We start from the raw sequence: 71653 nt of genomic DNA on the forward strand, positions 1-71653 counted from the left end.
TACAAGTCATGAGGCTGATGTGGAGGAAGACAAACTGAGCTTGCAGGAAGAGTTGGAGGAGGTTAAAGTGGAGGTATTTAAAGCCTGTCCCAACAGAAATAAATCATTATGTGCTTGTTGCTTTGCTGTTCATCGTGAAAATGGACAAAGGAGTATTCTGGGAGACAGAAGGAGAGAGACCTAAGGAAGTAGTGGATATATTGGGCTTTACTCTAGCTCTGTCACTTCTGCCTCTGCTCCCACCCACCATGCTGAGGTACAGATGCCTCTCTTCAGAGTTTCCCCACTTCACGGTCAGGGCTGTGGGATTACCCTCTCTGCTCTACATTCGAGGTCTTCCTGGTTTAAAAAACACTCCCCAAGCAGCCCAGTGTGATTCCAAACTCCAGAGCAGGTCTGACTGTGCAGTTCACCTGGGAGCCTTTCTGAAATGGTGCTCACTGGGATGTAACTGCTGCTGTCCCTCCTGGCCCCACCACACCGAGGCAAAGCTGCCATTCCTCAGGGATCCACCGCTTCCCACTCAGTGGGAGCAGGCACCTCTCTCAGCGCTGCATTTGTTGTCTCTGCCACTTGAGAAAACTCCCCATGCTCCCCTGGCAGCGTGCTGTGCTCCAGAACAGGTCCACTGGAGCAGTTTTCCTCTGACACTTGCAAGACTCCTTCCTTCTTTAGGAATAAAAGCATGTCAGTTCATGCTTTCATGCAGTAGCAAATAAAGTGAATACAAAGAGCATCATCACAGGTCCCCAGAAGGCTTGGAGCAGCAGTGTCCGTGCTTAGAACCAGGCTCTAGGAAATCTGTGGAGGGATGGGAGAGGCTGCTGTAGAAATGTGGAGACCCAGAAAAGCATTCCCAATTAAGGAAAATGAGATGCCTCTCTGAGCTGCCTTCTCTTGATAGCAGATCTTGTTTTATCTGGCCAAAGCAAGCCCTGTTCTGTTTTCTAGTCAGCCCTGTGCCTTTGCTCTGTCCATCACTCAGCCTTTCAGTCACTCCCACCTGGTTTCTCTGTTCTGTAGTAACTGGTCCCTAAAGTTTTCCACGCCCTGCTCATCCCAAAACTGAAACCCTCACACAAGCCCCATTGCCTTTGTTCCCTGAACTCTGGACAGTGCATGTGTGTAGCTGAAATAAAAAACCCTTGCAAAGGCCTTTCCTGCTCCTTTACTTGCTATCACCCCAACAAACAACTAGACACAGCATGGAAAAACAAGAAGTAACAAAGCTTGTGTTCATTTTGCTAGTAGAAGCAAAGTTCTGAAGATACTTGAGATGTTTACAGTTCCTTGGTCAGAGGGTATGGGCAGATATCTGCAGCACATGAATCCTCTGTATAAAAGCTCACCTGACAACTGTGGATTCTTTCTGTTTCTTTACAGTTGCAGGAGGTGGAAGAAAAAGATTTAAAGTCTGAGTGTTGTATTCAGAACCTGATGGCTGCCATGGAGAAGAAGGAAAGACAAACAACAGCTTCTACCATGAAACTGCAGGACGAGGTGCTGAAAAAACTGGAGACTGTCAAACAACAGGAAGAACACATAGAACTGTAAGAGAACAACACAGTGGGACCAAGTGTCTGTTGCCTACACAAGTTGGTTAGAAACCACAACAGATAGCTAGGTAGCCAGGGCTGGAGCCTGTGTTGGGGCCGGAGCCGAGATTGGGCCAGGTAGAGCCAAAGGGAGGCGATACCGCCGCAACCCCAGGCACTGATGCCCGCCCAGCAGCGCCGCCGCCAGTGCAGGCAGAGCCAGGTAGAAGTGTGACCTTGGGGGGACGGGCGGGAACAGGGACGGGGCAGCCCCGCTCAGGGCCAAGGGCAGGCCAGGGGCATGGCCCGGCTGGGAACAAGGAGAGGGAGACTGGGAGAGGAGGGCGACAGCAGTGTTGTAAATGAGAAACAAAACATCTTGATAGTTGGTAAAATTTAGATTGCTTTATTTTATATAGAAAGAGAAATGCAGCACTGGGGAAACGTGAGGGGTCACTGCCTACTCCACGCAACCTTGGTTTACAGTCTCTTTTTACAGTATGGTTTCTCATTGTCGTCACAAATTTGGGTTTTTGCTGTCATAATTTTGCCAGATAAGCAGTGATGGTTGAAATAAAAATGCATAAACTCTTTGGGCAGTAGTCAAGTCTCATAGATAACCATCTGGTCTTGGTAGATAAAACTGGTGAAACTCAGGAAGTTTGTTCTTTGTAGATAGAGAGCACTGATTGAATAAAGGCAGGAAGTCTGATTTTGCAAAATCTATCAGACTATCGGAAAGTCTGGTTTTGCAAGCTGGTAGTAGATGCAACTTATCTATAAAACATAATATTCATAATAGGGGGATTTAGTCAGAATGATTTAATCATATATTTTCCTGTATCTAGTGTCATGCTTCATGTCAAACCTAAGTATTCTGGTTTATACAAACTCCAAATACTTCTATGGTTAACACAAAGTCTTTTATCAATTATCACAGCGGGAAAGGGAGAAGAGAAACTAGTTTTTACTGCCTTAGGTTATGTTAGGTTTTGCTGGGTTATACTAGGATAGGATGCTGGGGGTTACTGGGTTGGATTGGGAGAGAGATAGAGGGAGTGGGGTGTGTGAGTGTAGAGATGCAGCTGGAGAGCAGGGCTCAGAGCACTGCTCAACTCATGACTGAAGCAGATGTGCTAGGTTTGGTAGGCCACAAGCCCTGACAAGCTGAGGCAGAGCCCTGGATAGGGAAGCAGAAGGTGTGCTTGGTGTGCTTTGTTTAGCTAAATCATGCAAGACCGTACGTGCCTATGCTGGTCTGTACAGGTCTGTGCAGAGCTTTGATTAAGTAATGTTACTTAGAAACACCACTTGTATAGTTGTGCTATTTTTAGCTGTAGTTGATGAGGTATATGTATTGAAGTGTGAAATCAATAAATCGGCTTCATGCTTGCATCAAACGGGGGTCTCGTCCCTTAGTTATGCAAGTGGGGGGGAGTCCCGTCCCCTTGTTGATCGCTGTCAGTGAGCGCCCCCTGCTGACCTGGAGGACCTGGTGGCCATCTGTGACTTGTGCTGGGTTATACTGGTTTATACTGGGATGTGGTCCTGGGGCGGACTGGTTTGCACTGGTTTGCACTGGTTTGTACTGGTTTGGACTAGGCTATACTGAGATATTCTGGATTTTACTGCGTTGTAGTGGGAGGGGGCTTGGGGACACTAGGCACCTACTGGAAGCAATTTCTGGGGGTGGTGGTGCTACTGATTTATACTGGGAGTGACCTTTAGAGGTGTTGGCATGACTGGTTTATACTGGGATGGGTCTTGGGACCTACTGGGAGTGACTTCAGGTTATCCTGGACTTACTGGTTTATACTGGGAGCTGCTGCTATGGGCTCAGGGGTGGCTCCCAGTGCTTACTGGTTTATACTGGTGCCCTAGAAGTCCACACCTGGGAACACCGGCAGGCAGTGGATATGGAGCAGGACACCAAGGCTGAGCTGGCCTTCGCTGGGGCCCTACTGAGAGGTGACTTCTCCAACTTCTTAGCTTGGCACCGCCTGTGGCTGCTGCTGCCTGCCAGGAACTCTGGGAAGGGCGAGGCTGAGGTGCTGCCTCCCGAAAGGCTGAAGGAAGATGTGGGATTCCCTGTAAAAATTCCCACAATTTCACTGGATCCCCAAAATTTCCATCTCTTCCCTTGCCTAAAGTGGGAGGTGGTCAGCTCTGTTGGTTTGAATGGGTAGACCTGATGCCCCTAAAAATCCCCATTGGTTTTAATGGATAGACTGGAATTCCTTCACATCTGGGTGCCCCCATTTAGGTATTGGGGTGTCTCCTGTTGCCTCCCTGAGATTTTAGGGTGCTGCCTTTGCTCCCCCCAGAGCTGGAGCTGGTATAGAACATTGTCTACACTGACCCCACAGACCAAAGTGCCTGGGTGTACCTCTGTTGCATCCTCTCCCGAGGTGACTCAGGTCACCCTCCCACCCCTGGGGCCCTCATGTGGAGTTTTGGGTTGTCCTCTGAATGTTGAGGTGCCCCCCAATCGCCCCCCAGGTGCCAAGGGTCATCTGTGTCCACGATGACAGGTATTCAACGGTGGCCATCATCTTCTCCTGGCCTGTCAGTGTGACTCAGGACACTTGGGTGCCCCAAAAATCACCTGGATATCCCCAAAAATCACCTGTGTACACCTGGGTACTTGCAAAAATCTCCTGGTTCCCCTTGCAAAAATCACCTGGGTACACCTGGGTACTACCCAAAATTCACTTGGGTATCCCCAAAAATCACCTGGGCACACCTGGGTACCTGTAAAAGATCCTGGATCACCCCAGAAATCACATGGATACACCTGGACACCCCTTGGACACCTGGATCTACTAAAATCCCTGTGGCCCCCCAAAACTGGTGTCCCTAAATCCCCATTGACTTCAATCAGGGTGGACCAGGAATCCTGTGTATCCCCAATTATCCTACTAATCCCTCCCTGAGGTCCCAGATATGACCCAGTGCTCCCAGTAACCCTAGTACAGCCTACTTAGCTGCTCCCAGTGCTCCCAGGAATAGCTCCCAGTTTGACTAGCTTGTCCTCCCAGTTCTCCCAGTGCTCCCAGTAACCCCTCTCAGTGCTCCCAGTTTGTTTGCCCAGTTTCCCCCCTTCCTACCTTCCAATGCTGCCAGTTCCCCCCCCCCAGTGGTTCCAGTTCCTCCTCCACTGCTTCCCCTTAGCCCTTCCCAGTGCTCCCAGTTTAACCAGCAACCCTTCCCGATCAAGCCCTATTAATAGGAAGACCTGGTGTCCCTAAATCCTCAAACGATTTCATTGAGGTAGATCTGGTGTCCCTCAACAACCATTGACTTCAAAGGGTAGACCCAATGTCCCAAAATTTTTGGTCCTAAAAGTCCCAATTCTGGGTTTGGAATTCGCAGATTTTGGGCTGAAAATGGAGATTTTTGGGCTTACCTGAAGGCACAGCTCCAGCATGGGCCACAGGCGAGGAATCAGGGATTCAAGATTGGCTTCCAGGAATTCATCCAGGACTTCCAGAGCATCAGCGCCGTGATCCTGGAATGGAAATTCCTGGAATTAAGCCCAAAGATTTCCTTGAATTTTACCCAAATTTCCCCATTTCATCCTCAAATTTCCACAAAATCACCACTGACTTTAATGGGGTAAACTTGCTTGCTCTAAATCCTCGTTGACTTCAATGGGGTAGACCCAAATGCCCCTAAATCCTTGGTGATTTCTAATGGGGGGAACCTCATGTCTGAAAGATCCCTATTGGGACATTAATATGACAAAGATGGGGCAACTGAGAGACGTTGTAAAAGATGGCTTATTGCTTTATTGCATCAGTCTCATAAAAAGGTGAAACATTAAAGATGTTACATCCAACACCATAATATCAAAGCCACCTCATTCTTAGTTACAATGCCTTATGTTAATTTTTAGCAAAATCTAAAAAAGTTTGCTAACCAGTCATTAATTGCTTTGCTTCCCATGACTTTGCTGCGATGTGTCATTTTTCAACCAATCATATAACATTTCACAAAATTACATTAATACATCTTAAACCTCTAACTAACTTTATAACAGGTCCTATAGCTAAACTTTAAAATATTTTACTATCTTCCCTTACATATTCTGTTGCTTATAAAATACATATTTCTGTTTGCTTAAAATATATATTTATTTAAACTGCAAATTTATATTCTTGTTTCATGTCTGTTTCATTTTAACGCTCTAATTCTCCAAACCTTCTCCAAGATCTTAGGTCAAATCTCGTATCCATTTCTATCTCTGAGCCTGTATGCAGAAGGCCCTGAGAGCACTCCATGCCTGTATTTCCCATACCACAGTATCTCAATGGACCCTTGGTTTCATGAAGGCTCAAAATGGTAAAAGGGTCTCCTTCTCCTGCCCTGTAGTGTAACTGTTGCCATGAGGAGCTGGAACAGAGATCACACAGATGGTTTCGTGATGTTCTGAAGTGTCACACTGGACTCCTTGGTTCTGTGAGGCCCTGGAGTGTCACAATGCACCCATGATTGCAGGAGGTTCCATGGTGTCACCATGGCCTCCTTGGATCTGCAGTATAACAATGGACATTGTTCCATGAGGCCCCACAGTATCACAAAGGCCCCTTGGTTCCATGAGGCCTTTCTCTAACACAAATGACTTTTGGTTCCATGAGGTTTCTCAGTGCCACAATGGTCTCCTTGGACCTGCAGTGTAACAAGGGACCATAGGTTCCATGTGGCCCCACTCTGTCAAAATGGATTTTAGTTCCATGAGCTCCCACAATGTCAAAAGGCCCCTTTGTTCCTTGAGGTTCCATGGTGGAACACTTGACTCGTTGGTTCTGTGAGGTTCACTATCATCAAATCTCCAAAATATAGAAATAAGTCTCCTTAACACAAATTTGATGAAAAAATCATTTTTTCAGGCCTCAAGTCCAATGTCCAAGAATAGGATAACTCCGATCCTTGTGTGGATACGTCATTCTACAAGTGTGTTGCTTATATTAAGTCACTACATGTGTATTAGAATGTACCCATTTCCTAAAAACGCATTCCAATTTCCCAGTTCCTGTTCATTCTATCACTGCACCCTTGAGCCAGATGTGCTCTTGTCTTCACACCTTGCCTGCTGGGAAAGCAGCCCCTGCATGCCTTATTCTTGTGCTAAAAATTAACAGGCATGGTAAAAATTTTACTAAATTTTTGTCAGAGACATCTTTACTATCCTTGTTCCTACCTGTCACCAATGCTTCCATTGTTCTGCTCTGTCTGGTACCTTGGGGAACTTTCTCAGTCCTGTCTCTCAGTGAGACCTATTAAAAGTTCAAGAAACTTGCAAGTTTGAATTTAATTTTGAGTTCTTGAGAGGATTTTGGAAAAACATTCCCTCAGGGACTTAATCTAATTTAAAAAAAAGACGAAACCCCTGAGAGGATCATAAAAGTTGTTGTGTTGTGTCTTCTGGCACAGAGGGAGATAATAGCAACCAGGAAAAGCTTCAAAAAGGCATTTCTGCTGAGAAGCTGCTCCTCTCCCAGCCCAGCAGGGCTGAGGGCACTGCCTGCAGGCACTGAAGGGACTGGAACCAGGCACAGACAGGCTAAAGGCAATCAGGACTGGCAAGACATGGAGCTGAGACTTCACTTGGGGAAACATCTTCATACACCTGGACATGGTGAGTCTGTGGGTGCAGGGCAATGTCCCCTCTGCTCCTGGAGGGATGTCCTGGAGTCATCACATGTGTCAGGAGGACTCGCCCAGTTTCTCTGAAGCACAGGAGGAGGAGGAGGAGGATTTGCTGCAGAGCAGGGCTGCCCTGGGCACTGTCAGAGGGACAGGGCAGGACGGCTCCTGCTGCCAGGGATGGCTGCAGGGGCTGAAGCTGGGGCTGCAGCCAGGGCTGCCCAGGGCTGTCCTGCAGAGCAGCTTCTGCAGCCCTCAGGGCTCTTGGCCAGCCCAGAGCATGTGCCACCTGCCAGGGACAGCTCTCAGCCTGCCGGGCATCTCCCCATGAACTGTGGGGAGAAGTTGGAGGTGGAAGAAGCCACCCCCATCAGGGCAGATTCCTCCTGCTATGGAAATGGTGCTGCATGGCCAGGGCTGCTCTCAGCTTTCTCCTCAAGGGAAGGGAAAGGGGCTGTCAGGTGTGTCTGTGTCACTGAGACTCCTGCACTGTCCCACTGGGCATCAGCAGATCTGCCTCACATCTCCCTCACAAAATGTCTCCTCACCCTCCTCTGCCTACAGACAGCAGCAGCAGCACCTTGGCTTGCAGCATCTCAGTTTGTGTGAGCTGCCCTTAAGGTCCTGCTGGCAGGGAGATGTCCCTGGGCAGTGCCCTGTTCTGGGAGGGGTGTGCAGGGCAGAGCTGAGCCCCAAGGGCTGGGCTGGGCTCTGGGAGCACTGGCAGGGAGAAGCCTTGGAGAGAGAGAAACAGGTCCCTGTAGGTAAAATTGCAGGAAGCAGAGAGCCACACAAACCCTGATATCCTCCCTCTTCAGGTGCTAGGGAAAGAGAGAAGGGTTCCGAGAAACTGACTTTTAAATTGGAAACTTCCAAAAGGCTACTTTATTTTTCCAGCACATTTTAAGTGTGATTACCATGAAATACAGGGAGGGGTAACGAGCAAAGTGCACCTCTGTGGGAGCAGCAAGTTGGAATACACTGGGGCACAGGGAGTAGTTTTCCCTCTGGGCTCCCCAAAGTTATTCTTACAGAAATGCTGACAATGACAATTTTTTTCACCTGTGATAAAGGGGAAATAACTCAGAAGCAACCTCATGACCGCTTTTCAAGCTCAGGTGAGCTTGAAATTTTAAAATTTAAATGAAACTTTTACAAAGAAGGAGAATCAATTTTGAGTGAATTCCTAAGAAATTAACACAGACTAGACTCCACAAAGTTTGTCCAATTTATCAGTGCCTTCTTTCTACAGTACGTGATGCCCAGAGAAAGCAAATGTGCAACAGCAGCTCCATCAGCCACTTCCTCCTGCTGCCATTGGCAGACACGCGGCAGCTGCAGCTCCTGCACTTCTGCCTCTTCCTGGGCATCTCCCTGGCTGCCCTCCTGGGCAACGGCCTCATCATCAGCACCGTAGCCTGCAGCCACCACCTGCACACCCCCATGTTCTTCTTTCTGCTCAACCTGGCCCTCACTGACCTGGGCTGCATCTGCACTACTGTGCCCAAAGCCATGCACAATTCCCTCTGGGACACCAGGAACATCTCCTACTCAGGGTGTGTCATTCTGCTTTTTTTATTTCTGTTTTTCATTTCAACAGAGTTTTCCCTCCTGACCATCATATGCTACGACCGCTACGTGTCCATCTGCAAACCCCTGCACTACAGGACCCTCCTGGGCAGCAGAGCTTGTGCCCACATGGCAGCAGCTGCCTGGGCCAGTGGCTTTCTCAATGCTCTGCTGCACACAGGCAATACATTTTCCCTGCCCCTGTGCCATGGCAATGCCCTGGGCCAGTTCTTCTGCGAACTTCCACAGATCCTCAAGCTCACCTGCTCAAATTCCTACCTCAGGGAACTTGGGCTCATTGCAGTTAGTGTTTGTTTATCATTTAGTTGTTTTGTGTTCATTGTTTTCACCTATGTGCAGATCTTCAGGGCTGTGCTGAGGATCCCCTCTGAGCAGGGACGACACAAAGCCTTTTCCACCTGCCTCCCTCACCTGGCTGTGGTCTCCCTGTTCCTCAGCACTGGCACATTTGCCAACTTGAAGCCCCTCTCCATCTCCTCCCCATCCCTGGATCTGGCAGTGTCTGTTCTGTACTCAGTGGTGCCTCCAGTGCTGAACCCCCTCATCTACAGCCTGAGGAACCAGGAGCTCAAGGCTGCAGTGTGGACACTGATGACTGGCTGCTTTCAGGAACATTAAACTGCTGGCTAGTTTCTAAAAATCACAGAAAAACAGCCATTTTTGGTGCTTTATCTTGGTTTGGTTGTGGGGTTATTTTTCCTTTGTTTTAGTTTTAGCACACTGTCCATAAAAAAACCCACTCTGTGTTCCATTGCTCATTATGTTTCTCCATCTTCCCTGTGGCCACAAAATGTGTCAATAAATGGTTGCAGTGTTTGTGGCTTTAAACACACTGAAGGATTTCTCTCCCAGCTAAGTTTTCTCCAGAGATGCCCCTTTTGTTCTCATCTCTGGAGCTGCAGCCACAATGTCTGTGTGCAGAGCTGGGGCAGATCAGTGCTGGCAGAGCAGCTGTGCCCAGCAGCAGCAGCACTTGGTGTTGCCAGTGCTGCTCCCGTTCCACTGCCCTGCTGCCCTCCTGCCCCTCGTGTTGCTGCAGGGTCTGAGTACTCTCAGGGCAGGGCACATCCCTGGGGGTGGCAGCACCGGGGCTGCAGCAGGGACAGGCCACGGGCACTGCTGGCGCAGCGCTGATGCCTCAGGGCAGGGCCTGGGGGCTCCAGGCTCCTTGGCTAGGGCTCTCTCCAGAACACTTGGCCAGGCCAATGCTGAGCAGAGAAAACCCCTGTGAGCAGCCCCAGGCTGGCCGTGGGCAGGCTAGGGGCAAACAGCATGGCTGGTGCTCTGCAAGGTCCCTGCAAGGGGAAGACCCTGGCAAGGAGCAGCAGAGCAGGGGCTGATCCATCCCCACTGCACTGGTCAGACCAGGTCAGTGTCCTAGAGCGTCCTCATGCACCTGCCAACAACATCCCCCCTCTGCAGCCCTGGCCTCTCCCCCAGCTCACACAGGTGCCACATCCTTGCAGGCACAGACACGGCAGCACTGGCTCAGGAGCCCCTGTTTGCACTGCACAGAGCAGGTGTCAGCACCCCCATGGTGCTGCTGTGGGGAGATGGAGCTGAGTGAGCACAAATGCCATCAGTCCCTGGGGCCAGCAAGGGCTGGGGGACAGGAGGGGAAACTACTCATGTTTGTCATGGCCTCCGAAGTCAGCCAGAAAGTTTTTTTCCATAAGCTGTGAGTTTCCTGTTGCACTGCAGACATTGTTATTCAGAGCCAGGTCTGCCTGACCACTACCCCCAAACTGCACTGAGCATTTCATTGGCCTCAGCTTTCTTTCCTCTTTCCTTCTCCAGAATTCTTCCTCTTGCCCATTACTCTTCCCTCCTCTGGTGCATTCATCTGGCCATAATTACTTGCATTTCAATTATAAAATTATAGCCAGTATTAATTATAACTGTAAGGCCTCAATGCACACGCACACTGAGCAAAGCCACTGACCACTCCCAATGACTGCTCATCACTGTCCACAGCCCACAGATGACCTCCACTGACCATTTCCTCAATAACTACCCCATTTACCACACTCACCTACTACCCCCTACTTACCTCACCTACTTAATACCCCCCCACTGACCACACCAATTGACTGCATGGTACTGACCACCCCCAGTATCCACACTAACTGGCTACTCCATTGACCACACCCACTGACCTCACCAACTGACCACACCCCAAACACTCCTCAACTGACCATAGTCCATCTGACCACACTCACTGACCATAAAAACTGACTGCATTCCTACTGTCTACACACACTGCCCACACCCCTGACTACTCCCACTGGCCACACCCACTGGTCACATACTTGACCACACAGTAATGACCACACAACTGACCACACCCCAGTGATGACCCCACTGACCACTCCCACTGACCCCACTCCACTGACCACTCCAACTCACTACTCCTTCCCTGACCACACCCACTCACAACATCCACTGACCACAACCATTAACCACACTCCACTGACAACCCAACTGAGCACACCCACTGACCATTTCCCCCTTACAACTTCCTACTGCCCACCCCCACTCACCACATACACTGGCCACACCCACTGACCACACCCACTGAACACAGTCATTGTCAAGACACCAATGCCCACACCCCACTGACCACACCCACTGAACACCTCCACTTACCATACCTCCACTGACCACACCCACTGCTGCCACCCACTCACCACAACCCACTGACCACTCAACTGAATGAACTGGTGACTCAACTGACCGTACCCCAACTGATCCCACACCATTGACCACATCCACTGACCACCCCAATGACCATGCCCACCGACTGCACTCACTCACCACAATGACTGAGCACATGCCACTGACCACCCCCAGTAACTGCACAAACTGGCCATACCCCCACTGATGGCACCCAATCACCACAACTGACCACACCCCAATGACCTCCAAACTGACCATACTACAACTGACTACACCCACTGACCACTCCCACTCACCATGTTCACTGACCACAATCTACTGACTACCCAATCTACTGTACGCCAATCCACCACACACCGTTGACCACACCTACTGGCTGCACCCACTGACCATACCCCAGAAACTTCCCAATTGACCATACACCCACTGACTACACCCTCACTGACCACCTGCACTGACCTACTGCCCAAAATCCAAAAACCACCCAACAGACCACACCCACTGAGCATTTAACTGACCACACCACCACTGACCACAACTACTGACCACACCCCACTTCCCACACTGCAATTACTACCCAAGTGATCACACCACCATTGACCACACCCACTGACCATAACCCACTGATGACACCCATTAACCACACCCACTTGCCACACCCCAATCATCACCCACCTGACCACATCAACACTAACAACACCCCCATGTATCACCCCACTGACCACCCCAATGGCAACACACACTGATCACACCTCAGTGGTGACTGCCTCTGAGCACATCCACCAACCACACACACAGCCCATACCACTGACTACACCCACTGGCCACCCTGCACCTCTCACACCCAGTGACCACTGCCACTAACCACACCAACTGACCACCCCAAATGCAACTTTCCAACTGACCACAGCACTGACCACACACACTGACCACAACCACTGTCTGAGACAGAGAAATTAAGAATTAAGAATCAAGCATCAAAAAAGGGACTAAAAGGGATCTGACAAAACTATATGGAATGCTTAAACATATACTGTGCTTACAAGAACAGGAGAAGAGCAAGGTTACAAGATGCGATAAAGAGCTAGAATGTGCAAACAGGATGCAAGGACAAAGGCACCACCAAACAGGGGGGTTTTTCAGACTCCTAAGCCAGGAAAACTGGTATCAAAGTCCAGAAGATGACCAAAAGACTAAAAAGAGAGTATGCCCAAGGAGACAAGCTGAAAAGCTCAGTTGAGAAGAATACTATTTACTTCATCCTAAGGACGTCCAGACAACCACCAGAGCAACCAACAAGGAGAAGTGCTCAGTCACGAAGAGACGTGGAGCTAATTTTAATAGAAAATGGGGACAGGCACGATTAGGAAACGAATATGTATTAGTCGCATTGTGCAATCCTAGTTGGTAGAGAATGAAAAGAGAGGCACAGGTCGCCAAAGGTGTGCTGTTTTTGAAGGAGCTATCCCACATGCACCTCAGCGCTGAATAAATACATGCTTACACTTATAACTTTTTTGTGGATTATAGAGAGTTTTCCCACATTTCAAATTGGCAAGCCAGCCAGGAGGTCTCTGCCTGCTGTGGTAGCAGCCGAGGAGCAGATTCCCTGGGGCGCCCCAAGACCTTCCCTGGAGGGATCTTGAACCTTGGTTCGCTCACTGTGGGGACAAACAATCACCTGCTGGCATTGCAGATAAAATGGTATGTATTAAATAGCAACAACAAGACTGCTAGTAAGTCGTACAGAGAAGCCTGATGTACAGCACAGTCCTGGTGGGCTTGCAAGCAGCTGGGCAAGTGGAGGGATGGAGACAAAGAGAGAGGAGTTGATCCCCAGCCAATAGCACGGCCAACGGAGGGGTCTTACTGAGCTGACAGAGCAGCCTGCTAGGGACCCTGGGGATGAGCCTAGTGAACCCTTGTTTTTGCTGCTATTTTGTGTGACTGCTAATTCTGGACATTTTGAATCATTGAGTGTGTCAGTGAGTGAGTGAGCGGGCAAGCCGTACCTCTGATACGGAGCGAGGGTGGAGCTCTACCCACGCTTCTGACCTCTGGTGACTGAGGTTGCCAGAGAAAAGCCAAGTGTGGGGTGAGTGCAAGTGTGAACAGAGAAGTGTTATGCTTGAACATGGAGTGGTTAGCATTCATTTTAATCATGGATAGACAAATTGAAGGAGTCTCTCCTCAACAGCGGTTTAACCTTGATCCCTGGGAATTTGTTGATCCAATAAATCATTGGATAGAAAGAGGGAACAAACGAGGACCTCTGTGGGGAGGTTGGTAGCCTTGGACAGGGAAAAACCTGCAGTAGAGACTCTGAGTATTCCAGAGAGGGTGAACGGGATGGCTTGTTTTCATGGGAAATTTAGAGCTGTCAGAGGATCAAGGAGTTGGCATCTGGTGTGTGTTTATGTAGTAGAGATAGTGAAATATATTGGTATTGTTGCTCTAGTAACCAGCAGAGCATAAGCCCCAAGTGTAATATGAAAAACTATCCTAATCAAGTCAATGTTGAACCTAAAATTCTGAAGTTAGTGTGTGGAAAGTCACATTGGGAGTCTGTGAATTGGGGTTGTGTGTGGGAAGAAAACTGGGAAAGAACAGTGAAATTCTGTAAGGAAAATTCTGAGTGGAAAAGGGACAGGACAAGAAGAAGATAATGGAAACTGGACCAAGTAAAGACATCCCTAAGGCCAGTCCATTAGGCTGTATTATTGCACATTGGAAAGACATTGCTGGACACAGGCACAGAAAACAAAAGAGGTCTTATTAGATTCTGCAAGGACTGGTGGCCATTATATAAACTGGACGATGGAACAAAGTAGCCACCTAGTGGAACTTTGGATTGTAACATGCTTTTACAGCTCATGATATTTCTTAGGAGGGAAGGGAAGTGGACAGAGGTATCATATGCAGACATGTTTTTCTCCCTTCAAGATCACCCTGAATGGCAGAAAGACTGTGGGCTCAGGGCTCCATCTGATCCTCTGGTATTGGCCCTAGAGAAGGAGAATAAGTCTAAGAGAGGAAAGCTTAAGCAGTGTTGTTCAGTGGGCAGTGTAAGGCAAAGATGTACAAAATTGGATAAGGATTACCAGATTGTAGCTCAGGAACAAGATCTGGCGGACATTTTGCTCAAGCCTTCCCACATAAGACAGGAAAGGGATGAGGATGCAGACTCAGAGGATCAGACTCTCCTCCAATCGCACACTGGACTGGACAACAGATACAGATATTACAGGCACCTTTATGAGAAGCAGTGGGACCACAGGTTTGAATGGTATTGGTTAAAGTTCCCTTCTCCACAATCAACTTGGAGGCATGGGAAAAGGTTGCTAAAACTTACCGCAGTGATCCAGTTAACACTGCTAAATGTCTGTGATATATAATAAACAACACAATCTGGATTGGAGCAATATACAATTATTATTGGATGCACTGACCGAGACAGAAAAACCATTGATTATAAAAATGACAGGGGATCTGGCAGAAGGTTATTATAAAACGCAGCAATTGGATGTGAAAGATTATTTTCCTCTCCAAAATCCACAGTGGGACTCAAATAGATCAGCAGAATTGAGAGAGATGGAAAGCTATCAGGAGTGGAGAGCAAAGGGGATGGAAAAGGCCATTCCCAAAACTATAAATTGGTCAGCTTTATATGCAATCAAGCAGGGGCCCTCTGAGTCGCCATCCAAATTCCTCATTTGACTAAGGGATGCAATGGGCTGCCACACATCACTGCACCCTGGGTCTGAGCTGGGGATACAGTAGCTAATCAATTTATTCCTGGGTCAGTCGTAAGGTGTGAGATAAGATGCAAACTTCAAAAGTTTTGGGGGGAGGATGTAAGGAACTTAGAGAGGCTGTTGGACAAGGTGTGGAAAGTCTTTAGTAACCGGGAAGAAGGATATAAACAAGGAATGAGGAAGTTCATAGTATCATAAGTGAGAGGGAGAGAGGAAGATGCAGACAGGAATCACCTAGACAAGGTCTGTCCCATTTGGGCAGAGACCAGCGTGTGATCTGTAAGAAATATGGTCACTGGAAAAATTAATGTCCAGAATGAAGACAGGGTGACCCTCAGGAAAAGGGAGACCAGGAAAAGGGAAAAGTGATTGCACATGTGAAAGAAGACTGAGGAGGACCAGGAGATCTCACCAAAGGAGATCCACTGGTTGTAAGTTAAAGTTGGGGAGAAAGGGAAAAAAGTGGAATTTCTAGTTGACACGGGGGCAATATATTCAGTTCTGAATAAAATTATGGCACCTGTGGAGAAGGATTATATTACAGTAATAGGAGGGACTGGCCAACTTTAACAAACATATTTTTACAAACCATTAAGGTATAGTCTTGGAAAGCAATAGGATATTCATAAATTTCTCTATCTGCCCAGTTTCCTGAGACAACATTTGAGGAGACACTTGTTAGAACAATTACAAGTAACCATTAAATTTTAAAATGTGGAGGTTATTCTGGAAGTAAATTATGAACAGTGCATAGAGGAATTAATTTTAATGTTAACAGCTGCTCATATGGAGGGAGAAATTAGTGAAGAAATAATAAATCAAGTGTTTCTGGGAGTGTGGACCTCCAATGTACCAATGAGGGTGAAAAATGCACCTCCTACAGTAATTAAACTGAAGGAGGGAAAACAACCAGTTAGAATTAAACAGTACCTCTGGAAAAAGGAAGATAGGGAAGGAATTAGTCCAATAGTTGAAAATAGTTGCAATTCGGGTTGTTAAAAGAGTGCACATCTGAGTTCAACACTTCCATTTTACCAGTCCAAAAACCAGATGAGTCATATGGGATAGTACAGAATTTAAGGGCTGTTAACAAAATAACTGAGATCTCTATGCCATGGCAGGAAATCCATACACTTGGCTAATGTGCCTAACACCAGAGCTAAATTGGGTTACCATTTTAGACTTGAAAAATACCTCCTTTTGCCTCCCTCTCCATGAAGGCACTTGGCCCTGACTGTGGGGTTTGCCGGTGGTTGTCACAGGAAAAAGGTGACACTGTGGAACCAAGGGTTCATTGTGACACAGCAGGGCCATGTGAAGCCAAGGAACCATTGTGACACTGCAGATCCAAGGAGAATATTGTGACACTAAAGAAACTCATGGAACCAAGGGTCCACTGAGACATTGTGGGGACTCATGAAACCTACAGGGTATTGTGAAACTGCACAGCCTTGTGGAACCAAGGAGACACTGTGGTGACACTGTGGGGCCATATGGAACCAAGGATTCCTTTTTGATACTGAGGAACCTCATGGAACCAAGGGTCCATTGTGAGACTTTGAAACTACAGAGGTCATTTTTAAAGTACTGAATGTCAAGGAACCAAAAGTCCACCTGACAGATTAAAGTGTCATGGAACCAAAAAGAGCATTGTGACACTGTAAGGCCCCATGGAACTAAATATCCATTGCGAAGGTCTCAAACATTCCTTGCAGAGTTCTGCCTTGGAGAAGGGGAACCTCCTTGGTGGCACCTTGGGCTTGGCACACACCTGAGAAGTGTATCTCTTTTCGATGGGGAAACATAAAAGTTTTGGATTACTTAAAAAAACTAAGAAAACATCTTTTGGCCCGACTGCAGTCAGTTATCCAGCAAAGCAGGTCCCAGGTGAATGAGGACAGACAACATGGGGTTGGGGAATGTGGAGCAAGATTGTCCACAGTGGGTCAGACCTCAAGACACAGCTTCTCTGAGCAGGACGGACCTCCTAAGGAGAGAACATGGACTCAATACCAATCACAGAATGCTGCATCACCTCTGCTCTAAAGAGAACAGTAATAAACTATACCCCTTAAAACAGGAATGTGAATTTCTTAGACACTCTTTGAAATATTTCTTCATAACAGTATCGGGGAATCTCCCTAATGAAGTGCACCAGACCAGAGGGAAATCAAGGCAGGACTTGCTTTGTCAGGACTTGCTTGATCCCAGTGAGCCTCATGGTGCCTTTGGTGCTGAGACATTGAACCTCACACCTGAAAGGAGATTGCACAAACCTTTCCAGGAATCAAAGTCAGAAGAAAAACCCAAAGCATTTCAGAGCATTAATGGGTCCCTCTGAGGTCCATCCCCACCACAGGTTCCTCATGGACTTCTTGAAGGAGAGAACTGGAGGCCATGATTGCACAAATTTTTTTCAGAGACTCAAAGGAAGGAAAAAGGAAAGTACCCTAAAAAACTAAAGTACGTTGAAGCATTAATAAGCCCCACTGAGTGTTGTTACTGACAAAGGATCTCATGAGACTAATTAATCAGATAATTGGAGGCCATGATTGCACAAAGCTCTCAGAGACTCCAAGGCAAAAGCAAAACCCAAAGTCCTTGGAAAAACCTGCAGTCCCTGGGAGCATGAAGGAGCCCCCAGGGCCATTCCTGACCAAGGCTCTCCAGGGACTGGTCCCAGCAGATCCCTGAGGCCACTGGGATGTGGGGGGATGCTGAGGGCAGCACAAGGGGTGACAGTGCCCAGCCTTGCTGGGGCTGTGCCAGGAGGCCCCAGTGGCTCAGGACAAGGTGTGTCCTCACAGCCCTTGGTGGCACAGACCCTGCTGTGCCCCAGGGCACCAAGACTTGGCTTCTCTTTGTCCCCACCTGTCATCTTTGCCTCCAGTTCTTGACTCCCAATGTGGTTTGGGGACACTTTCTCAGTTGTGTCCCTCAATGGGACCCATTAAAACTTGAAGAAACTTTGTAGTTTGATTCTGACTTGGAGTTCTTGAGAGGTTTCTCCAGCTCCCTCTCAAGGACTGATGTTTAGGGCTTCAGCACAAACCCCAAGGGGGTCATTAAAAGGCATTGTACTGTGTCTGTGCTGCTCAGCTGGGCTGGGCTCCTGGCACAGAGTGCCATCCTAGCTATTAAGAAAAGCTTCAAAAGCACATTTCTCTTGATGAGCAGCTCTTTTCCCAGCCCAGCAGGGCTGGGGCTCTGCCTGCAGCCATCCCAGGCACAGCACAGAGGCACAGAGAGCTTCAATCAGTCAGGGCTGGGAAGATGCTCAGAAGTGATTGGGGGCAGAATCACTCCAAGCCCTTGAGACAGGAAGCCTCTGGCTGCAGGACAAGGCAGCTGCAGCTCCTGGAGAGATATCCTAAAGCTGGAACATCCCAGTGCCTACAGACTCTGTGAGTATATTCTCTGATTCTCTCTTGTCTAGAGCAGCCAGGGGTGCCCAGGGCTGTGCTGCAGAGCAGGGTCCTGCAGCCCAGGGCACTGTGCTGGGGCAGGGACTCTGCTGCCTGCCAGGGACAGCTCTCAGCCAGCCCTGGGAGCTGCCCCAGCACTGGGGAACAAGGTCTGGGTGGAAGAAGACAGCTGGTAATGTTTGGAAATGTTCTCCTTGTGTGGTGAGGATGCTGCATTGTTCAGGACTCATGTGTCATGACTCTAGCATGACATTTCACTCCAGAATATTTTGAATTAGATTATACAGGGAGCATAGCAAGGCAGGAGCTGTTATTAAATCTACTGCCCTGGGTTGCCTGGATGGGAAATAGCAGACTGATATTCATCTCTCAGTTCAGGTTGAGAAAAAAAATAAAGAAAAAATTCTCTACATCTTAATAAACAAGGTGAAGGGAGAAATCAGCACAGGTTCACTTACAGGCAGCATCACTATCGCTTTTCCAGCCTCCTCGGGGTTGCTCTGAGGCTGCCATCAGAGGCTGCAGAGGCAGAGATGGCTCTGGGCAGTGCCCTTTGGTGGGAGGGGTATGCAGAGCAGAGCTGAGCCCCCAAGGCTAGGCTGGGCTCTGGCAGCACTGGCAGGGCCCAGCCCTGGGCACAGGGAAGCAGCTGCTGGCAGGGACAGCTCCAGGCAGCAGAGCCCTGGCCAGGCAGTGGGGGGAAAGAGTCACCAAGCTGGGCTGGGATATTTAAAGTCTCTCCAAACTGAACTATTCCATGATTACTTTTTTACAGATCCTCATGCCAAGCCACAGCAAATGTCCAACAGCAGCTCCATCAGACATTTCCTCCTGCTGGCACTGGCAGACACGCGGCAGCTGCAGCTCCTGCACTTCTGCCTCTTCCTGGGCATCTCCCTGGCTGCCCTCCTGGCCAACGGCCTCATCATCAGCGCCGTAGCCTGCGGCCACCACCTGCACACCCCCATGTTCTTCTTCCTGCTCAACCTGGCCCTCACTGACCTGGGCTGCATCTGCACCACTGTGCCCAAAGCCATGCACAATTCCCTCTGGGACACCAGGAACATCTCCTACCCAGGATGTGCTGCTCAGGTCTTTTTCTTTGTGTTTTTCATTTCAGCAGAGTTATTCCTCCTGACCATCATGTGCTATGACCGCCACGTGTCCATCTGCAAACCCCTGCACTACGGGACCCTCCTGGGCAGCAGAGCTTGTGCCCACATGGCAGCAGCTGCCTGGGCCAGTGCCTTTCTCTATTCACTGCTGCACACAGCCAATACATTTTCTCTGCCCCTGTGCCATGGCAATGCCCTGGACCAGTTCTTCTGTGAAATCCCCCACATCCTCAAGCTCTCCTGCTCAAATTCCTACCTCAGGGAACTTGGGCTTCTTGCTATTGGCTCCTGTTTAGCACTTAGCTGTTTTGTGTTCATTGTTTTCTCCTATGTGCAGATCTTCAGGGCAGTGCTGAGGATTCCTTCTGAGCAGGGACGGCACAAAGCCTTTTCCACCTGTCTCCCTCACCTGGCTGTGGTCTCCCTGTTTATCAGCACTGCAGTGTTTGTCCAGATGAAGCCCCAATCAATCTCCTCCCCATCTCTGGATCTAGCAACGTCAGTTCTGTATTCAGTGGTGCCTCCAGCCCTGAACCCCCTCATCTACAGCCTGAGGAACCAGGAGCTCAAGGCTGAAGTGTGGAGAGTGATGACTGGGGTATTTCACAAGCAATAAACTGCTGGCAAATTTTTGCAAAACACTTGGAATAAAAATAATTTTGACACATTTTGTTTGTTTCGTTTTAGAGGTTCTTTTGATTTTGTTTGTTTCGTTTTAGAGGTTCTTTTGATTTGTTTTACATTTTTCATATTGTCCATTAAAAAATGTCATTATTTGTACTAATTCTCATTCAGTTTCTCTCTATCCTTCCTTCTGTGGTGACAAACTGTGTCAAGAGGGGCTGTGTCTTGGTGGCTTTAGAGGGACTAAAGGATCTGCCAGAAAGTTTTCTCCAGAGATGCCCCTTTTGTTCCCTTCTCTGGAGCTGCAGCAGCAATGTCTGTGTGCAGAGCTGGGGCAGATCAGTGCTGGCACAGCAGTTGTGCCCAGCAGCAGAAGCAGCACTTAGTGTTGCCAGTGCTGCTCCCGTGCCACTGCCCCGCTGCCCTCCTGTCCCTCGTGTTGCTGCAGGGCCTGAGTGCTCTCGGGGCCGAGCACAGCCCTGGGGGTGGCAGTGCTGGGGCTGCAGCAGGGACAGGCCATGGGCACTGCTGGGGCAGCTCTGACACCTCAAATCAGGGCCTGGGGGCTCCAGGCTCCTTGGCCAGGCTCTCTCCACAACACTTGGCCAGGCCAATGCTGAGCAGAGAAAACCCCCATGAGCAGTGCCAGGCTGGCCGTGGGCAGGCTGGGGGCAAACAGCATGGCTGGTGCTCTGCAAGGTCCCTGCAAGGGGGAAACCCCTGGCAAGGAGCAGCAGAGCAGGGGCTGATCCATCCCCACTGCGCTGGACAGCCCAGGGCAGCGTCCCAGAGCGTCCTCATGCACCTGCCAACAACATCCCCCCTCTGCAGCCCTGGCCTCTCCCCAGCTCACACAGGTGCTGCATCCTTGCAGGCACAGACACGGCAGCACTGGCTCAGGAGCCCCTGTTTGCACTGCACAGAGCAGGCATCAGCACCCCCATGGTGCTGCTGTGGGGAGATGGAGCTGAGTGAGCACAAATGCCATGAGCCCCTGGGGCCAGCAAGGGCTGGGGGACACAAGGGAAACCATTCAGATTTGTCGTAGCCTCTGCAGTCAGGCAAAAAGTTTGTTCCCATGAGCTGTGAGTTTTCAGTCCCACTGCAGACACTCTTGCTCAGAGCCACAGCTGCCTTTTAGCCACCCCCACACAGTCCTGAGCATTTCCTTCGATTCACCTTTGCTGTCTTTCCTCATTCCTGATCCATATTTCTGTCTCTTTCCCAATCCTTTCCCCTCCCCTGCAAACAGCCCATCCTGATTTTGCCATTCCTCTATGGCTGCACTCCCCATTTCAGTTCCCGAGTTGTCACCGTGGGAACATTTCTTGGGGAGCAGGATCATCCTACAAGTGCTTCAGGAATTGTCTGCAGGCTCCTGCAGTGCTTCGTGCTGCTCCCTTGCCAGAGGCACCACAGGCCAGGGGGGCACATCTGGGCTGCTGTGTCTGGGTGTGGGGCTCCCTGTTCTGGGCAGTGAGGAGGGGCTGGAGAGGCTCTGCAGGACTGACAGGATGGGCTTTGGGGCTGTGAGGAGAAGCTGAGGGACCTGGGCTACTGGACCTTCTGAAGAGGAGGCCCAGGACTCATCTTGCAACTGTTCCAGGGGTGGTTTCAGAGAATCACAGAATAAGCCAGGCTGGAAAAGTCCTTGAAGATCATCAAGTCCAACCTGTGCCCTGACACCACTTTGTCTCTCTGAGCTTTCTCTTCCCAAGAATAAACATCCCCAGCTCCCTCAGCCACTCCTCAAAGGACTTTTGTTCCAGACACCTCATCAGCCTTGTTGCCCTTCTCTGGACATGCTCCAGCTCCTTTCATGTCCTTCCTAAATTGTGTGGCCCAGAACTGGACACAGCACTCGAGACGCAGCATCATAAGTGCTGAGCAAAGGGGAAGAATCACTGCCCTGCTCCTGATGCCCACAGCACTGCTGAGCCATGCCAGGTGCCATTGGCCTTTTTGGCCAGCTGGGAACACTGCTGGCTCATGTCCAGCCTGCTGTCCATCAGTGTCCCCAGGTCCCTTTCTGCCTGGCTGATGTCCAGCCACTCTGTCCCCAGTCTGTAGCACTGCAGGGTTTGTTGTTTCCACAGTGCAGGACCCAGCTCTCAGCCTTGTTAAACCTCACCTTGTTGGATTTGAGTCCTGGATCCTGCCTGTCCAGGTCCCTTTGTAGAGCCCTCCTACCCGCCAGCAGATCCACAATCCCACACCAGCTTTATGTCAACACAGTTCCAAGGTCCTTTAAATTGCCATAATGGTCTCCATGAGTCCATGAGACTTCCTAGTGTCACAATGTCCCTTAAGTTCCATGAGACACCTGGGTGTCACAAAGTCCCTTGGATTCTTGGTCCCCGCAGTGTCACAATGGATCCTTGGTTCCATGAGGTCTCGCAGTGCAGCAACGCTCTCCTTGGTTCCACAGTGTCACAATGGCCTGCCGGTCCCAAGGGGCACCACAGTGTCAAATATGTTTCCTTCATTTCATGAGTCCCTGATGAGCAGCACTGGCCCCTTGGTTCAACGGGTCCCTGCAGTGTCACAATGGCCCCATAATTACACAAGGTCCTGCTCTGTCACAATGTTCTGCATGGTCCCACAAGGCCCTGCAGTGTCACAGTGGCCTCTTGGTTCCATGGGGCACCACAGTGTCACAATTGTTCCCTTAGTTCCAAAAGTCCTTGCAGTGGAGCAATGGCCCCTTGATTCCATTGGCCCCTTGATTCCATTGGCCCCAGGCTCTCACAAGCCTCTCCTTGGTTCGGCAGTGGCACAATGGCCCCTTGGTTCCACAAGGCCCTGCAGTGTCACAGTGGCCTCTGTGGTTCCACGAGGACCCAGCGTGTCACAATGGACTCCTTGCTTCCATGCAGCCCCACAGTGTCACAGTGGCCCCTTGGCCCTGTGGTGCCATGTTGTACACAGTGTCACTCTGGTCCTCTCAGTTCCACAAGGCCCTGCAGTGTCACAATGTTCCCTTGCTTCCCCAGGGCCCTGCAGTTTCACAATCATCACAGAATCAGCCAGGCCGGAAAAGACCTTGGAGAGGATCAAGTCCAACCTGTGACCCAACAACACCTTGTTACCCAGACCATGGAACTCAGTGCCATAGCCAGTCTATCCTGAAACACCTCCAGGTACAGTGACTCACCCACCTCTCTGGGCAATCCAATGCAATGCCCAATCACTCTCTTAGTAAAGAATATTTCCTAATATCCAGCCTAAACCTCCCATGGTTCAGCCTAAGGCTGTGTCCTCCTGTCCTGTTTCTGTTCCTTGGGAAAAGAGCCTGAGTCCCATCTGGCTGCACTCTCCAGTCAGGGAGTTGTAGAGAGTGATGAGGTCTCTCTCCCCTGAGCCTCCTCTCCTCCAGGATAAACAACCGCAGTTCTCTCAGCCACTCCTCACAGGACTTGTGTTCCAGACCCCTCACCAGCCTTGTTACCCTTCTCTGGACACGCCCCAGCCCCTCCAGGTCCCTCCTAAATTGGTAGACAAGAACTGGACACAGCACACGAGGTCCTGCCCAACCAGTGCTGAGCACAGGGGAAGAATCACTGCCCTGCTCCAGGTGGCAACTCTGTCCCTGATCCATAAAAGTTCTAGGGGTGGGATGAGGGAAATGGTGGCGAGGGTGTGGGGACAAAATCTGACCAATTGTCATGTCAGCCATGAAGGGTCTTGATTTTTGTATCAGTTCAGACTGCATTAGAAGGTGCTGCGGGTCAATATCGTTTGGACATGGCTGATATCAATCTATAAACAGGAAAAGACAACAGGAGAAAACTGTTCTCTCTGTATTGTTTTCAATATAGTATATTTACTTGGAATACTCTTCTGAAATCTTTCTAATTAACCACAGAAGAATCGAGAACTGAATAATTCCCAGGGGCCTTTTTTGTTCTGGTGTTTTGAACAAATGTTTATGAACCTTTGTCACTGAATTCCTGAACTGAGGAGCTCAAGAAAGAATAGGCCTCTGGAAAAGTAAAATTCATCAACAGCCTCCAAGTGGCTGAGGATCCATCCTCATCAGAGCAGGAATGAACAGAAATGGGCACAGCTTTTTGGCTGCCCCAGCACTGGAGAGTTCCAAGGCTGGGGCTGTTGTGCTGGCCTGGGCAGATGGGATGGCAGCAGGGGCTGCAGAGCTCTCAGGAGCTCAGGGAGAGGGAAGCAGGGCACACAGGGAGCCTCCTTTTGCCTTGGCCAAGCAGCTTCTCATTCATCACCCCAAAGGGACACACCCACTGACCACTCACACTGACCACACTCAGTGTACCCAGTGACCACCCCCACTGACCACAACCAACTGACCACATCCTACTGACCACCACCCTCTGACCACACCCACTGCAAAGACACCAATGCCCACACCCCACAGACCACACCCACTGACCACCCAACTGACCACACTGCCACTGACCAAAACCACTGACCACCTCCTACTGACCACTCCCTCTGACCATGCCACTGACTATCCCATATGGCAACACCCACTGATCAGACCTCACTGAGCTCCCATACTGACCACAACCACTGACCACACCCAGTAAACACACTCACAGGCCACCTCTGCATACCATGCCTCAATGACCGTAGCCCACTGACCATACCTACTGACCACAGCCAGTGACCACAGACTACACCTATTGACCACAGCCAGTGACCACACCTATTGACCACAACAACTGACTGCACCCACTGACCACACCCTTTGCCAAGACACCAATGCCCACACCCACTGACCACATCCCACCAAGTTCTCTCACTGACCACATCCACTGACCACCCTCACTGACGGCACCCACTGACTATAGGCACTGGCCACACGCTACTCACTGCCCTAATGACCATACCTCCACTGAGCACATCTCACTGAATACACCAATGGACCACACCCCAATGACCTCCAAACTGACCACACCCAAACTGAATATAACCACTGAGCACACCCATATCCAAGAAACCAATGCCCACACCCCACTGACCACACCCACTGACCACACTCCACTGACAAACTGACCATACCTTCACTGACCACACCAACAACCACATCCCCTGACCACCCAACTGGCCACCACCACCCAACTACCGAATTGACCGCATTCACTGACCACAACCACTGACCATACCCACTGACCACTCTCCAATGGCAACCTATCTGACCAAATCCTCTGGCTAGAACTGCTTACCACACACCCTCTGACAACCTCCACTCTCCACCCCCAGTGACAACCCAACTGACCACACTACCACGGACTACCACAGCCACTGACCACACCCCACTTCCAACACTTCCAGCACTGATCACCCCAAATGGCCACACCCACTGACCACTCCCACTGACCCCTCCCACTGTCCATACCCACTAACCACAATCCACTGACCACGCAACTGAACAAGCTGACCACCCAACTGACCATACCCTGACTGACCACATGCCGCTGGCCACACCAACTTGCCACCCCCATCACTGAACACACCCACTGACCACACCCACTGCCCAGACACCAAGGCCGATACCCCACTGATAACACCTACTAATCACACCCCACTGACCACCACAAGGACCACTGCCCACTGGCCCCAACCACTGATCACACCTACTGACCACCCCACTGACCACACCCAATGGTCACCCCACTGACCACAATGCAATGACCACCCAAGTGACCACACCCTCACTGACCTCACCCACTGACCACACCCCCACTGATCACCCCCACTACCCACAAAGACCACACCAAGTGACCATCCCTCACTGACCAAACCCACCAACCACACCCACTGCTCACACCCACTGACCACACCAATGACCACATCCCCTGATCACCCAACTGACAATCCTCACCCGTTACCCAATTGACCACATCCACTGACCACACCCACTGACCACAGCTAGTGACCACACCCACTGAACACACTCACAAACCATCTCTGCTAACCACACCCCAATACCCGCAGCCCACTGAGCACACCCACTGCCTACACACCACTGTCCACACCCTTTCCCCAAAACCAGTGACCACACCCCTCTGACCACACACACTGACTGCACCCACCCTTCACCCTAACTAACCACAACCAGTGACCATGACACTCTGACCACACCCACTATGAAGACACCAATGCCTACACCCCACGGACCACATCCACTAAATAGCAACTGAGCACACTGCCACTGACCATTCTGCCACTGACAACAAACACTGACCACTTCCTACTGATCAAACCCACTGACCATGCCACTGACCACCCCCACTGATCACAACTGCTGACCACACCCAATGAACACACCCATTGCCAAGACACCAATGCCCACAGTCCACTGACCACATCCACTGGCCACACCCCAATGAATTCTCCCACTGACCACACCCACAGTCCACTCATACTGACCACAATCCACTGGCCACCCAACTAACCACACCATGACTGACCACACCCATTGATCACATCCACTGACCACCCCAATGACCATGCCCTACTGACTGTACACACTGACCACGCAACACTGACCATCCCCAGTAACTGCAAAAACTGGCCACATTCACTGACCACACCAACTGACCATATCCACTGACCACCTCAATGCCCACAATCCACTGCCCACTCCCGCTGATGGCACCCACTGACCAAACACAATGACCACAACCACTGACCCAACCATATGGTCCTGAGAAATGACCACACCCACTGACCACAACCACTGACTACCCTGCAGGCTACTCTTAATGACCACACCCTTTGACCACACCCCACTGATCACTGCCACTGATAGCACCCATTGACCACTACCCATGGCCACACCAACTGACTACCCAACTGACAACACCCAGTTACCAAGCCCCACCGACCTCCCAACTGACCACATCCACTGACCATAGCTACTGATCACATCCCACTGCCCACACACAATGACCACACCCACTGGTCACACCCACTGACCACACCCACTGACAACCCAACTGACCTCACCACCACTGACCACAAACACTGACCATAAACCACTGACCACACAGACTGGCTGCACCCATTGCCAAAATACTCACACCCCACTAAACATACCCAGTGACTACATCCCACTTACCACCCAACTGACCATACTTCTTCCACTGAGCACACCCACTGAACGCATCCACTCAGCCCATCCACTGACCACACCCCAATGACCACCCAACTGACCACACTCCCACTGATCACACTGACTGACCACCCAACTCACCACACCCCCATTGACCACAACCACTGACCACACATGATGACCACACCCAGTGACCACACCCACTGGCCACACCTCACCAGCCACTTACACTGACCACACCTATTGGCCATACTCACTTCCCATTCCAATGAGTACAACCACTGACCACACTTCACTCCCCTCCTTAATGACCACACTTACTGGCAACACCCACCAACCACACCTCACTGACCACTGCAATGACCATGGCCCACTGACATCACTCACTGACCAAACCCACGGACAATACCCCAGTGACCAAACCACTGACCACATCCCCACTGACCACCTAACTGAACACTCCAACTGACCACACCTATTACATCAATTCAGGTTGTGGTGGGAGACAGAGATCACTTGAACCCTCAGTGATCCATATGACAAAAGCTTTCTTTATTGTTTGGGACTCTTCTTAATTGAGGGTTTGAATGTCCCAGATAAACACATGTGATTGGTTGGGGTCATAAGAACCATTTCCCTGGCCAATGAGGCATCTGCCCTTAGGGTTCAATGCATTGGCTGGGATCCTTTCTATGTGTTCAAATCCATCAGTTCATCTCTCATCCAGAGACCTTGTTACTTCTAGGCTGCTGTGATGGTTTGTAAAGATTCCCTGAAATTTTTCTCAGCCGGGACCTGGGCAGCCTCCCATGGACTTGACAAGGACCAATTGGTCTCTGATTTTTAATATTGAAACCCCGTTACACTAACACAGGTCAGGGGTTTATGCTCAGAATCACGAACAGGACGGGACTGCTGTGAAACGTTTCTCAAGCTGCTTTATTATTTTTTCTTTCCTCCCAAGCATCAGTGTCATTACAAGATTGGAACAGCAGGAAGATGCCAGCAGCTCATGCTCTCAGCAACAGCCAGAGAATAGTGATGTTACAATGCACTTTGAAAGGTTTTTGACCAATCAAAAAAAGCAAAAGCATGATGACACTAGTTTCATCCAACCACTATAAGTGCACATACCTTTGGTTAAAACAATACTTGCTTATTTTGAATACAATACCTACTTGTAAGCCTTAAAATACAATGCACAGAGCTCCATTATTAAGCTTAGACCTTCCTAATATCTTGCTTGATATACTTTTCTGCAGCTTAGAGAATTATTTTAGCCAAGTGTTAATACACAGACCATTGCTCTATTTGTCCTTGCTTTCTACATGTCATAGAGCATTTCTGCTGACATGCCTTATGCTTTCCTCTTTGCTCTAATTGCAGTTCTTCTGTCTCTGAGGCCTGGTGTTTTTGCACCTTCTGATTTTAAGGATTCCCACATTACACCAATGAGAAAGGTTCTTTGTGAAACACACATGTAAAGGTGAATAAATGCTGAGAAAGTTCTCTTTCTCTTCTGGCCTCAGTACAGTTAGCACCAGCCCAGGCCCCTCCACGCAGCCCACAGGCCTGGCCGGGCCTGGGCCAGGGCCAGGCTCTGACTCTGGGCCCCGTTTTCAGCAGGGCCCTCAATAGAAATGGAGAGGGGAGGCCCACACAGCTGCCAAGATCTTGGATTCCCTCTGGCACAGCCAGGGATCCCACAGCTCAGCAGAACACCGAGCTGACATTCAAACCCTGCCCTGCCCTGGTCCGCGGGGCCTTTTCCCACCAGGAGAGCGGCTCTGGGCGGCCGGGCCCTCCTGGGCAGCGCAGCCTGGGGCAGACACAGCTGGGCCCGTCCTGGCAAGGGACTCACCCTTCACTGCTGGGCAGGGGAAGGGAAACCCACCCACCCGAGGCTGGAATTGAATGCAGCAAACACCAGAAAAGAGCCATGCAGCCAGAACAACCACCACCACTCTATGGCTGGGCCCTTACGATCCCATCCCAGTCACAGCTGGTCTGAAATGCTCCATCCCAACTGCTCTAGCCACTGCCTGAGAGAGATATTAACTCTGTCATTGCCCAGAATGAGACTTGCAGACACTTTGTTCTTTGTCCTGAGTGAAAGAAAAGGACCAAGATGAAGATATGCACAGAAATAATATGAAAACACCAACGTCAGACAAAAGGAAGAGTCAGTCCCCAGATGAGGGAAAGAGGAGAGTCATGGACTGAAATTTCTCTTTTTTAAGCTATGGAGAACAGACTCGTTTCCCTATAGCACATAGAGATTACAGGTTTAATTGTAGATATGAGCAGAGGCATTTGTGCTGAAATGAGCAGATGTTGAAACAGTTGTGATCCCATAAGTTTGAATAAAGAGGAGAGATGAAGATCCCTGCTGCCCCCCACTAAAGTGAAGAAGAAAGACCTCTATTTTCAAAGATGAAGATAGCTTTTGCTTGAACTGTTATAATGCTTAAAGTGTGCCCCATAAGTTGATATGGTCCTCAATAATGTTATGGGAAACCTATTTATCAAGAAAGGGATTTTTACATGGTGATGTTGCAATATATGAATATAATGTAATTCGTGTAAGAACTATACAGTACTTAGAATAAGCAATGTTTGTAGGAGCAAAATAATAAAGCTCAAAATGGACCACAGACAATAAGGACACAGATTGCTCGATCATATCATTGTAACATCCAACAAAAGCAAGACAGCCCAAATTAACAACTTAATATATCTAGCTGTTGTTGCTTGGCTAGCAAGTAACGGACATGGCTCAGCTGAGGCCCTATTAGCAGGCCATGAAAATGGGTCGTCTGAGGATTCAGAGCAAGAATCTAGCTGCTAAACTGCACGTATTAGCAAGGTCAGACCATAGCAGCCTATTCATAAAATTGATACTACTGCAGCTAGAGGATGTGAGAGAAGGAAAGGATGGTTAGTTTGTTGCTATATAGAGGATAGATGCAGTAGGTTTGCTGCTAAAAAGCATGTAAACAGACATAGCTGAAAAAGTAGAAGGGGTGGTCATCTGACGCTTGCAAGAGCCAATAGTAGGAGAGGCATATGTACCTCAAACCAATGAAATTATGCCAAATATGCCTAGTCATTATATCTCAGATTATAAATAGAGATAGTGCCTTCAATAAATTGAACTCTGCTTTATCAATCCCACTGATTGGTTGTGTATTTCCCTCGCTGAACTTCCTCCACAAGTGGCGCCCGGAACAAGGACCCTTCAGCTCTGCCACTCTGCACTGACCCACCACTGGAGGTAAGCGAGCGGGCAAGCACCAAGTAGCAGCGCTTGGAGGGCAAGGATCTCTGTATGCTGGTGTACTAACAGATCCCGTGCCTGAGCCGCTCCCAATAAAGGAAGCTCGCCGTCCTGGTTACGCCGCTGATCGAAGGCTGCCATGCGCGCACGTTAGCAGGCAATCAGCTTAGATTGCGGACTGCCCCTTTCATTCTTTTGTAAAAAGGGAGGGATATGGATAAGCGAGCGTCATATTATTTATTTAAATGCTTTTTAGAAAAGCAAAAGGTAGAACTTGATCTTAAGAAAAAATTGCCCAAGGTGTTAGACTATGCTAAAGAAAAGGGCTTTTTTACCAACCCAGATGACTTTTTCAAAATTGAGGAGTGGCAAAATCTAGGAGATTGTATAGAGCAGTTATTGATAAGGATAAGGTAGCAAAACAGTTGTCTCAGCCCTAGTGGGTCATAATCAATTGTTTAGAGGCATATAAGGCAGAGAAAAATATTGCTGCTGTTGCCTCTATGCACTTGGATGGCAAACCGTCCACTATGCTGTCCACCACAGGACAAGATAAACCCCCTGCTACACAGCCAGGGATGTATGTTTTTGGAGGAGACAATCTTCCTCAAGCACCAACTACACAGCAAGTTTTGTAACCTCCTAAATCTGTCTCTAAAGCAGTGCCCTCTTGCCCCCCCACTGTCAACACAGCAGGAGGAGCTGCCTTCAAAGAAGACAGCTAAGTTAGAAAAAACAACGGCACATTCTTGTGATAATAAGGTGCTGAAAAAGCAGAGGTAAAATCAAGGGTAGAGTGGAATGGGGAGAGATTATGAAGGAAGCAATAGCAATGGGAGAAAGGGATTATGTGGCAAAATTACAGCAGTCAAGTGCAACACAGCAAGCATTTCCAGTTGCATTTACCCCTGCTGGGGAAAATAGAATGGAAACATCAATAACTCCTTTAGATTGGAAATTGTTAATGCAGCTTTGTAGTACAGTTAATGAAGCTGGCATGCATGGGGAACCAACAAAGCAAGTGCTTAATTATATTTAGGGTTCCGGGTTATTGACACAAGAAGATGTAAAAAATGTTTTCAAACTAATTATGACAAGCTCAAAATTTATGTTATGGCAGGCTCACTTCCAGGGTCTTTGTCAGAATGCTGCACTTATTCAGAGAGCACAGGATGATCCACTTCACGGGATCACAATAGAACATTTTATGGGGATCAGTAGATTTGCCACACCCAAGAGTCAAGCTCTATTGGGGCTAGATGTAGTAAAAGAAGCAATGCAGTTAGCTCGGGTTGCATATGATAAGGTTACACCAGAATGAGGGGAATTACCATCTGATATAAATATTAGACAAGATCCACAGGAACCTTTTTCTAGTTTTGTTGACAAACTTACTTGCAGCAATGAAAAGATCAGAGTTACCTCTGTTTATGCAGGGAGCTCAACTTAAAGAGTGTATTACTCAGAGTAGCAATCCCCAGGTAAAATCAGTGATAGCTACTTTACCAAGCAATTGGGAAGTAGTAGAGCTTTTAGAAGGTATGAGTAAAATCCCTCAGGGAACTCAGGCTATGTTAATTGAGGCAGTAAAAAATTTGACATCAACCTTAAAAGAGGGGCAGTCTCAGAGTCAAGCCTTTGCTGCTGCACTGGCACCACTAAAACCTCCTGACTCCCAGAGTGCTGGCAAGCCTCGTTCAATTAGCAATTGCTTTCGATGTGGTCAGTCCAGCCACATACGCCGGGAGTGTCAGATTACAAATATGTGGTGTCATAACTGTCAGCTCGACTCTCATGCAACTGAAGCCGCAGACAGAGGACAAAAAAAGGATGAATGAGCACAAGGGAACACGGCGCCAGGACACCAACTGCAGCCCACACCTCCCAGGCATTCCAGGCCGCCCCTCCCTACTCCCAGATAGAGAACTCCGGCCAGCAATAAGAGGCAGCCTTGGCTTGGACTTGGCAGCCACAATAGACATTGTTTTAAAGGATACTAAGCTGGTAAAAATCCCTACTGGAGTGTGTGGATCCTTAATGTTAAATAGACAATCTTAAGGAGCTTTGTTGTTAGGTACATCCTCAACCACCTTACAGGGTTTGACTGTGGAACCTGCAGTTATCAATGCGGACTATACAGGGGAAATTATGGTCATGGCTCATACACGTTTTCCTCCTATCAGTATTCCTGCAGGAAGTCGTATATCTCAGCTGGTCCCACAGCAGCAACTGATAAAGGAGGCACAAGGACCTGTGAGAGGAGCCAGTGGATTTGGATCTACAGGGGTCTAGGTACTACTGAATGTCACAATGGAACAACGTCCAGTAGTGAAAGTTATTTTATGGCATGGCCCTCAAGAAAAACACTTTGAACCTTATTGGACACTGGTGCGGACATTACTATTATTGCCCGGCGTCACTGGCCATCTACCTGGCCTCTACAAAATCACTTGGAGACAGTTAAAGAGGTCGGTAGAGCAGGACGGGTCCAGAAAAACTGTGAACCAGTGTCCATTATTATTGAACAAAATACTGTATCAACTGTAGTGACAGTAATGGACCTCCCTACTGGAGTACAGGGATTAATCGGGCGAGATGTGCTCACTCAAATGGGACTGGTGCTACGCATGGACAATGGCCCTTTTCGATGGCAGCCACTACTTGGACTTTCTCGATCCAGCTTACTTGGCTTACTGAGAATCCGGCTTGTATAGAACAGTGGTTGCTAAAAAGGGAAAGTCTTGAGCAAGCCCACCTTTTGGTACAAGAACAACTACAGCAGGGACATGTACGATCCTCGACTAGCCCTTGGAACACTCCTTTTTTTATTATTCAGAAAAAATCAGGAAAATACAAGCTGCTCCACAATCTTCGTGCTGTAAATGCACAGATGCAGCCCATGGGTGCACTTCAGCCAGGTCTGCCTAATCCTGCCATGATCCCTCGTGGATGGAATATTCTAATTGTGGACTTAAAGGACTGTTTCTTTACAATTGCCTTGCACCCTCAGGACATGCAACGCTTTGCCTTTACTTTGCCAGCCATTAATAGAGAGGCAATTGCTCAACTGTACGAATGGACTGTTTTGCCACAAGGCATGCGAAATTCACCCACACTTTGTCAATTGTTTGTGGCAGCCGCATTACAACCCCTGCGACTGCTGTGGAAGACCACATTGATATTCCATTTTATGAACGATATCCTGTTTGCACAGGAAAAAAATCTTTACAAAAGAACATGAGCATATAATGATCAGCACTCTGGAAAAGCAGAGACTGGTGGTTGCTCCTGACAAAATACAGTGCACTGCTCCTTGGCAGTATTTGGGTTGGCAGATATCTAATACTACAATACGACCCCAGAAACTGGAGTTAAAACTAGCTATCCACACATTACATGATGCTCAGCGTCTTCTTGGTGACCTCCAGTGGCTCCGACCAGTAATTGAATTTTCCAACGATGAGCTGGAAGTCCTTTGATCTTTGCTGAAAGGTACTGACCCTGCTGCATCTCTATCTGTCATTGCTCAGCAAAAACAGATGCTACAGCAGTTAACCACCTCCATTACGAAACGAGCTGTCTCCCGAAGGATAGCAGAAGTATCTATAGACATTACTGTTCTACTTGGAAAAGACTATATAGTGGGTGCCCTTACACAGACTACACCTGACCATCAGACACTTGTCTTAGAGTGAATATTTACATCTTTTCAACCTCGCACTACAATACAAAGTCATGTTGCTAACCTTGCTGCTTTAATAAAAAAGGGGTGACTTAGATGTCTACAAATAACAGGACTTGAACCAGTAAATATCTCTGTGCCCCTGCGAGCTGAGGACTTGGCATGGTATATGTATCATTCTCCAGACTTACAGGCAAGTATTCTGGAAGCAGCACAAAATGTTCAGCTGTAATCAATAAAAAATCCTATTTTACAATGGATGCAGTGTCATGCTTGGATTCCTAAACTGAAAGTCATGGACCTCCCTCTGCAGGATGCCATCACTGCGTACACAGATGCAGGAAAAAAGTCAAGGTGAGCAGCAGTTGTTTAGCTGAGTGCAGAACAATGGAATCATGAGATACTACCCACAGAATCTCAGGACTCTCTTCAAACTTTAGAACTTTGAGCAGTCCTTAGTGCTATTTTGAAATGGCCTAATAAGAACTTAAATGTAGTTACTGATTCATTGTATGTACTAGGTGTGACACGGCGGATTGAGGATGCACTCATAAAGGATATTAGAAATGTGAGACTGTTGGAAATGTTGAGACAACTGCATCAGGCTGTCAACATCAGAACGGCACCGATGGCTGTGTTGCACATCTGCAGTCATAAATGGTCTGATGGCCTGGGCAAGGGCAATGAAGTGGTAGAACAGCTGGTGTCAGTGTCAGTGCTCTGGAGCGAGTTCCAGCAGGCACAAATGGCACATGAGACATTTCATCAAAATGCACGCGGCCTTCATAAGCAGTTTCAGATTTCACTAAATGAAGCCATATAGTGAAAAGATTAGGAAGTTTTGTCAGCAATGGGGTATTTTTCATATTACTGGCATTGCTCATTCCCCAACAGGCCAAGCCATTGTAGAAAGAGCACATCAAACCTTAAAAAATTATTTGATGAAATTTAAGGGTGAAATGGATGTATATTCATTACTTGCCAAAACCTAATTTGTGCTAAATTACTTGTGCATTTTGGGATCTCACACTGAACCTCCAGTTGTAATTCATAGTAGGAGAACAACATAGGATCCAAAAGGAGCCCCTATAAAGGTTATGTATCGAGATCCCAAAACAGGAATGTGGCAAGGTCCTGCTGAGATACAATATATGGGTAGAGCTTATGTGTGTGTCATTACCCCTACAGGGCCTATTTGGGTACCCAGCAAATGGATCCAGCCAGTGACTGATGGCAACACCACGCAAACCCCGGCTGAAGATAGCTCCACTCCTGACACACCAAGAGATAGAACTCCTGAGAGACTATCTAGCAGTACAGCTGCTGGTGCTTCAACTCCAGAGCCTTCTAAGGAAGAGGATTGAGAGGACAACCCTTCTTGATTTAGAGACACTTGCTCATCAGGAAGCCTTAAGGGTTTTTGGCCATATTGGACTTGGGTGAAGGTGGTGTTTAAGCTGTGTTAAGGGGTGTGGGAGTGGTGCTTGGCTGTTAATCTCTTGTGGGGGATGTAAACAAAAACTTTGGGTACATCAATCACAGTTGTGGCAACCTGTATGCAGGCCATGTTTGTGGGTCCTCAATAGTAGTAGCTGGCAGAGACGCTCAAAACAAAACTAAGAATCACTCATGAAGAGCTGCTGTACTTGCTTTTGATAATAGTAAAAACAGATACCAATTGTTAGTACGTTGGTGTCTTCTGCAGGATATCAAACAAATTAAGTGCTACCTTGCTACAGTAGCACTCAGGGTCATCTGTTCTCAAGATACAGGCATTTCACAACATCGTATTATAAGAGAGGAGGAGTGGGATGCTGCTGTTAGGAGGCACCGACGACCTAATCTTAGGAGTAATAATTCTTAGCATCCTCCCAATACAGGCATGGGTACTAGTACAGGCCCCAGCACAACCTAAAACTAATATCTGGGTTACTTTGGCAAACAAAACTGGGTAAAATGCCATCTGCCTGTCCTTAGCATCACCAGGCAATCCTTTTTCCACCTGTTTAGTAGGAATACCTCTTGACACCTGGCCATGCCCCAGGGACATTCCAACCTACAACATTACGGGTCCAAAAAATAATGCTGATTCTTGAGATCAATGGGTGCCTTACTTGGGGCATGCAGTATTAGAACCCCAAGAGTTAGAATTACTTAGATCAGTTCAAGACAATGCCTGTGTGATCTTTAATTACTCCGGTAGGTCCTTACAACAACCAGGACTTAATTACATGGTGTTGGTAAATGCAACTCTCCCAGTATATTGGAATGCCTCACAGTGGTGTAATTATACCTCTGCCAACATTTCAGTGTCTGCACATATCCCTATTGCCTTACCTTCAGGAATATTTTTGATTTGTGGAGATAGAGCTTGGCCAGGTATACCATCCAGATTAAGAGGTGATCCATATACATTAGGAAGGCTTACTTTGCTTACACCCAATACATCAATGATCTTACAGGCCCATTGTAAACATCTTTGCACTAAAAGATTAGCACACGCCTTTAAGCCTGACTGTTGGGATAATGTACAATTTTGGTCAATAGAACAAATTGTTGCAGCATCTCTTTTTACTCCAAGCATAGCTAGTTTGGGAGCTTTGGGCCAGCTTAATAAGCTTGGCTGCTGGCTAGCAAAACAGACCAATGCAACCTCTATAACTCTTTCCCAGCTATTAACTGATGTTGATTCTGTTAGACATGCTACCTTACAAAACCGAGCAGCAATAGATATTATACTTTTAGCACAGGGCCATGGATGTGAGGACTTTGAAGGAATGTGCTGTATCAACCTTTCTGACCATTCAGTCTCTATTCATGCACAGCTGAGCAGGCTGCAAGAGCTTACCAATCATTTGCAGAAAAACACTGGGTTATGATTGACTGATTGGTTGAAGTCTTTACATTTGGGGCCATAGTTAACTACATTAATTCAGCAATTTATTATAGTGGCAATAGTTTTGGTGGTAGCCATTTTGTTTATTCCTTACGTTTTACAATGTTTGCAGCATAGTATGGAACGCATAGCAGAATCAGTTATGAACCAAGCTTTTGTCGCACAAAATGAAAATGTAGGAATTGTTGAGGCTTGGTTAGCAAGTAACGGTCATGGCTCAGCTAAGGCCTTATTAGCAGGCCATGAAAATGGCTCGTCTGAGGATTCAGGGCAAGAATCTAGCTGCTAAACTGCACATATTAGCAAGGTCAGGCTATAGCAGCCTATTCATAAAATTGATACTACTGCAGCTAGAGGATATGAAAAAATGAAGAGATGGTTAGTTTGTTGCTATATAGAGGATAGATGCAGTAGGTTTACTGCTAAAAAGCACGTACAGAGAGGTAGCTTGAAAAGTAGAAGGGGTGGTCATCTCATGCTTCCAAGAGCCAATAGTAGGAGAGGCATATGTTCCTGAAACAAATGAAATTACGCTAAATATGCTTAAGCCATTGTATTTTGGATTATAAATGTAGATGGTGCCTTCAATAAATGAAACTATGCTTTATCAATCAGACTGATTGGTTGCATATTTCCCTCGCTGCAGTTCCTCCACATTGTAACAATTCAAACAAAAGCTATCTTCATCTTTGTAATCAGAGGTCTTTCTTCTTCTCTTTGCTGGCTGGCAGCAGGAATCTTCATCTCTCCTCTTCATTCAAACTTATGGGATCACAACTGTTTCAACATCTGCTCATTTCAGCACAAATGCCTCTGCTCATACCTACAATCAAACCTGTAATCTCTGTGTGCTATAGGGAAATGAGTCTCTTCTCCATAGCTTAAAAAAGAGACATTTCAGTCCATGACTCTCCTCTTTCCCTCATCCGGGGACTGACTCTTCCTTTTGTCTGACGTTGGTGTTTTCATATTATTTCTGTGCATATCTTCATCTTGGTCCTTTTCTTTCACTCAGGACAAAGAACAAAGTGTCTGCAAGTCTCATTCTGGGCAATGACAGAGTTAATATATCGCTCAGGCAGTGGCTAGAGCAGTTGGGATGGAGCATTTCAGACCAGCTGGACCCGGCTGCCCGGAGCTGCTCTCCTGGTAGGAAAAAGACCCTGCGGACCAGGGCAGGGCAGGGTTTGAATGTCGGCTCGATGTTCTGCTGAGCCATGGGCTCCCTGGCTGTGCCAGGAGAAATCTAAGATCTTGGCAGCGGTGTGGCCCTTGCCCCCCCCTGTTTCTATTGGGGGCTCTGCTGAAAACGGGGCCCAGAGTCAGAGCCTGGCCCTGGCCCAGGCCCTGCCAGGTCTGTGGGCTGCGTGGAGGGGCCTGGACCACCATTACCTGTACTGAGGCCAGAAGAGAAAGAGAACTTTCTCAGTGCTTTTTCACCTTTATATGTGTCTTTCACAAAGAACCTTTTCCACTGGTGTAATGTGGGAATATTTAAAATCAGAAGGTTTTGGGAAAGCTGCAAAAAAGCAGGCCTCAGAGATGACAGAACTGCAATTAGAGCTAAGCAGAAAGCATAAGGCATGTCAGCAGAAAAGTTGGCCTGTGTTAGTGTAATAGTGTTTCAATATTAAAAAACAGACACCAACTGGTCCTTGTCAAGTCCATGGGAGGCTGCCCAGGTCCTGGCTGAGAAAAAATACAGGGAATCTTTACAAACCATCACAGCAGCCTAGAAGTAACAGACTCACTGGGCGAGAGAAGATCGGATGGATTTGGACACATAGAAAGGATCCCAGCCAATGCATTGAACCCTAAGGGCAGATGCATCATTGGCCAGGGAAATGGGTGTGTTAAGACACCAACCAATCACATGTGTTTATCTGGGACATTCAAACCCTCGATTAAGAAGAGTCCCAGACAATAAAGGAAGCTTTTGTCATATGGATCACTTAGGGTTCGTGTGATCTCTGTCTCCCACCACAACCTGAATTGATGTAATAGGTGTGGTCAGTTGGAGTGTTCATTTAGGTGGTCAGTGGGATGTGGTCAATGGGGGTGGTCAGTGGGGATGTGGTCAGTGGTTTGGTCACTGATGTGTTGTCCGTGGGTTTGGTCAGTGAGTGGGGTCAGTGGATCATGGTCATTGTAGTGGTCAGTGAGGTATGGTTGGTGGGGGTTGCCAGTAAGTGTGGTCATTAAGGAGGGAAATGTGCTCAGTGGTTGTGCTCATTGGAACGGGAAGTGAGTATGGCCAATAGGTGTGGTCAGTGTTAAGTGGCTGGTGAGGTGTGACCAGTGGGTGTGGCCAGTGGTTTTGGTCATCAGGTGTGGTCAGTGGTTGTGTGTGGGAGCCCAGGGTGCACCCCTGGCCTCCTTGGGGGTCTAAAAACCCCCCCTGACAAGGGTCTCAAAGACCTCTGAGTGAGACCCTGGGTCATAGGTGCTGAATTCTAACCCCTAGGGGAAGATGTCAGCACAAAGAGAATGGAAACAAGCTGCCAAAATTAGTAAAGTGTAAATTAGACTTTTAGAACATAGATAAATAGGTTTTCTTGAATGTTTATGATAAGGGACACATGGCCAAGATGAAGACTTTGGGGGGTGGACACCTTTTCCTCCTTCTTCTCCCTGTCATCCATGTTGGATGACACGTTGGCACTCTTGGATTGGATGGGGTCAGGGCTGGACCATTTAATAAAATTGTATTGTATTGGGAAAATTTTGTAAACATGTAATACGTAATACAAACTATATAAGATAAGCCCTGCCTTCACCAGGCAGATTCCACCATGGGTGCCAGGCTGAGCAGACCCTGCTGGCCAGGCAAAAAGTCCCTGAGATATGAAACAATAAACAATCCCTAGAAAAAGAGAAAACCGTCTCCAGCAGTCTCTCTTAGGCGGCTTCAGAGAAAGCCAGAGTTTGAACCACCTTCGTGTCCCTCTGGGGTGATCTCGGGGCAAAGAAGAAACCCCAGACTGGGACAGTTGTGGACAATGGGTGTGTGGTCAATTGGGTGGTCATTGGGGTGTGGTCAGTGGATGGGCTAAGTGGATGTGTTCAGTGGGTGTGCTCCGTGGAGGTATGGTCAGCTGGGTGGTAAGTGGGATGTAGTCAGTGGGTATGCTTAGTGGGGTGTGAGCATTTTGGCAAAGGGTGCAGCCAGTCTGTGTGGTCAGTGGTTTATGGCCAGTGGTTGTGGTCAGTGGTGGTGAGGTCAGTTGGGTTCTCAGTGGGTGCGGTCAGTGGGTGTGACCAGTGGGTGTTGTCATTGTGTGTGGGCAGTGGGATGTGATCAGTAGCTATAGTCAGTGGATGTGGTCAGTTGGGAGGTCGGTGTGGCTTGGTAACTGGGTGTGGTCAGTTGTGTAGTCAGTTGGTGTGGCCATGGGTAGTGGTCAATGGGTGTAGTCAGTGGCAGCGATCAGTGGGGTGTGCTCAAAGGGTGTGGTCATTAAGGGTAGCCTGCATGGTAGTCAGTGGTTGTGGTCAGTGGTAGAGTGGTCAGAGGATGTGGTCAGTGGGGGTGGTCATTGTGTTTGGACAGTGGTGTGTGGGACAAGGGTATGGTCAGTGGTTGTGGTCAGTGGGTGTGGTCATTTCTCAGGACCATATGGTTGAGTCAGTGGGGTGGTCACTGTGTTTGGTCAGTGGGGACCATCAGCAGGAGTGGGCAGTGGGGCGTGTGAGTATTGGTGACCTGGAAGTAGGTGTAGTCAAGGAGGGTGGTCAGTGGATGTGGTCAGTGTGTGTGGTCATTGAAGTGGTCAGTGGGTGTGGTCAGTGGTTGTGGTCAGTGAACATGATTGATTCAGTAGCTGACTAGGGGTGGTCAGTTGGGAGGTCAGGGGATGTGCTTGTTGGTGCGGTCAGTGAAGGTATGGTCAGTTTGTCAGTGGAGTGTGGTCAGTGGGTGTGGTCAGTGGGCTATGGTCATTGAGGTGTGGTATGCAGAGGTGGTCTGTGAGTGTGTTTACTGGGTGTGGTCAGTATGGGAGCTCAGTGAGGTCTGATCAGTGGGTGTTGCCATATGGGATAGTCAGTGGCATGGTCAGTGGTAGTAGTCAGTAGGAGGTGGTCAGTGGTTTTGGTCAGTGGCAGTGTGGTCAGTTGGGTGGTCAGTGGGTGTGGTCTGTGGGGTGTGGGCATTGGTGTCTTTGCAGTGGGTGTAGTCAGAGGGTTGTGGTCAGTAGGATGTAGTCATTCGGTTGTGGTCAATCAGGGTGGTCACTGGGTACATTGAGTGTGGTCAGTGTGAGTGGTCAGTGGGTGTGTCTCTTTGGGGTGATGAATGAGAACGTGCCTGGCCAAGGCAAAAGGAGGCTCCCTGTGTGCCCTGCTGCCCTCTCCCTGAGCTCCTGAGAGCTCTGCAGCCCCTGCTGCCATCCCATCTGCCCAGGCCTGCACAACAGCCGGGGCCTTGGGAATCTCCAGTGCTGGGGCAGGCACAAAGCTGTGCCCATTTCTGTTCATTTCTGATCTGATGAGGATGGATCCTCAGCCACTTGGAGGCTGTTGAGGAATTTTACTTTTCCAAAGGCCTCCTCTTTCTTGAGCTCCTCAGTTCAGGAATTCAGTGACAAAGGTACATAAATATTTGTTGAAAACAACAGAACAAACAAAGCCCCTGGGAATTATTTCACTTCTCAATTCTTCTGTGGTTAATTAGAAATATTTCAAAAGTGTATTCCAAGTAAATATACTATATTGAAAACAATACAGAGAGAACAGTTTTGTCCTGTTGTCTTTTCCTGTTTATAGATTGATATCAGCCATGTCAAATTGATCGTGACTCCCAGAATCTTCTAATGCAGTCTGAACTGATATGAAAATCAAGACCCTTCATGGCTGACATGGCAATTGGTCAGATTTTGTCCCCACACCCTCCCCACATTTTTCCCTCATCCCACCCCTGGAACTTTTATGGATCAGGGACAGAGTTGCCCCCAGGAGCAGGGCAGTGGTTCTTCCACTGTGCTCGGCACAGGTTGGGTAGCATCTCGAGTGCTGTGTCCAGTTCTTGTCTACCAATTTAGGAGGGACCTGGAGGGGCTGGATTGTGTCCAGAGAAGGGTAACAAAGCTGGTGAGGGGTCTGGAACACAAGTCCTGTGAGGAGTGGCTGAGAGAGCTGGGGCTGTTTATCCTGCAGAAGACGAGGCTCAGGGGAGACCTCATCACTCTCTACAACTCCCTGACCAGAGAGTGCAGCCAGATGGGACTCAGGCTCTTTTCCCAAGGAACAGAAACAGGATAGGAGGACACAGCCTTAGGCTGCATCAGGGGAGGTTTAGGCTGGACATTAGGAAATATTCTTTACTACAAGGGTGATTGGGCATTGCATTGGAATGCGCAGAGAGGTGGGTGTGTCACTGTACCTGGAAGTGTTTCAGGATAGACTGGCTATGGCACTGAGTGCCGTGGTCTGGGTGACAAGGTGGTGTTGGGTCACAGGTTAGACTTGATAATCTCCAAGGTCTTTTGCAGTCTGTGTGATTCTGTGATGATTGTGACACTGCAGGGCCTCATGGAACTGAAATGACCAAAGTGACACTGTGTACAACATGGCACCATAGAGCCAAGGGGCCACTGTGACACTGTGGGGCTGCATGGAAGCAAGGAGTCCCTTGTGACACTCTGGGTCCTCGTGGAACCACAGACACTGCAGGGCCCTGGGGAAGCAAGGGGCCATTGTGCCACTGCAGTATCAAGGAGAGCCTTGTGAGAGCCTGGGGACAATGGAATCAAGGGGCCATTGCTCCACTGCAAGGACTCTTGAGACTAAGGGAACAATTGTGACACTCTGTTGCCCCATGGAATCAAGGGTCCCTCCTGACCCTGCAGGATCTTGTGTAATCTGGGCTCCATTGTGACACTGCAGCACCAAGGAATTCATGGCAGCACTTGGAGGCCTCATGAAACCAAGAGGCCACTGTGACACTGCAGGGCCTTGTGGGACCATGCAGAGCATTGTGACAGAGCAGGACCTCGTGTAATGATGGGGCCATTGTGACACTGCAGGGACCCGTTGAACCAAGGGGGCAGTGCTGCTCCTCAGGGACTCCTGGAATGAAGGAAACATGTTTGATGCCATAGTGCCCCTTGGGACCATGAGGCCATTGTAACACTGTGGGACCAAAGAGGGCATTGCTGCACTGCGAGACCTCATGGAACGAAGGATCCATTGTGACACTGCAGGGCCCAAGGATCAAAGGAAGTTTGTGACACCAAAGGGTCCTATGGAACTGAAGGCACATTGTGATACTGGGAGGCCTCATGGATTATGAAGATCATTGTGAAACAGGGAAGACTTCATGGAATGTTGGTGAACCCCAGCTGGCTGGGAGTGTTGATTAGCTGTATGGTAGGAGAGATGTGCACAGGGATCTGGAAAGGATGGATCCAGGGACTAAGTCCTTCAATGTGAGGTTTAAGAAATCGAAGTGCCTGGTACTGAACTTTTACAAAAACAACCCCTGCAGTGGGACGGAGTGCCTGGACAGGAGCAGTGCTGTCTCACAATGGATCCTTTGTTCTATGAGTTACCGCTGTCACAGCTGACTCCTTGGGTCCATGAGGCCATACTATTAGCAAATCTCCAAAGTATCAGAAAATGGCTCCTTAACACTACTTTGGTGTTAAAGAGGGCATCATTTATTCAGGCCTAAGATCCAGCAGGGGATAACACATAATCAAAATGGACATGTGATTCTAAAAGTGTGTTTCCCATATGCAGTTGCTACATGTGACTAACAACTTGCACATTTCCATAAACCCCACCCCAAATTCCCAGTTTCTATCTTCACTTTTTCTATCACTTCACCCTTGAGGCAGAGATCTTCTGGTTTTCAAATCATCTCTGCTGGGAAAGAAGTCTTTCAATGCACTGCTCCTCTGCTTAAGGTTTACAGGCACAGTAAAATTGAATGATCCTTTTGGTATCAAGCCCAAGGCTTTGTGTGTCCAGGCAGAGGCAAGCAGGAGGCAGAGCTGCCAGCAAAGAAGGGACCAGTGAGGTGGGGCAGAAGAGGGATGATGACAGCCTGCAGGGACAGAGGCGCAGGGCATGGACACCGTAGGACAGCCTGGGCTGCAGAGGGCACAGGGATGGGTAGCAGCTGAAAGGCCCTGCCAGAGCCAACTGCTGCAGCACTTGGGCCATGGCTGCTGGCCCTGGGCCCGAGGCCAGCAGGGGACAAGTGAGCCTTGCTGTGCTGGGGCCTCAATGCCTCCTTGTCCCTGCTCAGCAGCCTGGCAGGGGCCGCCTGTTGGTGAAGGAATAGGAAAGACTTATGAATGCCTAGCAAGTACTTCTGAAACAATAGATGAAATAGAGATGTTAGCAGTATTTGACAGAGATGCTGAAAATAGTAATATTAAGGTTTGAGGCCTCTTTCTCTGTTTAGATAATACCAAATACCACACATACCAAAGAACCAACAGACATCCTGTCCCAAGCCTGGCAGGAAAGGTCTGAAGATAAGGATTAAGGCTATAAAGCACGATAATTTAGTTGTTCCTATAGGTTGCATGCAAATATTAAGAAATTTGTGTATTGTATTAGATTGGTTATTGGAATTTAGAATATTAATTATGGAAAAATACTTATTTTATTGCAAATGGAAAAGCTCTCTCTCTTGCTTCTTTCCTCTTGCCTCTCTCTTCTTACCTCTGATCTTTAACCTCTCTCTAAGCTCTCTTTCTTATACCCATGCCTTATGATAAAATAAAAAACTGAAGAACAGCAAATAATAAGCTCCTGAGTCTGTCCAGTGAACGTCCAGAAACCCACCTCCCACACCACCCATGGACCTGCCCTTGGCATTGCACATCCCCAGAGCCCAGTGGCCCAGGAAAAGCCCTGAGCAATGAGGATCTGCCTTGCCAGGGGCTGGGGCTCAGGCCTTGGCCTTTTGGATTCCTGAAACACATCCAGATTTGCTCAGCATCTAAAACACATTTCCTTAGTTTGTTGCGCCTCTCATCACTACTTTCAGTGTTAGGCTCTAACTGGAATTTGGGGACAGTTTCACAGTCGTGTCCCTCAGTGGGATCCATTAAAACTTCAAGAAGCTTTGGATTTCACTCTGACATTTAGTTATCGAGAAGTTTATGAACACACTCTCAGGGACTGAGTTTGATGTAAACAACGTCAAAGCCCTGAGGGGGTGATAAAACTCTTTGTGCTGTGTCTGTGCTGCTGAGCTGGGCTGGGCTTCTGGCACAGAGGGAGCTTCAGGCCACCAAGAGAAGCTTCAAAAAGTCAATTCTGCTAAGGAGCAGTTTCTCTCCCAACCCAGCACCGCTGAGGGCACTGCCTGCAGGCACTGAGGGGACAGAAGCCAGGCACAAACAGGCTAAAGGCAATCAGGACTGGGAAGACATTGAGCTGAGACTTCACTTAGAGAAACATCTTCACAGCCCCCAACATGGTGAGTCCGTGGGTACAAGGCAATGTCCCTTGTGTTCCTGGAGGGATCTCCTGGAGCCAACACAGTCCGTAGCCTAGGGGATCTGTCAGGAGGACTCTCACAGTTTCTCTGAGGCACAGGAGGAGGAGGATGTGCTGCAGAGCAGGGCTGCCCTGGGCAGTGTCAGAGGGACAGGGCAGGACAGCTTCTGCTGCCAGGGATGGCTGCAGGGGCTGAAGCTGGGGCTGCAGCCAGAGCTGCCCAGGGCTGTCCTGCAGAGCAGCTCCTGCAGCCCTCAGGGCTCTTGGACAGCCCAGGGCATGTGCCACCTGCCAGGGACAGCTCTCAGCCTGCCTGGCAGCTCCCCATGCACTGTAGGGAAAAGTTGAAGGTGGAAGGAGCCACCCCCATCAGGACAGATTCCTCCTGCTGTGGAGATGGTGCTGCATGGCCAGGGCTGCTCTCGGCTTTCTCCTCAAGTCAAGGGAAAGGGGCTGTCTGGTGTGTCTGTGTCACTGAGACCCCTGCACTGTTCCACTGGGCATCAGCAGATCTGTCTCACATCTCCCTCTCAAAGTGCCTCCTCACCCTCCTCTGCCTACAGACAGCAGCAGTACCAGCACCTTGGCTTGCAGCATTTCAATTTTTCTGAGCTGCCCTTAAGGCCCTGCTGGCAGGGAGATGTCCCTGGGCAGTGCCCTGTTCTGGGAGGGGTCTGCAGGGTAAAGCTGAGTCCCCAGGGTTTGGTGGGCTCTTGGAGGACTGGCAGGGACAAGGCCTGGATAGAGAGAAACAGCTTGCAATAGGCACAGCTCCAGGCAACAGAAAGACACATCAATGCTGGATACCCTCCCTCTTCTGGTATCTAGGAAAGAGCAAAGACTTCAAAGAAGTTGACTTTGAAACTGGACCCATCAAAGAGTCCTACTTATTTTTCCAGCATGTTTTTAGTGCAGTCACACTGAAAAAGAGAGAGGTTTAATGATCAAGTGCCAGCTGTGTGGGACCAGCAGTTGTGACAGCACTGGGAGTGGCAGCCCAGCATTCTCTCTGGGCTCCCCATTGTTCAGGCTGAGTTCAATGATGAAAGACGATTTCTGCCCCTTCAGTTAAAGGGACAATATGTTAACAGAAAAACACCCAACCAAAAACAAATTAAAAAAAAAAGAAGAAGAAAATGTGATATTTCTTCAAAGAAAGCGAAGCATTTTTGAGTACATTAGTGAGAAAAAAACATAGCATTGACACAAGAAAATCTGTCCCAGTGTATCAATGTCTGCTTTCAATAATCCACAATGCCCAGAATGAAGAAATGTCCAACAGCAGCTCCATCAGCCACTTCCTCCTGCTGGCACTGGCAGACACACGGCAGCTGCAGCTCCTGCACTTCTACCTCTTCCTGGGCATCTCCCTGGCTGCCCTCCTGGGCAACGGCCTCATCATCAGCGCCGTAGCCTGCAGCCACCACCTGCACATGCCCATGTTCTTCTTTCTGCTCAACCTGGCTCTCACTGACATGGGCTGCATCTGCACCACTGTGCCCAAAGCCATGCACAATTCCCTCTGGGACACCAGGAACATCTCCTACGCAGGATGTGTGGCACAACTATTTCTATTTGTCTTTTTCCTTTCAGACGAGTTATTCCTCCTGACCCTCATGTGCTACGACCGCTACGTGTCCATCTGCAAACCCCTGCACTACGGGACCCTCCTGGGCAGCAGAGCTTGTGCCCACATGGCAGCATATGCCTGGGCCAGTGCCTTTCTCTATTCACTGCTGCACACGGCCAATACATTTTCCCTGCCCTTATGCCATGGCAATGTCCTGGGCCAGTTCTTCTGTGAAATCCCCCACATCCTCAAGCTCTCCTGTACACACTCCTACCTCAGGGAACTTGGGCTCCTTGCTGTTAGTGTCTGTTTATGTTTTGGCTGTTTTGTGTTCATTGTTTTCTCCTATGTGCAGATCTTCAGGGCTGTGCTGAGAATCCCCTCTGAGCAGGGACGGTACAAAGCCTTTTCCACCTGCCTCCCTCACCTGGCTGTGGTCTCCCTGTTTATAAGCACTGGCACATTTGCCAACCTGAAGCCCCCCTCTGTCTCCTTCCCATCTCTAGATCTGTCCCTGTCAGTTCTGTACTCGGTGGTTCCTCCAGCCCTGAACCCCCTCATCTACAGTCTGAGGAACCAGGAGCTCAAGGCTGCAATGTGGACACTGATGACTGGCTGCTTTCAGGAACATTAAACTGCTGGGCAATCTTGAAAATTACTTGTAATAAAAGCCATATGTGTTAGTTCTCATTGATTAAATTTTGGAGAATCTTTTTCTTTGTTTTTCTTCCTTAATATTGTCCTCAAAAAAAAAAAAAAAAAACTTTACTTGTGCCATCTCTCATTTTATTTCTCTTTGCTGTGACTGCAGACTGTCTAAATGAGGGTCTATTCTCCTGGCTGGCTGTAAATGAATTAAGGATCTCCCAGCCAAGTTTTCTCCAGAAATTCCCCTTTTGTTCCCTTCTCTAGAGCTGCAACAGTAATGTCTGTGTGCAGAGCTGGGGCAGATCAGTGCTGGCACAGCAGCTGTGCCCAGCAGCAGCAGCACTTGGTGGTGCCAGTGCTGCTCCAGTGCCACTGCCCTGCTGCCCTCCTGTCCCTTGTGTTGCTGCAGGGCCTGAGTGCTCTTGGGGCTGGCACAGCCCTGGGGGTGGCAGTGCCAGGGCTGCAGCAGGGATAGGCCATGGGCACTGCTGGGGCAGCTCTGACACATCAAATCAGGACCTGGGGGCTCCAGCCTCCTTGGCCAGGCTCTCTCCAAAACACTTGGCCAGGCCAGTGCTGAGCAAAGAAAACCCCTGTGAGTAGCCGAAGGCTGGCCATGGGCAGGCTGGCGGCAAGCAGCATGGCTGGTGCTCTGCAAGGTCCCTGCAAGGGGGAGACCCTGGCAAGGAGCAGCAGAGCAGGGGCTGATCCATCCCCACTGTGCTGGACAGCCCAGGGCAGCGTCCCAGAGCGTCCTCATGCACCTGCCAACAACATCCCCCCTCTGCAGCCCTGGCCTGTCCCCCAGCTCACACAGGTGCCACATCCCTGCAGGCACAGACACAGCAGCACTGGCTCAGGAGCCCCTGTTTGCACTGCACAGAGCAGGCGTCAGCAGCCCCATGGTGCTGCTGTGGGGAGATGGAGCTGAGTGAGCACAAATGCCATCAGCCCCTGGGGCCAGCAAGGGCTGAGGGACACCAGGGACACCACTCAGATTTGTCCTGACTTCTGCAGTCAGGTAGAAATTTTGTTCCCATGAGCTGTGAGTTTCCTGTCCCATTGCAGATGTTGTTAGCGCAGAGCCAGGGCTGCCTGGCAGCCACCGCCAAAGAGCCCTGAGCATTTTCTTTTCTTCCCCTTTGAATTATTTCATCTTTCCTAATCCTGGTTTCTTCTTTCTGCCTATCCCTGTCCTGTCCCCTGTAAACAGCCCATCCTTGTTTGCCCTTTCCTCTCTGTCCCAACTCCCCATTTCAGTTCCTGGGCTAGTGTTGAGAATTGGTTAGAAAGCCATGGACACAACTGTGGATATGGCTCGACTGAGGCCTTGTTGCTGGAGAGCAGCTCCTGCTAAGTAGCAGCTAGGCCTTACTCTTAAGCAGATTTTGCTGAGCAGTGTTTGCTTTTAAGAGACTTTTGCAAATGCAATACAGCTAGCATAATTTGCAGAGTTAGTCGATAAGTAATACATATGCCCATTGTTCAATCAAGGTCTTAACTTCCAGGGAAGCACGTAGCAAACGAGGTATAACCCTGGGATGGATACTATATAGCAATAAGTACAAGAATAAGGGAAGTAGCAGCCAAGACGAGCAGTGATGTAGCACGTAAAATTTTTTGCTAGAAATTCAGTAGGCGTGGTTGTCTCACACTTGCAATAACCAATAATAAGAGAAGGCTTACATAGTAAAAACCAATAAGATTGTACTAATATGAATAATGCTGATTTATGCTGTTCTGGGCTATAAAACTGTCTGATGCTCTCAATAAAGTTGGATTATGCTTTATCAATCACATTGACTGTCTGGCTAAACCCCTCGCCGTTCCTTCGCAAGTGGCTCCGCGCCCCCACAAAAAGTCCCAATTCTGGGCTCAGAATTCTCAGATTTTGGGCTTAAAATGGAAATTTTTGGGCTTAGCTGAATGCACAGCTCCAGCATTGGCCACAGGTGAGGGATCAGGGATTCAGTATTGGCTTCCAGGGATTCATCCAGGACTTCCAGAGCATCAGCACTGTTATCCTGGAGTGGAAATTCCTGGAATTAAGCCAAAGATTTCCTTGAATTTTATCCAAATTTCCCCATTTCATCCTCAAATTTCCACAAAATCCTCACTGACTTTAATGGGGTAAACCTGCTTGCTCTAAATCCTCATTGACTTCAATGGGGTAGATCCAATGCCCCTAAATCTCTATTGATTTCTAATGGGGGGACCTGGTATCTGAAAGATCCCTATCGGGATGTTAATATGGCAAGAGATGGGGCAACTGAGAGATGTTGTAAAAGATCGTTTATTGCTTTATTGGATCAGTCCCATAAAAAGGTGAGACATTAAAGGTGTTACATCAAACGCCATAATATCAAAGCCACCTCATTCTTAATTACAATGCCTTATGTTAATTTTTTAGCCAAATCTATGAAGTTTGCTAACCAATCACTAATTGCTTTTCTTCCCCTGGCTTTGTTGCAATGTGTCATTTTCAACCAATTATATAACATTTCACAAAATTACATTGATACATCTTAAACCTCTAACTAACTTTATAACAGGTCCTATAGCTAAACTTTAAAATATTTTGCTCTCTTCCCTTACATATTGTGTTGCTTATATTGTACATATTTCTGTTTGTTTAAAATATGTACTCACTTAAACTGCAAATTTATATTCTTGTTTCATGTCTGTTTTACTTTAACGCTCTAGTTCTCCAAACCTTCTCCAAGGTCTTAGGTCAAACCTTGTACCCATTTCTATCTCTGAGCAGCCTGTATGCAGAAGGCCCTGAGAGCTCTCTATGCCTGCATTTCCCATGCCAAAGTATCTCAATGAACCCTTGGTTTCATGAAGGCTCAAAATGGTAGAAGGGTCTCCTTCTCCTGCCCTGTAGTGTAACTGTTGCCATTAGGAGCTGGAACAGAGATCATACACAGTTAAAAGAAAATTAAATGGATATTTATTGAGCATCCTTCAAAGGCCATACCCTGGCAGTACCAGTGCCACAATGTGGCCTCTGCCCTGCCTGGATGGCTCCAAGGCAGAAGTAAAAGACGGCTTGATCACATGATTTCACATTTTTATAGATTTCAGTCCATTTGCATACTCTATTTGGAGTCGACAATCCAATTAAGTCTCAAATTGTAAGGTGCAATCCTCCTCGCCTCCTGGCTGGCCTGCCCTTCTCCTTTCACATTGTTTATTCTTAGGGCCTGGAGTTTGAAGAAAATGTCCTTGAATCAATAGCTGGAATCAGACTATTTTGTCTTCATCACCCTAAGCACAATGGAAAAGCGGAACAGAAAACTCAGAACTTAAGGCATCATAATAAAGGTCTCCTTGGTTCCACGGTGTCAGAATGGTCCCTTCGTCCCATGGAGCCCCACACTGTCACTGTGTTCCCCTTGATTCCATGAGGCTGTGCTGTGCTACAATGGCCCCAATGGCTACAACGGCCTCTAGTGAGACTCTCTACAACCACCTGATAAGAGGCTGTAGCTAGGTGGGGGTCAGTCTCATCTACTGAACAAACACTGACAGAATGAGAGTCTGTCATAAGATGAGCCAGGGGTAGTATAGGTTTGATACCAAGAAAAACCTTCACTGAAGAAGTGATTGGGTACTGGAATCTTCTGCCCAGAGAGGAGTGGAGTCACTGTCCTTGGAGGAATTTCAAAAGAGACTGGGCGTGTCACTGAGAGCCATGATTAAGTTTATGAGGTGACGTTAGGTCATAGGTTTGACGTGATGATCTCCAAGGTCTTTTCCAACCTTGTGAATTCTGTGATTCTGTTTCATAATAATCTCCATTGTTCCATGAGGCCCTGCAATGTCTCAATGGTCCTTTGGTTTCATGGGTCCCCCACAGTGTAACAATGGACCCTTGGTACCATGAAGTTCCACTGTGTCACAATGGTCGCTTGGTCACAATGCACTTCTGATTCCATGAGCTTTCATACTCTCAGCAACAGTTCTGCAGTGTCACCACGGACCCTTTGTCCCATGAGGTTCTATAGTAAAACATGGTCACCTTGGTTCTGTGAGGCTCTGCAGTGTCACAATGCACCCATGATTGCAGGAGGTTCCATGGAGTCACCATGGCCTCCTTGAATCTGCAGTAAAAAATGGACCATTGGTTCCATGAGGCCCCACAGTGTCACAATGGCCCCTTGGTTCCATGAGGCCTTTCTCTGTCACAGTGGACTTTTGGTTCCATGAGATTTCTCAGTGCCACAATGGTCTCCTTGGATCTGCAGTGTAACAAGGGACCATAGGTTCCATGTGGCCTCACTCTTTTAAAATGGATTTTAGTTCCATGAGCTCACACAATGTCAAAAGGCCCCTTTGTTCCTTGAGGTTCCATAGTGTAAAAGCTGACTCCTTGGTGCTGTGAGGTTCACTATCACCAAATCTCCAAAATATCAAAAGAAGTCTCCTTAACAAAAATTGGATGAAAAAATCATTTTTTCAGGCCTCAAGTCCAATGTCCAAGAATAGGATAACTCCGATCCTTGTGTGAATAGATCATTCTACAAGTGTGTTGCTTATATTAAGTCACTACATGTGTATTAGAATGTACCCATTTCCTAAAAACGCATTCCAATTTCCCAATTCCTGTTGATTCTATCACTGCACCCTTGAGCCAGATATGTTTTTGTCTTCACACCTTGCCTGCTGGGAAAGCAGCCCCTGCATGCCTTGTTCTTGTGCTAAATGTTCACAGGCATGGTAAAATTTTACTAAATTTTTGTCAGAGACACCTTTACTTTCCTTGTTTCTACCTGTCGCCACTGCCTCCATTGTTCTGCTCTATCTGGTACCTTGGGGAACATTCTCAGTCCTGTCTCTCACTGAGACCCATTAAAAGTTCAAGAAACTTTCATGTTGCAATTTAATTTTGAGTTCTTGAGAGCATTTTTGAAAAACATTCTCTCAGGGACTGAATCTAATTTAAAAAAGAACAAACTCCTGAGAGGGTCATCAAAGTTGTTCTGTTATGTCTCCTGGCACAGAGGGAGATAATGGGAAAAGGAAAATCTTCAAAAAGACATTGCTGCTGAGTAGCAGCTCCTCTCCCAGCACTGCACGGCTGAGGGCACTGCCTACAGGCACTGAGGGGACAGGAGCCAGGCACAGACAGGCTAAAGGCAGTCAGGACTGGGAAGACATGGAGCTGAGACTTCACGTGGAGAAACATCTGCACAGTCCTGGACATAGTGAGTCTGTGGGTGCAGGGCAATGTGCCCTGTGCTCCTGGAGGGATCTCCTAGAGCCAGCACAGCCCACAGTGTAGGGGATGTGTCAGGAGGACTCTCCCAGTTTCTCTGAGGCACAGGATGGTGATGAGAAGGAGGAGGATGTGCTGCAGTGCGGGGCTGCCCTGGGCACTGTCAGAGGAACAGGGCAGGATGGCTCCTGCTGCCAGGGACGGTTGCAGGGGTGAAGCTGGGGTTGCAGTCAGAGCTGCCCAGGGCTGTCCTGCAGAGCAGCTCCTGCAGCCCTCAGGGTTCTCAGCAAGCCCAGGGGATGTGCAACCTGCCAGGGGCAGCTCTCAGCCTGCCTGGCAGCTCCCCATGCACTGTGGGGAGAAGTTGGAGGTGGAAAGAGCCACCCCCATCAGGGCAGATTCCTCCTGCTGTGGAGATGGTGCTGCATGGCCAGGGCTGCTCTCAGCTTTCTCCTCAAGTCAAGGGAAAGGGGCTGTCAGGTGTGTCTGTGTCACTGAGGCTCCTGAACTCTCCCACTGGGCATCAGCAGATCTGCCTCACATCTCCCTCACAAAGTGCCTCCTCACCCTCCTCTGCCTACAGACAGCAGCAGCAGTACCTTGGCTTGTAGCATCTCAGTTTGTCTGAGCTGCCCTTAAGGTTCTGCTGGCACGGAGATTCCCCAGGGCAGTGCCCTGTGCTAGGAAGGGTGTGCAGGGCAGAGCTGAGCCCCCAGGGCTGGGCTGGGCTCTAACAGGGGTACGGGGATACAGGGTTATCAGGCCTTGGATACAGAGAAACAACTTCTAATAGGCACAACTCCAGGCAGCAAAGAGCCAGAACAGCCTTGGATATCCTTCTAAGTCCAGCTGCACAGGGAAAGAAGGAAGGGTTTAGGAAGATTGACTTTGAAACTGGAGCCTTCAAAGAATCCACTTTGTTTTTCCAGCACACTGTAATTTTGATCACCGTGAAATAGTGGGGGGTGTAATGAGCACAGGGCAGCTGTGTGCGACCAGCAGGTCTGACTGCAATGGGGCACAAGAACCCTGTTTTCCCTCTAGACTCCCCAGTGTCCAGGCTGAGAGCAATGCTGAAGAAGAGGCACTAACTCAGCAGTGCAAAATTGGTATTAAAAAAAAAAAAAGATTGCTGAAGTTCTTCCACAGGAAGACAAGTAGTTTTGAGAGAATTTGCAATATAATTTCACAGGATTGAGTCAAGGAAATCTTTTCCAGCTTGTCAATGTCTTCTCTCAGTGGTCCACCATGCCCATATGGCAGAAATGTCCAACAGCAGCTCCATCAGCCACTTCATCCTGCTGCCATTGGCAAACACGCGGCAGCTGCAGCTCCTGCACTTCTGCCTCTTCCTGGGCATCTCCCTGGCTGCCCTCCTGGCCAACGGCTTCATCATCAGCGCCGTAGCCTGCGGCCACCATCTGCACACCCCCATGTTCTTCTTTCTGCTCAACCTGGCTCTCACTGACATGGGCTGCATCTGCACCACTGTGCCCAAAGCCATGCACAATTCCCTCTGGGACACCAGGAACATCTCCTTCGAAGGATGTGCTGCTCAGGTCTTTTTCTTTGTGTTTTTCATTTCAGCAGAGTATTTTCTCCTGACCGTCATGTGCTACGACCGCTACGTGTCCATCTGCAAACCCCTGCACTACAGGACCCTCCTGGGCAGCAGAGCTTGTGCCCACATGGCAGCAGCTGCCTGGGCCAGTGCCTTTCTCAATGCTCTGCTGCACACGGCCAATACATTTTCCCTGCCCTTATGCCATGGCAATGTCCTGGGTCAGTTCTTCTGTGAAATCCCACACATCCTCAAGCTCTCCTGCGCACACTCCTACCTCAGGGAACTTGGGCTCATTGCTGTTTCTGGCTGCTTAGTATTTGGTTGTTTTGTGTTCATTGTTTTCTCCTATGTACAGATCTTCAGGGCTGTGCTGAGGATCCCTTCTGAGCAGGGACGGCACAAAGCCTTTTCTACGTGCTTCCCTCACCTGGCTGTCGTCTCCCTGTTTATCTGCACAGGCACATTTACTAACCTGAAGCCCCCCTCCATCTCCTCCCCAACTCTAGATCTGGCACTGTCAGTTCTGTACTCAGTGGTGCCTCCAGCCCTGAACCCCCTCATCTACAGCCTGAGGAACCAGGAGCTCAAGGATGGCTTGAGGAAAATCATCATGAATGCTTCTCAGAAAAAATAAACTCTCATTCTCCTCTATAACTATTATAATTTTACTCGTTAATGACCACTCTTTGTCCTGTGGGGTTTTTTTTGCTTGTTTGTTTTTTGGGTTTTTTTCTGGCACCGGTATGACATATTTTAGAATTTTTTCACAAGAAAATCTTTATCTTTGCCATTTTTAATTCAGTATTTGCATTCCTAGTGTTAACCATAGACTATATAATCCAAGAGCTGTACTACATTTGGGCTTACACAAAATAAAGGACTTGATGTTGCTGTGTTTGCCTGACATCTTTCCTCCTTGGCGTCTCTGGAGCTGCAGGGTTGGTGCCTCTGTGCAGAACTAGGGTGAAAAGGGAAACCCAGTGCTCCTCATGCCAGGCACCCCCAGGGCTTCTGCTCCATAACCTCCTCTTCCTTCAGTTCCACACTCCCCTTCAGAGCCCCTGTTTTGGTTTAAGACCTCAGGGCTCTTTTAGCTCAGTCCCAGTCCTGCTGTGTGATTGTGCAGGCACTGCAGGCAGGGACAGGCTATGGGCACTGCTGGGACAGAGCTAGGCTCTGCAACAGCATTTCCATCATACAAGGCCATCTTCCCAGTGCAGGGCCTGAAAGCTTCAATCTCCTTCCCAGTTTGCTCTCAAGGATGTTCCCAACACAGCGTCCCCGAGAGGAGAACAGTAGTGACAGCCAAAGTGTGGCAGTGTTCAGGGTGGGGCTGTCCCAGCAGTGTCCCTGCAAAGCCAGTGCTGCTTCCAGCAGTGCCCTCTCACCCCAGGGAACAGAGGTTGCTCTTCCCTGCCTGGAGGGACAACAAGTGATCGGGTCAGGAGTCTGTGTTTGCAGTGCAGGGACATTCCACAGTCCTGAACATCCTGTGTGTGTGTAAGAGGACACAAACCCAACGAGCACAAACACCTTCAGCTGTTCCTGGAGTTTCCAGAGAGTAACATCCCCTGTGAACCCCTGGATGCAGGGCTGGGATGAGCTCCTGTGCCCAGAGCTCCCTATGTCCATCCCTCCAGCCATGGGGCACCTCGGGCAGGGGCAGGGTAGGGTGACACCCGCAGGGTTGAGGTCCCTGCCAGGCTCAGGCAGTGGCAGCAGAGCCCAGGGAGCCCCTGCCCATGCTGCAATGAACTGCCTGTGTGTGTGCCAGGGAAGGACTCGTGTCCCTGGACACCCCTGGGGCTGTGAGCAGGGCAAGATCCCAGCTCAGGGGTGGACACCTGACAGAGCCCTGACATTTCTGGCTGTGCCCATAAGAGCAGAGTTGGGCAAGGTGGCTGTGGCTAAACCCACCTGGGCATCCAGTGGCAACAGAGTGTCTCTGTCACTGTCCCTCCTTACTCAGAAAACAGCAGAAAATAAGGTGAACAGTTGTGGGTCGCCATAAAGAGAGATTAATGTCAGGGGATTAAAAAAAAAGGGCCAAATGTAGAAGAAAGAAATACCACAGAGAGACAAGAATTCACCACACATAATGGTTGCTCTGGAAGACAAATGTATTAATACAGATAATCCAGAGGCCCTCTAATCCCCCTCATTTCCCTCCTGATCTGGATATCCCATTGAATGGTAGATCCCTTGGGTCAGTCCAGCCTAGCTGTCCCATCCCTGTGTCCCCAAGAACACTTGCCCCCCCTCCAGCCCATTGGTTTGGGGGTTGCAGAGATGCCACATGTGGGGTTAGCCGTGCTCAGGAGCAGCCAAAGCCTTGGGCTGGGACTAAACCCACTCCAGCCACAGGAGCCAAGCACAGCAGGACAGGGGCTACTCTGGGCAAAGGGAACTCCATCCTAGCCACACCCAGGCCACGGGTTCTCAGGGGACTCTTTCCACCTCTGTTATTCCACAATTCAATGAATCCATTTCTTGGAGAGCTCTTTGAAGACAGAATTGACAGACAGGCAAGAAGTAGAGCTATAAAATGCACCAGTGCAAACACAGCAGCTCCTGTGAGCAATGAACCCTCCAGGGCAGTGCTGTGGCAGGAGACGCATCCAGGAGAAGGAGGATGAGCTCAGTGCATGTGTGTGTGTCCCAAGGCACAGAGGGTGAGCATGGCAGAGGTCAGGGCAGGGCTGGCAGGGGAAGGGCAGAGCCAGGGGCAGTGAGATGAGAGTGTGCAGCCTGCAGGGACACAACAGCAGCTGTGGGACAGCACAGGACAAGCTGTGCTGGACATGGCCAAGGGCCCTGGCAGGTCTGGCAGTGCCCAGGAGAAGCCAAGTCTTGATGCCCTGGAGCACAGCAGGGTCTGTGCCACCAAGGGCTGTGAGGAGACACCTTGTCCTGAACCTAGAATTTGTATCATTTGCAACAATTCCATTAGGTTCAGTGTCACAATGCTCTCCTTGGATCCATGAGGCCCCACAGTGTCACAATGGTCCCTTGGTTCCATTTGTCCCACACTGCTACATGAATCCTTAGTTCCATGGATTCCTGTAGTGTCACAATGGTCTCCTTGGTTCCGTGGTGACACAGTTGCCACAATTTCCATGGTACCACAACTGTTCCTTGGTCCCATGAAGCCCCACAGTGTGACAATGGCCCCTTGCTGCCTTGACACCAGGTAAGGTCACAGTTGTCTCCATGATTCCATACTGCAGTGTCACAATGCAAAATTGGTCAATGAGGCTCCAGTGTCACCATGGCCACTTGGTTCCATGGACTCTCACAGTGTCACTGTGGTCCCCCTTGGTCCACAAGGCTCTGAAGTTCCACAATGGCTCTTTGGTTCCAAGAGGTTTGGCACAGTCACAATTCACTCCTTGGTTCCATGAAGCCCTGCTGTGTCACAGTGCTCATGATTCCATGAGTTTCCATGGAGCCACCAAGGTTTCTTTGGATCTGCAGTATCTCAATGATCTCCTTGGTGCCATCCTACCCCAGTGTCTCAGTGGCTTTTTGGTTCCAAGAGTTTCCACAGTGCCACAAGGGTCTCCTTGATGCCATTGGGATACAAAAATTCCACATAAACATTGAACAACAACTTCTTAACACACCCGAGAGCATCTGTCTCCATTCAAATTAGGGGTTAAAGGTGAGAATGGCACCAGCAGCTTCCATCTGCAACAGAGACCCAGGGAAAAGGACAGGGACAGAGACTTCAGCTGAAAGTCTCTGTGAATTCACAGAATCACAGAATCACTAGGTTGGAAGAGAACTTCAAGATCAAGTCCAACCTCTGCCTAACACTTCCATATGGCACCAATTGCCATACCTAGTCTTTTTTCAAACATATAGGGATGGTGTGTCCACCAGACCCAGGAGAGATCATTCCAGAATTTTACCGCATTTCCTGTAAAAAACATTTTTCCTAATATCCAACCTGTATTCCTCTGCTGAAGCTTAAGATTGTGTCTTCTCATTCTGTTGCTGCATGGTGAAAGACACAAACCCCTACCTGACTAAAACCACTGTTCAGGAAGTTGTAGAGAGTATTAAGGTAACCTCTGAGTCTACTTTTGTACAGGATAAACAACCCCAGCACCTTCAGCCACTCCTCACAGGACTTGTGTTCCAGACCCCTCACCAGCCTTGTTGCCCTTCTCTGCACACGCTCCAGCCCCTCCATGTCCTTCCTAATTTGGGGGGCTCAGAACTGGACACAGCATTCAAGGTGCTGCCCAACCTGTGCCCACCAGAGGGGAAGAATCACTGCCCTGCTGCTGCTGGCCACACCATTCCTGATCCAGGCCAGGAGCCATTGGCCTACTTGGCCACCTGGGCACACTGCTGGCTCGTGTGCAGTCTGCTGTCCATCAGTGCCCCCAGCTCTCTTTTTACCTGGCCACTTTCCAGCCACTCTGTCCCCAGCCTGTAGAGCTGCAGGGATTGTTGTGGCAAAAGTGGAGGTCCTGGGACTTGGTCTTGTTAAACCTGATCTTTTTGGATTTGGGCCCTGGATCCAGCCTGTCCAGGTCCCTCTGCAGAACCCTCCAACCCTCCAGCAAATCCACACTCACACCCAGCTTGCAGTCATCCACAAATTTGCTGATGGTGCACTCAATTCCCTCATCCAGATCACCAAAGCAGATATTGAAATCCACACTAGTGGGCTCTGATCCCTCAGCCATCTTGTAGGTGCACTGTGATGGCTCTCAAGGTGATCTGTCCCATGACCTTGCTGGGCACCAAGGTCAGGCTGACAGGCCTGAAGCTCCCCAGATTCTTCTTCCAGCCCTTCTTGGGGATGGGCACACATTGGCTCCTCCAGCCCTCTGGGACCTCCCTGGTGAGCCAGGACTGATGATAAATGATGGAGAGCAGCTTGGGAACCTCATCCAACAGCTCTCTCATCCCCCTAATATGGATCCCATCTGCTCACACCTGTGAGCATCTGAGTGGCTCAGCAGGTCCCCCTGGATTAGAGGTGTGTATTCTGCCCCCCGTCCCCATCTACCAGCTCAGGAGAACACTTGTCTTGAGGACAACCTGTCTTATTGTTGAAAATTTAGGCCAACAAGCGGTTAAGTACCTCAGCCTTTTCCTTATCTTTGGTAAACATATTCCCCCTGCCCCCGGTAAGAAATCAAGGTTCTCCTTTTCCTTCCTTTTTTCCATTAATGTATTGTAAAAATAATTTTTCTTATCCTACACAGAACTGCCAGCTTAAGTCCTAATTGAGTTTTCACCTCAGTTTCTTTCTTCATGACCTGACAACATCCTTAAACACTTCTGAGTTGCTTGCACCTTTGTCTAAAGTTGATGCATCTTTTTTCCTGAGTTCCTGAAAAAAGCTCCATGTCCAGCCAGGGCAGAGGTTTTCCTCACTGGCTCATCTTCTGGGACACTGGTACAGGCTGCTACTGCTTCTATTAGATTTTTTTCTTTAAGAATATTCATCATTTTGGAATCCTTTGTTTTAAGGACTGTTTTCCTCAAAAACAATAAGTACCTGATTTGTGCACACCAAATCTGCATCCTGAATAGTTTGACGTCTGCTCTCTGTAACTCTGGTGTTAGAAATTTTGTTGATGGCTCTCCTTCTTTCACAGGATGTTTAAAAACTTAATTATTTCATGATAACTGTACCCCAAATAGCCTCTGATCACCACATCTTCCACCAGCCCTTCTCTGTTTGTGAAAAGCAGGAGACAGAGCTTCCCTTGGGAGTGGAAAGAGAAGGAAACCTCCCCAAAGTGCAGCCTGGAAGGTTCAGCCTGCAGGTGAGGAAGCAGCGAAGTCCCTGCCAGGGCAGAATGTTGGTGGCCCAGGTGTCCCAGCTGAGGCTGGGCGATGCCATGGCTCTGTGTGCCAGGAGCCGGCAGCGCTGGGTGCAGGGAGCCCAGGGAGGGCACAGCAATGCTGGGCTGAGAAATGCTGGGGCACAGTGAGATGGGCGTGTGCAGCCAACCAGGGTGGAGGAGCAGCACGCACAGGGGCACAGGCAGCAGGAGAGATGGCCAAGGGCTGGGCAGGGCTGGCAGGGCCAGAGGCACCCAGGCCTTTGTGCCCTGGGCTGGGCAGCGCCTCTGGAGCCCCACAGGAGGAACTTTGCTTGCAGGGGCTGCACTTTGCTGCTGCCTCGGCCCTCCCTGAGCAGGCTGGCAGGGCTTGCAGGGTGATGCCATTTGTCCTTGCTGACCCTCCCATCCCACTGCCCCAGGAACAGCCCCGAGCCACCCGTGAGGAACAGGCCCTGCTGGGCCAGGCCTGGGCTCAGCCCTTGGCCTTTCTGCTGCCTCCAACCAGCCCAGACCTTGCTCAGCATTGCAGTTCCTGTTTACAGCCTTTGGTTCCTGCTATCCTGCCCTCAAGGATCTGCTCTCAGCAATCCCTGGGGATCCTTTGACAGTCCCTGCCCTCAGTGGGGCCAGCGATGCTCCAAGGAACTTGGAGCTTTTCTTCTGACTCCTTGAGCAGCTTCTTCAACCTTCTCTCAGTGTCTGAGGATTCTGGACTCAGCCCCAAATCCACCCTAGGGATCCTTAAAATACAGAAAGTCCTCAGTTGCTCTTTTTCTCTCTCTATTTGTCATCAAGTCTCGAGGGCTTGTGCAGTTGTTTGGAGTCAGTTTGGAGTTCTGTTAAGGAAGCAGATTTGAAAGTGCATCTCATGACTTTATTTTCCTCAAGGGAATGTTTTTCTGTTTTTCATTTCAGAGAGAAACTGACAGAAGCCTTCTGCAGTTGATCATGATTCTGAATGTCTCCCTGGGAGGTCTGGACACATTGAAGAATGAGCCCCTTGCAGGCTGACCCAGTTTGTTCATCCTGCTCCTCACCCCCAACCTCACCAACTCATTATACCTCCCACCTGGGACTGACAACCAAAAATATAAAAAACCCTCATAATTTTCCCTTTAAAACAAAGATGTAATTATATAATAAAATTAAATTTTTATGAGATATTACTCTTTTATACATTTTAACCTATATTTTAAAAAAATATATTAATAATATCTATATTATTAGCAACCACATAAATTATTGGTCATTGTTTCTAAGTAAGAAAAATCCCATAATTAATTAATTAAGCTCAATTGATTATTTATTTCTCTCACTTTAGGATAATTTGTAATATTTGTAATAATTTTATCATCTTATTGCTAACTTTTCTCAGACAGGTTTAAGGTGGGCACTTCAGGGTCCAGAGAGACATTTCTGGGGTATATTCGGAGCAGTTTTGGGTCTGCGGAAAAATTTAGAAGAAAGTCTGGGCTTCAGAGTGGCACTTGGGGGTCCAGGGAGGCACTTGGAGGTCAGGGAGGGGAATCTGGGACCCTTCAGAGTCCGTGCGGGCACTGGGGGGGCTCTAATGGGGCTCTCTGGGGCACGGGGGATGATGGGAGTTGTAGAGGCGGGCCCTGTGCTAAAAGTAAAAAATCTATTGCTGCTCGGTTTTGTAAGGTAGCATGTCTAACAGAATCAACATCAGTTAATAGCTGGGAAAGACCTGTAGAGGTTGCATTGGTCTGTTTTGCTAGCCAGCAGCCAATCTTATTAAGCTGGCCCAAAGCTCCCACACTAGCTATGCCTGGAGTAAAAAGAGATGCTGCAACAACTTTTCCTGTGCACCAGAATTGTACATTATACTGACAGTCAGGCTTAAAGGCATGGGTAATCTTTTGGTGCGAAGGTGTTTCTGATGGGCCTGTAAGATCATTGATGTATTGGGTGTAAGCAAAGTAAGCCCTCCTAATGTATATGCATCACCTCTTAATCTGGATGGTATATCTGGCCAAGCTCTATCTCCACAAATCAAAAATGTTCCTGAAGGTAGAGCAATAGGTGTATTTGCAGATACTGAAATGTTGGCAGAGGTATAATTACGCCATTGTGAGGCATTCCAATATACTGGGAGAGTTGCATTTACCAACACTGTGTAATTAAATCCTGGTCGTCGTAAGGACTTACCAGAGTAATTAAAGATCACACAGGCATCGGCTCAAATGGACCCAAGTAATTCCAACTCTTGGGGTTCTAATGCTGCATGCCCCAAGTAAGGCACCCATTGATCCCAAGAATCAACATTATTTTTTGGACCAGTAGTGTTGTAGGTTGAAATGTCCCTGGGGCATGGACAGGTGTCAAGAGGTATGCCAACTAAATAGGTGGAAAAAGGATTGCCTGGTGATGCTAAGGACAGGCAGATGGCATCTTGCCCAGTTTTGTTTGCCAAAGTAACCCAGATATTAGTTTTAGGTTGTGCTGGGGCCTGTACTAGTACCCATGCCTGTATTGGGAGGATGCTAAGAATTATTACTCCCAAGATTAAGTTGTCGGAGTCTCTTAACAGCAACATCCCACTCCTCCTCTCTTATAATATGGTGTCGTAAAATGCCTATATCTCGAGAACAGATGACCCTGAGTGCTACTGTAGCAAGGTAGCACTTAATCTGTTTGATAGCCTGCAGAAGACAGCAACGTACTAACAATCGATATATCTGTTTTCTCGATTATCGAAAACAAGTTCAGCAGCTCCTTGTGAGCAATTCTCAGTGTCGTTTTGAACGTCTCACTGCCAGCTACTACTATTGAGGACCCACAAACATGGCCTGCATACAGGTTGCCACAACTGTGATTGATGTACCCAAAATTTTTGTTTACACCCCCCACAAGAGATTAACAGCCAAGCACCACTCCCAAATCCCTTAACACAGCTTAAAGACCATCTTCTCCCAAGTCCAGTATGGTCACAAACCTTTCAGGGTTCCTGATGAGCAAGTGTGTCTAAATCAAGAAGGATTGTCCACTCAATCCTCTTCCTTAGAAGGCTCTGGAGTTGAAGCACCAGCAGCTGTACTGCTAGATAGTCCCTCAGATAGTTCTCTCTCTTCATGTGTCAGGAGTGGAGCTATCTTCAGCCGGGGTTTGTGTGGTGTTGCCATCAATCGCTGCTGTGGTTGTTTTTGTACTAAAAGGTGGGCTTCCTCAAGACTTTCCCTTTTTAGCAGCCACTGCTCAGTTGGGAAGTCAAAGTAGTGGCTGCCGTTAAAAATGGCCATTGTCCATGCATAGCACCAGTCCCATTTGAGCAAGCACATCTCGCCCGATTAATGCCTGTACTCCAGTACGGAGTTGATACTGTATTTTGTTCAATAGCAATGGACACTTGTTCACAACTTTTCTGGACCCGTCCTGCTCCACCGACCCCCTCAACTGTCTCCAAGTGGTTTTGTAGAGGCCAGTTAGATGGCCACTGACGCCAGGCAATAATAGTAATGTCTGCACCAGTGTCCAATAAGGCTCAAAGCTGTTTTTCTTGAGAGCCATGCCATGAAATAATTTCCACTACTGGACGTTGTTCCATTGTGAGGGTCAGTAGTACCAAGCCTCCTGTAGATCCAAATTCACCAGCTCCTTGCACAGATCCTTGTGCCTCCTTCACCAGTTGCTGCTGTGGGACCAGTTGAGCTATACGGCTTCCTGCAGGGATACTAAGAGAAGGAAAACGTGTATGAGCCATAATCATGATTTCTCCTGTAGAGTCTGCATTGATAACTGCAGGTTCCACAGTCAAACCCTGTAAGGTGGCTGAGGATCTACCTAACAACAAAGCCCCATAAGGTTGTCCATTTAACATTAGGAGTCCACACACTCCAGTAGGGATTTTTACCAGCTTTGTATCCCTTAATACAATGTCTATTGTGGCTGCAAAGTCCAAGCCGAGGCTGCCTCTTGTGGCTGGCCGAAGTTCGCCGGCTGGGAGTAGGGAGGGGCCGCCTGGAATGCTTGGGAGGTTTGGGCCACAGTTGGTGTCCTGGCGCCACGTCCCCTTTCGCTCGTCCATCTGTTTTATGTCTTCTGTCTGCAGGCTTCAGTGGCATGAGAGTCAAGCTGACAGTTTCGACACCACACATTTGTAATCCAACACTCTCATCTTATATGGCCAGACTAACCACATCTAAAGCAATTGCTGGTTGAACAAGTCTTGCCAGCACTCTGGGAGTCAGGCGATTTTAGTGGTGCCAGTGCAGCAGCAAAGGCTTGAATCTGAGACTGCCCCTCTTTTAAGGTTAATGTCAAAATATTTACAGCTTCAACCAACATAGCCTGAATTCCCTGAGGAATTTTACTCATGTGTTCTAAAAGCTCTACTGCTTCCCAATTGCCGGGTGAAGTAGCTATCACTGATTTTACCCGAGAATTGCTATTTTGAGTAACACACTGTTGAAGTTGAGCTCCTTGCATAAACAGAGGTACCCCTGATCTTTCTGTTGCTGCAGTAATTTTGTCAACAAAACTAGAAAAAGGTTCCTGTGGATCTTGTTTAATGTTCATATAAGATGGTAATTCCCCTCGTTCTGTTCTAGCCTTATCATATTCAACATGAGCTAACCGCATTGCCTCTTTTACTACATCTGGTCCCAACAGAGCTTGACTCTCAGGTGTGGCAAATTGACCAATCCCCAACTGCTCTAATGTGATCCTGTGAAGCGGATCATCCTGTGCTCTCCGAATAAGTGCAGTATGTTGACAAAGACCTTGGAAGTGAGCCTGCCGTAACATAAATTGTGAGCTTGTCATAATTTGAAAATATTTTTTATATCCTCTTGCAACCATAACCCTGATCCCCAAATATAATTAAACACTTGCTTTGTTGGTTCCCCATGCATGCCAGCTTCATTAACTGTACTACAAAGCTGCAATAACAATTTCCAATCTAAAGGAGTTATTGATGTTTCCATTCTATTTTCCCCAGTAGGGGTAAATGCAACTGGAAATGCTTGCTGTGTTACACGTGGCTCCTGTAATTTTGCCACATAATCCCTTTTCCAGTTGCTATTGCTTCTTTCATAATCTCACCCCATTCCATTTTACCCTTGATTTTAGCTCTGTCTTTTGGCACCTTATTATCATGGTAATGTGCCGCTTCCTTTTTTAACTCAGCTGTCTCCTTTGAGGGCAGCTCCTCCTGCTGTGATAGCAGCGGGGGGGTCGGGGGGGGGCAGAGGGCACTGCTTCAGAGGCAGACTTAGGAGGTAATAAAACTTGTTGTGTAGTCAGTGCTTGAGGAAGATTGTCTCCTCCAAAAATATACATCCCTGGCTGTGGAGCAGGGGGTTTATTTTGTCCTGTGATGGACAGCATAATGGACGATTTGCAATCCAAGTGCATAGAGCCAACAGCAGGAATATTTTTCTCTGCCTTATATGCCTCTAAGCAATTATGACGCACTAGGGTTGAGACAACTGTTTTGCTACCTTATCCTTATCAATAACTGCTCTATACAAACAATCTCCTAGATTTTGCCACTCCTCAATTTTGAAAAAGTCATCTGGGTTGGTAAAAAGCCCTGTTCTTTAGCATAGTCTAACACCTTGGGCAAATTTTTATTAAGATCAAGTTCTACCTTTCGCTTTTCTAAAAAGCATTTAAATAAATAATATGATGCTTGCTTATCCATGTCCCTCCCTTTTTACAAAAGAACGAGAGGGGCAGTCCAGCAATCAAATCCAATTGCCTGCTAACGTGCGTGCATTGCAGCCTTTGATAGGTGGCGTAACCAGGACGGCGATTTTCTTTTATCAGGAGCGGCTCAGGCATGGGATCCATTTGTATGCCAGCACACAGAGATCCTTGCCCTCCAAGCGCTGCTACTTGGTGCTTGCCAGCTCGCTTACCTCCGGCAGTGGATCAGTGCAGAGTGGCAGAGCTTCAAGGTCCCTGTTCTGGATGCCACTTGTGGAGAAGCTTTGGCGAGGGAAATATGCAACCAATCAGTGTGATTGATAAAGCATAGTTCAATTTATTGAAGACACCATCTACCTTTATAATCCAAAATATAATGACTAATGCATATTTGGCATACTTTCATTTTAGGTACCTTTTCATTTTAGGTACATATACTTCTCCTACTATTGGCTCTTGCAAGGATGAGAAGACCACCCCTTCTACTTTTTTAGCTAAGTCTGTATACGTGCTTTTTAGCAGCAAACCTACTGCACCTATCCTCTATATAGCAACAAACTATCCATCTCTTCCTTCTCTCTTATATTCTAGCTGCAGTAGTATCAATTTTATGAATAGGCTGCTATAGCCTGACCTTTTTAATACGTGCAGTTTAGCAGCTAGATTGTTGCACTGAACCCTCAGACAAGCCATTTTCATGTCCTGCTAATAAGGCCTCAGCTAAGCCATGTCCATTGGTTGCTAACCAAGCATCAACACTTTATTAAATACTTCTCATTATTTCTTTCAGGCAACTCTGACCCTTTCCTCATGTGGAGCTCCACACAGCACTGACTTCTTCTCTCCTCTCTCTAAATTTCCTTCTGCAAGACAGGTTGACCCCAACCTGTCCCCTAGGCAGACACCTAACCCTGTGTGTCCCTCACACAGCATCTTACCTTGTCTGTCCCTTCCACAACAACTTCCCCCTCACAGCACAGCCTGCAGACTCCATCCCAAACTGCAGCAGACTCTGGGTCTCAAGCTCTAACTGCATCAGTAACTTATCCTTCACTAGTTAGCCCACACTTTTAGAATACCCATCCTCATTATGCAGGCAAGGCTGTTTTCATTTCCCAGCAACCAGTACAGCTGTAATTCATCGGGAAAGATTGCCTTCTGTACTATCCCTACAAACTATCCTCCCACATTGGACACATCAGATACTGCTTTGCCATGGCACAGAGCTGAGGAGAAATTGTGATGTTTATGGAATTATATCGTTGTTATATTTGTTTTTGTTGGCCATAAAGAGAAACCTATCTATGCTTCTGAGTCTCACCAGTTCCTGACCCCCAAAGAACACAAACCTGATGAGTTGTGGTTCCCACTGCAGGGGTGGCACTTGCACCTCCCTCCATCCCCAGAGCAAAGCTCCCCTGTCCCAGAAAGCGCCTGGCACTGCAGGGATGAAGGAAACAGGACAGGCTGTGGGGATCAGGGGCAGGCCACAGTCAGGGATTTGGGGTGGTTGTGAGCCCAGGGCAGGAGCCAGCCCTTGGCTTTGGGGAACCTCATCCCATTGTCCTGGGCCCATGGCTCCAGCCTGTGCAGATCCCTCTGCAGAGCTTCCTGCCCTGCAGCACAGCCACACTCCCAGCCAGCCTGGGCTCACCTGGCAATTGACTGAGGGTGCCCTCGATGGCCTCATCCAGATCAGCAAGAAAGAGATTGAACTGCCCTGGCCCCAATCCTAAACCCTGGGGACACCCCTGGCTGTGGCTCCATTCCCCAGCACTCCTTGGGCCTGGCCTCACACCCAGATTTCTACCCAGGTAACAGATGCAGTAGAGCGTGTTGGATCAAGGTATTGTGAGCCCAGAATATCGGCATTAGTGCAACTGTAGCTGTGCACAAGAGAGCTCTTCAGCCACTTTCTCTCTTTTCCTTCCTCTGGGCATTTAGTGTGGGGCTCGTGTGCAAAGAGCAAATCTGGGCAGAATCGGGGCTGGGAGGGTTGGGGCATCCTGTGATCTGTGCTGGGCACAGGATGTGTTTTCCATTGCTCTGAGACTGTCTGCTGTGGAAAGGGGATGTAATATTCAGTAGAGGAATGATTTTTGTTTTTTTTATGGAGCTGTGCCTTCCCTTGGTTTGTTTGCTCACAATAAATGGACATTCTTCTGTGTCTTGAGCAGTTCATTCTCCAAGGAAAGCAGGTGGGAGTTGGTGCCATGGAGCTGAAAGCTGCAGGCACAGACTGGAGTGGAGGAAGCTCAGATTTGCACAAGGCTGCTCTGAGTGTCAGGGGTTGGATAAGGGAAATGGGCGTTGGGGGTAAGTACAAAGTGTGATTGATGGTCAGCCATAAAGCGTCTTGATTTTCATATCTATTCAGACTGCATTAGGAGGTGCTGGGGATCAATGTCAACTGGAGATTCCTGATATCAGTGTATAAACAGGAAAGGAATAAATGTGGAAAAGAAAGGATTTCTCTCATTTTGTTCTTAAATGAAATACGTTACAAATGGAATGAAAGCTTAGACAAGTCCTGTCCTATGCTCAGGTTTATGGCAGTAACTCTGTTTCAGGTAGCCTGCAGCCCAAATTGCTCTTTCGCACAAGTTCTTTACCATGGTGGATTAGGTCTATTCTAAAATGAATTATTTACTGAATAGATTCAACATAAACAGACAAGAATCTTTAAATTGACTACTTACTCTACAGGACAAAAAAAAGAAGTGCAGGTAGATACAAACACAGTGCACATTAAACTTACCTTTATTACAGCTAGTGAAGAAATAGCAGAGATCAGGAGTCAATGTAACTTAGCACCAAATTGATGAGGGAGTGCACATGGAGCCCTTTCACTCAGCTTCCAGAAAAGAAACCACGAAGATGCAGCCAGAACTGGGAGAGAAGCCCTGCCCATTTGCAGGGACTATGCAGAAGACTTCTGCTTTGTAAAAATTTTGTGTGGCTTTTATTGTTTGTAAAGTGAAGTGTGTGTCACTCAGGAATTCAAGGTTTATCTCCCTTCAGCTGCTCTCAGAGCAAGATGCTCATGGTCAGCTGGGAATTCCACCTGCCTGGCACCAAAGAGAATTCAGGACAAGACTGATGTCCAGCCTGGGTTATCTCAGCAATTCCTGAAAGGGGAAGATGCCCTGAATTATGGCCCAGCTGATGGACAGAACAGATGAGCTCTGCTGGGCCATAGGGGAAGTCCTGCTGCAGGAACCTCATGCAACCAAGGGTGTGTTGTGACATTGGGATGCCTGATGGAACCAAGGAGACCATGGTGACACCAATGGACCTCATGGAACCAGGGGTCCATTGTGACAGATCAAGGCCTCATGGAACCAAAAAGAGCATTGTGAGACCGTGGGGCCCCATGGACCCAAATCTCCACTGTGACAGCCCAGAACCTCATGGAACCAAGGAGCCTTTCTGACACTGCAAGGCCTCAGGGAACCAAGGAGTGCAAAGGTGTCAAAAATTGCTTTCAGGGCTCTGCCTTGGGGATGAGGAATTTCCTTGGCAGCACCTTGTGCCTGTATGCAGTGGGGAACCTTAAAAATTTTGGATTGCTTAAAAAAAAATTGAAACCCCCTCTTTGTCTGAGTGTTGTCAGTTCTCAGAAAGTCAGTGTAGAAAGGAAAAAGTAAAGAACCTTTGAAGCACCTAGAGGCATTGAGCTCTATTGAATGTTGTTACTGACAAAGGCTCTCAAGAGACTAATTAAAGAAGGTAATTGGAGGCCATGTTTGCGCAAAATTCTCAGAGACTCCAAGGCAAAAGCAAAACCCAAAGCCCTTCGAAAAACCTGCAGTTCCTGGGAGCATGAAGGAGCCCCCAGGGCCATTCCTGACCAAGGCTCCCCAGGGACTGGTCCCAGCAGATCCCTGAGGCCACTGGGATGTGGGGGGATGCTGAGGGCAGCACAAGGGGTGACAGTGCCCAGCCTTGCTGGGGCTGTGCCAGGAGGCCCCAGTGGCTCAGGACAAGGTGTCTCCTCACAGTCCTTGGTGGCACAGACCCTGCTGTGCCCCAGGGCACCAAGACTTGGCTTCTCTTTTTCCCTACCTATCAGCTCTGCCTCCAGTTCTCTGCTCTGATTGAGGCTTGGGGACACTTTCTCACTCATGTTCCTCCCTGGGACCCATTAAAACTTCCAAGAAACTTTGGAGATTGATTCTCACTTGGAGTTCTTGAGAGGTTTCCTAACAAACTATGGCTCTGCGTTAATTTCCCTCTGGTCTGGTGCACTTCATTAGAAACGTTTCCTACAATAGTTATGGAAAAATACTTCGAAGTTCTTTTTAAAAATATCTGTTCCTATATTAAAGGATGGATTTTATAACTATTCTCTTTAAAGCAGAGGTGATTGCAGCATTCTGTGATTGATATTGATCCAGAGTTTCTCCTCAGGATGTCTGGCTTGCTCAGAGAAGCTGTGTCTTGAGGTCTGAGCCCGTGTGGGCAACCTTGCTCCACATTCCGCAACCCCATCCTGTCTGTCCTCAATCACCTGGGACCTGCTTTGCTTGGTGAACTGCCTCCACTCAAGCAAACATGGATTTCTCCCCTTTGTTTTACTTTTGAAGCAATCTAAAACACCTGATTTTCTCCTGTGAAAACAGACACCCTCCTGAGGTATGTGTCAGACCAAGGTGCCACCAAGGAGGTTCAGGCGGGGGACCGGGGCCTGAGGGGTGGTGCCTGGAGTCAGCGCCATCTTTCCTTTCTGCCTCAAACTCCCAGCATGCCTTGTAGCCCCATAGAGCCCCATTGGAGCCAGGACTACAATACCCATCATGCCCCATGCTCCACAGAACCCCGGTATCCCCACCTGTATGTCAAATAGACGTCCTCCAGAAACTCCAAGGATCCCTAAGTGTCCTCTCAACGCCCATTCGTGTACCCCCAAAAATGTCCCAGAAATCCCTTAATGATCTCAAGCCCACAGATGCTCATTACAGCCACTTCTGGGAATTCATCTCCTGCTATGCCCCGTGTGTTCAGAGCACCTCATAACACAGTCCTGTGCCTAAAACTCCTGCTGTGCCCCATGCCCTAAAGTGCCTGGCTAGAGCTCTCCAAGCTCCCCTCAAGTGCTCCCAAACTGTAAACATTCCTCCCTGAGGACTTGAAGTTGCCGTTCAGAAGGCAAAAGTGTCCCCAAGTGGCCCTCCCATAGCTCGTAAAACACGCCACTAGAATCACTTCCGTACTAACAGCTCCCATCATGCTTTGTGGGTGTGCCATAGAGTGCTATTCAAGTCAATGACGTCAGCTTCTCCCATCCAATGCCCTGCGCTCCTCCAAGAGACATTGCAGCTGCACCCTGGAATAACCATGATGCTCTGCGGCCCATTAAACTGTATTATACCTACTCCTACAACTCCATCATCCCTTGCAACCCCGGA

General features: G+C 48.5%; 5 protein-coding genes across 5 annotated transcripts in view; all 5 read left to right on the forward strand.

Annotated features, from left to right (window-relative positions):
- The window catches only part of LOC306815286 (uncharacterized protein), a gene marked incomplete at its 3' end in the record, with an annotated part of 3041 nt that extends 1487 nt beyond the window's left edge, over positions 1-1554 (forward strand). Inside the window, exons 4-5 of the mRNA XM_079331875.1 lie at positions 1-73; positions 1384-1554. The exon at positions 1-73 is cut by the window's left edge and continues 18 nt beyond it. Coding sequence (XP_079188001.1) covers positions 1-73; positions 1384-1554 — 244 coding nt within the window. The remainder of the gene's footprint in view (positions 74-1383) is intronic.
- Positions 1555-7840: 6286 nt separating this feature from the next.
- Positions 7841-9389, forward strand: LOC306815302 (olfactory receptor 14A16-like; the record flags this gene model as incomplete). Its single annotated transcript, XM_079331890.1, has 1 exon — positions 7841-9389. Exon 1 carries the CDS (start codon positions 8457-8459, stop codon positions 9387-9389), a length of 933 nt encoding a protein of 310 aa, XP_079188016.1. The 5' UTR covers positions 7841-8456.
- Positions 9390-19425: 10036 nt separating this feature from the next.
- Positions 19426-20358, forward strand: LOC306815287 (olfactory receptor 14I1-like; the record flags this gene model as incomplete). The annotated part of the gene is made up of 1 exon (XM_079331876.1): positions 19426-20358. The coding sequence occupies one exon, from the start codon at positions 19426-19428 to the stop codon at positions 20356-20358; it is 933 nt and encodes a 310-aa protein (XP_079188002.1).
- A 26661-nt stretch (positions 20359-47019) lies between these two features.
- Positions 47020-47969, forward strand: LOC306815299 (olfactory receptor 14I1-like; the record flags this gene model as incomplete). Its single annotated transcript, XM_079331887.1, has 1 exon — positions 47020-47969. Exon 1 carries the CDS (start codon positions 47037-47039, stop codon positions 47967-47969), a length of 933 nt encoding a protein of 310 aa, XP_079188013.1. The 5' UTR covers positions 47020-47036.
- A 6500-nt stretch (positions 47970-54469) lies between these two features.
- Positions 54470-55440, forward strand: LOC306815297 (olfactory receptor 14J1-like; the record flags this gene model as incomplete). Its single annotated transcript, XM_079331886.1, has 1 exon — positions 54470-55440. One exon carries the CDS (start codon positions 54470-54472, stop codon positions 55400-55402), a length of 933 nt encoding a protein of 310 aa, XP_079188012.1. The 3' UTR covers positions 55403-55440.
- Positions 55441-71653: the final 16213 nt, after the last annotated feature.

Source organism: Erithacus rubecula (assembly GCF_903797595.1).
Source record: "Erithacus rubecula genome assembly, contig: scaffold_113_arrow_ctg1, whole genome shotgun sequence".
NCBI lineage: Eukaryota > Metazoa > Chordata > Aves > Passeriformes > Muscicapidae > Erithacus > Erithacus rubecula.